The sequence below is a fragment of the Colias philodice genome, chromosome 22 (genome assembly GCF_061535455.1).
Source record: "Colias philodice isolate Cphi_HAF_F1 chromosome 22, ilColPhil1 Martin Lab GWU primary, whole genome shotgun sequence".
Taxonomy (NCBI): domain Eukaryota; kingdom Metazoa; phylum Arthropoda; class Insecta; order Lepidoptera; family Pieridae; genus Colias; species Colias philodice.
In genome coordinates this window covers 3,274,616-3,337,755 of record NC_143107.1, presented here as the reverse complement: position 1 = coordinate 3,337,755, position 63,140 = coordinate 3,274,616, and the positions used below count along the sequence as shown (strand labels likewise).

The 63,140-nt window shown below is 32.6% G+C and overlaps 1 protein-coding gene and 1 long non-coding RNA gene across 4 annotated transcripts; both read right to left on the bottom strand.

The window, feature by feature from the left end:
- Positions 1-4,020: 4,020 nt before the first annotated feature.
- Positions 4,021-22,833, bottom strand: LOC149478374 (uncharacterized). Of its 3 annotated transcripts, none has more exons than XR_016317426.1 (6): positions 22,667-22,833; positions 22,299-22,397; positions 5,436-5,497; positions 5,107-5,225; positions 4,676-4,819; positions 4,021-4,286 (listed from the first exon to the last, which is right to left on the bottom strand). It is a non-coding gene; the product is annotated as an uncharacterized LOC149478374 (long non-coding RNA). The 3 variants fall into 3 exon arrangements; XR_016317427.1 differs by lacking the exon at positions 22,667-22,833 and adding an exon at positions 22,545-22,561; XR_016317428.1 differs by lacking the exons at positions 22,299-22,397; positions 22,667-22,833 and adding an exon at positions 5,586-5,600.
- Positions 22,834-32,222: 9,389 nt separating this feature from the next.
- Positions 32,223-54,004, bottom strand: LOC149478373 (uncharacterized). The gene is made up of 2 exons (XM_089709162.1): positions 51,989-54,004; positions 32,223-32,368 (listed from the first exon to the last, which is right to left on the bottom strand). The coding sequence occupies exons 1-2, from the start codon at positions 53,445-53,447 to the stop codon at positions 32,223-32,225; spliced, it is 1,605 nt and encodes a 534-aa protein (XP_089565288.1). The 5' UTR covers positions 53,448-54,004.
- Between the last annotated feature and the right edge of the window lie 9,136 nt (positions 54,005-63,140).

Below are 63,140 nucleotides of genomic sequence, written 5' to 3'. Positions count from 1 at the left end.
TCAATCGGAAGTGCTTATAAATTCCCAATTCATGAATTTTCTATTCTGGAATGCTGTCGACCTTCGAGGGAGCGTTGTGCGCGGGCTGCAAGCAGCCCGCGAGCCCCTTTTGCCCCTGGGTTGAAGCAATAGGGCAGTCATTTGAAAATGCATTCGAATTTTCTGTCCATTTGTTACTATCTGCTAACAGCGAATCTACAGTCAGTCGGTAATGCTTATAAATTCCCCATTCAAGTATTTTCCACTCCGGGAGGCTGTCCACCTTCGATGGAGCGTGGTGCGGAAGCATCTCAGGGCAGAAATCTTCAGTCATTTGAATATGCATTAAAATTCCCCGTCAATTTGTTATTATCTGCTAACAGCGATTCCGCAGTCAATCGGAAGTGCTTATAAATTACCCATTCAAATATTTTCTATTCCGGGGGGCTGTCCACCTTCGAGGGTGCGTGGTGCGCGAGCTGCAAGCAGCTCGCGGCTCATCCCATGGCAGAAATCTTCAGTCATTTGAAAATGCATTCGAATTTCCTGTCCATTTGTTACATCTGCTAACAGCGATTCTACAGTCACTATATATAAATTACTTATTCAAATATTTTCTACTTCGGGAGGCTGTTCACCTTTGAGGTTGCGCGGTGCGCGGGCAGCAAGCAGCCCGCGACGCCGTATTTGCCGTTGCTATTCCTATTACCCTTCCTACTATGGAAATTTCCATACAAAATTTTCGAAAAAAAAAATTTCGCTTTTTACCAAAAATTATTATATGCCTGGAAGCGGACCAGGTTTTGAAGCATTTTTTACTTCGGCGACCCCGACCTTAGTGCCACCGGTTCAGAGAGCCGTTGAATTTCGTGATGTATGGAAAATGGAAACCGGGGGTCGGAGAGAAATTCTGAGTATGCAGTTTTGTAAATACGGCCGATAAGAGCACAAAAGTCAATTTTTAGACCCATCGTAAAGTAACCGGCGCCACCATCTTGCTTTGAAAAATTGGCCATTTTTTAAAAAAAAAATGGCGTCCAATTTGAAATTTATCGATTGCCCTGGTAGCACCCCATCTTCCTGATTATTTTTTAGTTCTACACCCCCCACCTATCTCGCGCCGTTTCGGAGAGCCGTCGAATTTTGCGTTGTATGAAACTCGGAAACCAGCGGTGGAAACTCAATTATGAGTATGTCAACTTAATGTGCGGCTCGATTAAAGCCCCTGTGCCAAGTTTCAGCGCGATCACACCAGCGATGGCCGTTTTAGAATTTGTATGGCGGCGGCCATTTTTTCCGCCATTTTGAATTTTTTTCACTATCTGTGGTAATTGCTTGAGGTCTACTCCAAGTTTAGTTCGAGCACCCCAGATGTAGCTGCTACCGTTTGCGCGTGCCGTTGACCGTCTCCGCGGGCTGTGAGAAACTTCAAAATTTCGGATTTTTCTGGATATCCTGGGAGCTGGGCGAGTATGAATGCATCATTGGTGTGTTTCTCCGTTGCGCCACCTCGTCTAAATTTACGTTTTTATGTTTGCGCCAAAAATGGAAAAATTCCAAAATCGAGCGACCCACTATGGCTCCCTGGTAGCGTCCCAGGGTGGTGATCATTTTTAGTTCCGGGACCCCCCACTCAACTCGCACCGTTTCCGCGGGCCGTTGGATTTTACGTTGTATGGAAGTTGGAAACGGGGGCCCGGAGCCACTCGAACGGGGCACCGATCGATTCGCCGGCTCGAACAGAGCACGTGTGCCAAATTTGAGACGTAAGGATTCATAAACGGCGATTTTGGCAAAGTACGGCGGCCATCTTGTTTTCGCGAAAATCCCCATTTTTCCACCACCCCTGGTAATCGCCACCAGTTCTGAGCATTTTTTGTTCAGACACCCCCCCTCCAGGTATCACCGTTTTTGCGCACCTCCAGGGGTCCACTCGGTTTTCGAAGATGATCGAGATCGCTATATTTTTCCTCTGGTCACTCGGCGCACCTCTACACGATCACGTCGAAATCCCCCCCACTTTCCACGTAGTTTCCGAGAAAAGCGATGTCAGTGAGTGAGTGAGTGGTAGTGTAGCTTTATATATTATAATAACTAGCTGGTGCGTTGTGCGCGGGCTGCAAGCAGCCCGCGAGCTTCCGTGTGCTCCAAGAGTTTTAACAAACGATGTTGTTTTTTTTTATCTATAATTATTCTAGCTATCATCAGCTCTTGGACTATAGCAATATAATTTCTAATTTTTATTTTGTCAGAAAAAAAAGTCCAAGACAACACTTACTCAATTAAACAAACAAGTACTTAATCGCAATTCATCGTTTCATAATTATAAAAAAAATATATAACTATATAGGGTATATTATGACAAAAAACGCTAAGAGATCATTGATGTAAAAAAAATACACCGAAATTGTATGTTTTTTTTCTATTATAATCATTATACAATTATACATGTTTCAACAACAAAATGTAATTGGCAATGTAATTTGTGTATTTTTGTTGTATGTACATACTTATAGTTGTACCAACTAAAAAGAAAATAGCAAACTGACACATTTTTTAACTTAAATATATGTAATACCTGTATATTTATACTGTGTTACATCAATCTATTGTTATGATAAATTATATATTGAAGAATAATAATTGAAAAAATAATGTTTAAAAATCTTACACCACCATACTTCATAATTTAATCGATATTCATTAATCATATATGTACTATGTACTACCCTATTTTTCTTATTTAATTAAAAGTATAAAAAAGCGAAATATAAGAAAAAATAAATAAATCAATGTTCAGTTTTCGAGCAGCCTAGTCTTTAAATATAATAAACATTATAATACAAAATTTAAACATCACTAATTTCTCTTTCAGTTTTGAAACGACTTCGATAATATAGAAAGTGATTGTTTTTAACAGAAGCAATAATGAAAATAGAAGATTGAAATTATTTAATGAAAAAGTGATCTCGGCAAAACGTGTTTTTAAAAGATACAATACAAAATTAGATACCTAAATAATGTGTTTTAATTTCATTGAACATATTCATATACCTACAAATAATGATTACCTCTTGTCTTGTTTAAAAACTAACAAAAAACTGAATTATATAAACAAGTACTCCTGTGGAGTGTAGCTGATATTAAAATTAAATGTTAAGTAGGTAGGTAGTTCGTTATGTAAAACCTCGAAATAATAGTTTGTTATCGTTATTTTTTCTTATCTAGTTACATTAAATTGACTTTGTTGATTTTTAATTGAAGTTGTATTCTCAATATTTCTAGTCCCTTAGGTACCTATTTTAGTAATTTAGCTGCAAGCCAATAATTTAAATAGTAGTTAGGACCATTAATATTACTTAGTTAAAAATCTTAAAATTTTCATTTGTCAATATCATTCATCAGTGTTTTTTCTATCATTTATCAGTGTTTTTTAATTCTATCATTTTATAATCCTCGTAGTGCCTTTTTTAATTTATGTACCTACTGAATTAGGTGTTAGGAAGATATACCTAAGTTTATTATAAAAAAATAAAAATATAGTTATTTATATCAGTTCCATCTGTCGGTTTGCAATGATTAATTTGTTAAGTTCTTCATACACTGTTTATTGAATCGAACATGTGAATAATGATTTTAGTAGTTCATTTCTATGTGTTTCTATGGCATACTTAGATCATTAAGTAAATGGCATAAGAAAAAGCTAATTTTAAGTAGGTAATAAGTACTAAACATTGTCTTGTGTAGTAGATGATAAGCAATTTATCTAATCAAAACTTTAATTACCTATTTCAATAATAAAACAGCTATCTTCATAGATTATTATATACATATTATATCAAAATTTAGTTTCATAAAATCAATAATAATAATTATTTTTGAATTGCGAATAAAACAACAATAATTGAAACTAAAATGGTTTTATTAACATGACTATATTATTCAACTAATGGTAACAGTAATACATTTTTTCATACAACTTAAATAAAATCTATACATAAAAAAACGTAGGAAAATACACTTGAATATTTTTTGGGTGCGATTTACAAAATAATAATCGAAGCAAAAAATATGCTACCCCGGGCTAGACGTAAACAGTAGTGCATGGATAAACTTAAAATTTTGAATAAATATTATAAAAACAGGTCGGATCAACATATTAAAGGCTAAACATATAATATAACATCTTGCTAAGACCAATAGGAGCGTAACAATGCGGATAAAGCCACGGAGCACGATGGTGGTCTGTTTCGTGCTTTCACGTGTTTCTTCTTAGTGACGCTGCTTTGAGCACCTGGCGCGTCTGGCTGAAATTGTTTAAAATATGAATACATATTTTTGTTATCCTTTTTCACATGCATGAGTATGAGTATCAATCAAAAATCAAGAATAGTCCATAATAAAGATTAGATTGAAATTCAATTTATGAATAGATATATATATATGAATTCTTGAAAGTCACAACTTTGGTTTTTAACAGCGATGTTTATTATAAAACTTATTGTTTGTGACGAGAGTTTTATAGAGATTTTAATGTATTTTACAACAAATATAGTTAATAGTATAAATTTATAAAAAAATATATTTTGTTCTAATAGTAACAGAGGTTGCATTGAGGAAACTATTTTTGATCAATACTTTATGTAGTTTGATCGTTTCATAAACAAAAATTAGGCCAAAAATATAATTAACATACTTAACTGGTGATTCCATTTTGTACTGATACAAAGCCTGTTTTATATATGTACAATATTTTGACTTCAATTATTCCTTTTATTGGTTGTGTCATTCCTCCTCCTGATGAAACTGTCTTTATGTTATAGAGTAATTTATGGCATTTCTGAAAAAAAAAATCCACATTTAATGAAAACCTTCAATTTGTCAAAACTAAATCAAATAATTGGGACCACCACATTGCAGGCAGCTTTCAAATAAAAAAAAAGAATTCTCAAAATCGGTTTTCTCAGTGAAAAATTATGATGTAACAACGCGAAAAAGAGAATAAGTCCAATTTCGAAGTCGATTAAAATGTAAATTTAATCATGATATTGTGTTATTTATTACATTTATGCAGTTTAAATGTTTCACAAACAGGAATTAGGTCAATAAATATATTATGTACTTAACTTGATATTTTTTCTCATCAAAACTTTATATGTAATGTAAAATATTTTGCCCTCAAGTCCTATGGATGAAACTGGTCTTTTATATTTTCCTATTTCTACTGGGAATCAATTGTGGCGTTTCTGAAAAAAAAAAACATTTATAAAATATTTGATTATCCTCATTTTTTATCACTGGCAATAATTTTTAACGTTTTAATACACTTTTTTTAAATTTATTGAGAGTTTTGCATCCATACTTTTGTTATCTAAACTTAATCAAGATATTATGTTTTTTTAATGCTCCTTTTTAGACAAACAGGAATTATGCCAAACAAATATAATATACTTAACTTGTGATTTAATGTTGTCATATTAAACCTATTCTTTTGTGTTGTTTGTCCGTCTTCTGCGATCTGGAAAATATGAAATATATGAAATATTATATAAGTTGTATCATAAATTTAGAAAGATAATAAGAAGATTATAAAAGATAATATAAACCTATGACAAATATCCGCAAAAAGGAACACTGTTTTCAATTTTTTTGACTGGCAGCGAGCACATCATACTGAGCAAATTATATCTGAAACTTTCTGTATTAATGCAAAACTACCACCTCCTCCTTTATCCAGGCTTGGGACTGGCTGCGATGAGGTAGAATAAAATAATCTTATAAAATTTATTCTATTCACCCTCAAACACAGGCGGAGTTACCTAACTACCGTCTAAGTACTCGATATACACTAATTACTACTATTATACTTAACTATAAAAGAAATAAAAATTGTAAAGTGTGTATATGATTGACACGTGTTTAAGTAAAGCGTTATGCGTGTAATAAAATAAAATTAAATAAATATAACCATGATTCTATCAAAAATACATACTTAGGTATACACGTAAATAAAATGTATGAATAAAATATCTACATTCTACATCAATAATTTACACGATCTAAATTAATTTACTCTAGTTTACTCTAGTCTATATACCTATAAACTAAACTTAATTGATTTTATATACACAAAAATATAGTTTGTGTTGTGCATGTAAGTTAATGTTAAAAAACAAAATTGATTGATCTACATAGAAAATTGAAGCATAGCGAGACAAAATATTTAAATATTACTGTAAAATGCGCTCAGCGAATGTAAAAGTACGATATTAGAAGTAATGATGTAGCGCGTTGTACTGTAAATATACGTCGGACGTGATGCAATTTATAAAAATGAAATGATAGCCCTTCGAATATAGAATAACGATGGATCATGAAAGACGATAGCGGGCGCTTTTAGTCCAACGGAAGGAATGGATCCGCGGACGGTACCGGGCCGGTGTCGGGCGGAGCTGCGCGCGAGCGGCCTCGCTCGGCGGCGAGACGTGGCCGGGCCGGCGCGCGCCGCGGCGGGCGCAGGAGCGGCTCTGTCGCAGAGGTGAGTGCGGTGCCCTAAGTCGCTTTGCATTGGCGCTGCGTCGCGCCTGCAGTGATGGCGGTGGCTAGATGTAGACAGTGTGGAAACAATAGAATATTACGATTGATAATGCGGGGCGTTTCTCTCAAGTTGTATGTATTAATATTTATATTACATCTCATATAATATGTCATAATTGTGCTAACCTAACCAAAATATTTGCGTATTTGAAAAAAAAAATGGACAAATCACGGATACACAAAATAAAAACAATTTTATGTTCCTATAAATAATTGTTATTTATTTTAAGTATCAAATTTGATAAATGTTTTTATTTTTTTATTTTTATTAAGAATTTCCAACAAAGAAAACATAATTTATAGTTAATACCTACTAATATAGCTTATCGTATAATAACAATATATGTTTCTTTACTTATAGGAAATTACAACAATCGTATATTTAAACGGATAACAATAACATGTTATGAAAAAATGAAATACAATTTCTGATGCAGGAAATACAAACAAACAAATAATAATTTACCAAAGTAGATCCAAAACAAATTTGCAATAATATCGTTTTTACTAATATTACTAATTACTAATTAAAAACTAATGCTGACTACTATTATTATTATTACAATTTATTGTAAATAGTATGGTGCTTATCGACATGTTTCATTGAAATGTTTATTAAGAATACGCTTGAATACCGCAAGTGAATTGTGAAATATATCAATTTCACGCGACTTTGCTGCAACAACGTTGTACTCATGGGTAAGTCTAACTATTGGGGAATGCTTCCATAAGTTTGTTCGAAATGGAGGAGTTCTGAGTATAGCGCAGGGATATCGAGGGATCCTGGCGGGCACATTAATACATATTCTGCCCAATAATTCAGAAGAATCAATACAATTATTAATTATTTTATATAAGAAAAATATATCTAACATTGTACGTCGAGATTTTAAGCTCAACATCTTGAAGTTATTGAGTCTGTCCAGATAACTTGTGCAGGTTTTACCAATTCCAGTTCTGAATGCTAGACAACGGACCAGTAATTTTTGTAAACGCTCGATCCGAATTATATGCGTTTGATAAGATGGGTTCCAGACTGTACAACAATACTCCAGACGACTACGAACGAAGTTGTTGTAAAGTACAAGCGCTGTTTTAGGATCCTTGAATTCTTTGGAGCACCGTAGGATGAAGCCAAGCGATCGATATGATGCAGCCAATATGTTGTAGTAGTGAGATGTAAAACGTAATTGTTGAGTGAATGTTATCACTATCATGTAAACAAAATTTAAATGGACATGTTTATTAATATTATTTTATTAATATACCGTGAAATATTCACAAAACGAAAGATGTCGTTTACTTTAAAAGTCAAAGCAGTATCATGAAAGGTCGGGAACCTTCAGATGCTGGGAAATGTTACCCAGGCATTTTTTTTTCTCTTTTTCATATAAATCGCATTTTACTTTTCCAAAAAGCTGGTACATCTCAGTAAAATGAGCATTCTTTCGATTTCTTTTGCTGCAAAGATTTCGTAGTGGGATTATGTTGTAGGCAATAAAAAGACAAAAAAAGCAAAACAGAATACCTATTGTTCATTGACTATTAAATAAAAATAATCATACTTTTACATTTAAGTTGTGCTTTAAATTCAGTGATTTAACTTTATTTATGGTTATTTCCGAGATACCAAATTAGGCTTATTTTTCCGAAATTAACCGAATAGAAATAATATTTATTAACTATCAAATTATGTGGTAATATAAAATGTGCTAACCTTAAGCTTCTTTTGATGCTGAGCAATGTTGTAAAATATAGATCGCTACATTATTAGGTAATTTTGCCCATCATTGTAACTTTTGTTTAAAACAACCTTCAGTGGTAGTTATAATATTTCAAACGTTATTTAATGACATATTATGAGTAAAAGAAACCTGTGTTTTCGCCATCATGCACAAACTATCAAGTTGAATTTTCACCATTTTTTTTTCCCGCGAAATGACACATGATATTCAATGAGTTACAACAAGTCGCTGATTTAAATTAGCGACACACACAATAGGCAGTGTTGACAGACAAATTAACCAACTATTTTACACCAAATACTTTGAATGTTGCCAAAGTATGAAGGTATTTTTGCAATTTAAAAAGTGACTTATGAATTGATCTTCGGGCAAAGATATCCTTGGTAAAAAAATCACAATAAGACTCTATGCATTTTCGAAGTAATTATGATATTGATTAATTGTTTTTGATAATGTAGTTTTTTTTTGCGTTGGAATATATTCAAGAATATGGTTATCATACTAACAAAAGATGTTTTCAACTCTTAGAGTATTTCATACATTTTACATTGTCTTAATAAAATATTGTAAATAACAAAAACTTATAGGTGATACGTAAACATAAATGTTCTACTTATGTATCTAATAAAAACTAAAATTATATTTTATAGATATATTATATGCATGTGAAAAAAGCAATTGATTGTACTTAGTATAACAATTCTTCAGTTCTCGATAAGGTTTGGAGTTTGTACGATAACCGTACTTACTACATAGTCACTTTAATTATTTTAAGCAAGCAAGCAATGAAATGTTTCAATTTACAAAATAAATAACCAGTCGACCAGCTGTATTCCAACATTAGGTACATTAAGATAAAATGTATTTTACATAATGATAGTATGTACTTTATATGCAATGAGTTCTTAATATTACAGGTTAACGTTGACTTTTTTTTAAATTACACATAAGTAGTATAAACTATAACGTATTAAGAAGAATTTAGAGAAGATATAAAGAAGAGAAAGAAGAATAGGCACAGTGGTGTAATTAAATAACACGAAACGAAAAGGGCGAGTTACATAAGAAGGTATAGCGAAAAAATAGAAGAGTTGCCTGATACTTTAATTCAATAAAGTTTCTCTCGAAGAAGAGAAGGCAGAGTAAAAGTAAGGAAGAAAGTTTTTATTTTTGCAATACGAATTACAATATTATAACTTTAATTTATTTTAAAATAACTGTTGACAACGTAACGTGTATGTTAATATATTTTTTTTTTCATAAGTACATAATAATCGACAACCAACATTTGTTTTAAACTTTAGTTCCATTTAAAACGAGATAAAAGAATAAATTTATACGAATACATTTTTTTATACTTAATTACTTATAGAATAAATCTTGATCTTGCTTGATTGAGGTGATTCAAAATACTGGAATTACTAATTATACGCTATTCACATATCGAACTATTCCACCATACTTCAATACTGAATACAGTCAAGTATTTTTATGTAGGTAAATTAAAATTCATTAACTCCACTTGCTTGCAGGATCCGTGCGATCAACCCCACCGGGTGAGACCCTTTTGGGAAGCCCAGCGAGTGCGATCAGCAACCGGATAGAATTCATGTTCTTGTTTGGATGTCGTTTCAGAAAATATTATCATACAAATCAATCATAAAAGCATAGCCTTCAGTGTTGTATTTGATGTCGTTAATATTAGGATTTTAGTTTCATGTTCGTTCGGTTATAATTTGCACTTCAGTTTAGTTCCAAAACTTTGTGACCTCACATACGACGGCAACTGGATCATAATGCCATTTTTTTTAATTACATATATTATATTTACCGTGAACTTTCACTGTGATAGTCAATTTTCTTTGGCTTTTATCAAGGATTTTGTCCACTTACGACGTTTCCTTTGGTGAACAGAAAATTTCTTTTGTCAGCTTCGAGACATTTTTGGAGTGAGAAAAAGTCATCATGTCACTCATGTTTGTTTGGCTATTGCGTCTGACCAATGTTTTCATTGCTTTCTATAATAGTAAAATGGCTATGACTGTTTATTATAATAGTAAAATGGCTATTTTAATTAGATAACGTATGTAATTCCAGTATTTGTTTCTTGTTTCGTTGATGCGGCAAATATATTCTTGATGTTCTATCACTATTATTTTTCGTTTTTTTTGGTTCTTTTTTGTGTTTTTTTTTTGTCTTTTTTGTATACTTTTTTTTCTGATTTATTTTTTGTTTTTGTTCTTTTTTGTGTGTTTTTTTTTGTATATTTCTTTTTTCTGATATTTTTTATGTATTTTTTTTGGTAGCTATTAAACAATTTGCCGTTTTAAATAGAATAATTAAAAATACATTTTAATTTATGCAAATTAAAGGCATACGAAATAATCTAAGAAGTAAAAATTCCACCCTTTATATTATTTACGTTAGTAACAAACGCTTGAATTTATTCGATGTGATGAATAACCATATTCTTGTTACAATATTTTTTACATAAAATACTCGTAAATGCATATGCATGCTTTGCGCAGGTGTGATTATTATAATATATAATCTGTAATCAAAGTTTCAATTTATGAGGATTCGGGTATAATTTACAATTTAAGTACTGAAAATGTTGTATATTATTATACCCAATCATAAGCTTTGCTTTGAATAGAAAAGAGGAGACAAGATGTACCTCTTATGTTTTATGGTGCTGAGTTTATATTTCGATACTTATAATAAAATAATGTTGATGATTGTTCCTTTATCTCCTCAAGAAGCATAGGGCTTCAGTATATAGTTCATTCAGTAGATAAATAATAAATTAATACTAATAAAATATTCATAGATAAATTAATATAGTGGTTGGGTACTGAAAATGTGATGATTGGCGTACAGGGGGTCATCAGCTTTGCTTTGAACAACACTTCAAGCAAAGAGAGACAAGATGTGCAACCAATGCTTTATGGTATCGAGTGTATTTTGATAAATAATAATACTAATAAAATATTCATAGATAAATTAATAAAGTGATTGGGTACTGAAAATGTGATGATTGGCGTACAGGGGGTCATCAGCTTTGCTTTGAACAACACTTCAAGCAAAGAGAGACAAGATGTGCAACCAATGCTTTATGGTATCGAGTGTATTTTGATAAATAATAATACTAATAAAATATTCATAGATAAATTAATAAAGTGATTGGGTACTGAAAATGTGATGATTGGCGTACAATGGGTCATCAGCTTTGCTTTGAAGAACACTTCAAGCAAAGAGAGACGAGATGTGCTACCAATGCTTTATGGCATCGAGATTGTATTTTGATAAATAATAATACGAATAAAATATTCATAGATAAATTAATAAAGCGATTGGGTACTGAAAATGTGATGATTGGCGTACAATGGGTCATCAGCTTTGCTTTGAAGAACACTTCAAGCAAAGAGAGACAAGATGTGCTACCAATGCTTTATGGTATCGAGTTTGTATTTTGATAAATAATAAATTAATTAATACTAAAAAAAATATTCATAGGTAAATTAATATAGTGGTTGGGTACTGAAAATGTGATGATTGGCGTACAATGGGTCATCAGCTTTGCTTTGAAGAACACTTCAAGCAAAGAGAGACGAGATGTGCTACCAATGCTTTATGGCATCGAGTTTTATTTTGATAAATAATAATACTAATAAAATATTCATAGATAAATTAATAAAGTGATTGGGTACTGAAAATGTGATGATTGGCGTACAATGGGTCATCAAATTTGCTTTGAAGAACACTTCAAGCAAAGAGAGACAAGATGTGCTACCAATGCTTTATGGTATCGAGTTTGTATTTTGATAAATAATAAATTAATTAATACTAAAAAAAATATTCATAGGTAAATTAATATAGTGGTTGGGTACTGAAAATGTGATGATTGGCGTACAATGGGTCATCAGCTTTGCTTTGAAGAACACTTCAAGCAAAGAGAGACGAGATGTGCTACCAATGCTTTATGGCATCGAGTTTTATTTTGATAAATAATAATACTAATAAAATCTTCATAGATAAATTAATAAAGTGATTGGGTACTGAAAATGTGATGATTGGCGTACAATGGGTCATCAGCTTTGCTTTGAAGAACACTTCAAGCAAAGAGAGACGAGATGTGCTACCAATGCTTTATGGCATCGAGTTTGTATTTTGATAAATAATAATACGAATAAAATATTCATAGATAAATTAATAAAGTGATTGGGTACTGAAAATGTGATGATTGGCGTACAATGGGTCATCAGCTTTGCTTTGAAGAACACTTCATGCAAATTTTTAAATTGTTAAAATACCTTCATACTTTGGCAACATTCAAAGTATTTGGTGTAAAATAGTTGGTTAATTTGTCTGTCAACACTGCCTATTGTGTGTGTCGCTAATTTAAATCAGCAACTTGTTGTAACTCATTGAATATCATGTGTCATTTCGCGGGAAAAAAAAAATGGTGAAAATTCAAGTTGATAGTTTGTGCATGATGGCGAAAACACAGGTTTCTTTTACTCATAATATGTCATTAAATAACGTTTGAAATATTATAACTACCACTGAAGGTTGTTTTAAACAAAAGTTACAATGATGGGCAAAATTACCCAATAATGTAGCGATCTATATTTTACAATATTGCTCAGCATCAAAAGAAGCTTAGGGTTAGCACATTTTATATTACCACATAATTTGATAGTTAATAAATATTATTTCTATTCGGTTAATTTCGGAAAAATAAGCCTAATTTGGTATCTCGGAAATAACCATAAATAAAGTTAAATCACTGAATTTAAAGCACAACTTAAATGTAAAAGTATGATTATTTTTATTTAATAGTCAATGAACAATAGGTATTCTGTTTTGCTTTTTTTGTCTTTTTATTGCCTACAACATAATCCCACTACGAAATCTTTGCAGCAAAAGAAATCGAAAGAATGCTCATTTTACTGAGATGTACCAGCTTTTTGGAAAAGTAAAATGCGATTTATATGAAAAAGAAAAAAAAAATGCCTGGGTAACATTTCCCAGCATCTGAAGGTTCCCGACCTTTCATGATACTGCTTTGACTTTTAAAGTAAACGACATCTTTCGTTTTGTGAATATTTCTCGGTATATTAATAAAATAATATTAATAATCATATGCATTTAAATTTTGTTTACATGATAGTGATAACATTCACTCAACATTTATCAAATTTGATACTTAGAATAAATAACAATTATTTATAGGAACATAAAATTGTTTTTATTTTGTGTATCCGTGATCTGTCCATTTTTTTTCAAATACGCAAATATTTTGGTTAGGTTAGCACAATTATGACATATTATATGAGATGTAATATAAATATTAATACATACAACTTGAGAGAAACGCCCCGCATTATCAATCGTAATATTCTATTGTTTCGACACTGTCTACATCTAGTCACCGCCATCACTGCAGGCGCGACGCAGCGCCAATGCAAAGCGACTTAGGGCACCGCACTCACCTCTGCGACAGAGTCGCTCCTGCGCCTCCCACGGCCGGCCGCCAGCTCCGGAACTCACGACCTACCGCCTTGCAGAGGACTCTCGACACGCATTTCCACCTGTCACCGAGCCGATAAGGTCCATTCAAATCCATTTAAATTCCTATGAACCAAGCAGCTGCTATGACTTTACATATCCATTATAACATTATTATATATAAGAAAAGTTCAGTCAATTTTATAAATTACTGTCACCGCCACTGACATATAAATACTCGACAATGCGCATACAACCTTAAAACCAATAACAAACTTATACATTCGCTCTCGCATTTTACTTTAATACAAATAATTTGTTACACAGTGTTTCAACTTTAACGTAGAATCAATTCGTTTTTTAATGTTAGCGTCGTGATGATAAGAGTTCATAAAAAAATACGCACAATGTAAACGTTGGCAACATGATTTGATTTTAATAATTGATTTCTGATATAGAACGGAGGTGAACAATTTCATTCCAGGAAGCCGAGTGTGTAATGCTTGCAAGTGTAACTCGTCAATCTACCAAGCAAAGTGAATAGTGTAATGCATGGTGGGAAATCCCTAAAGTAACTGTGGAATGACGACGTTATTTACGTAAGGTTTACCGTTAATTAATTTTTCCCTATGTACAAGAAGCATTAAATCGTTCCTATCCCGTACGCGACCTAATGCCACGTACAACTGTCCGTGACTAAATACGTCCGATCTTAAATCTATGCCGACCCTATTAATAGTTTGACCTTGACTCTTATGAATGGTCATTGCATAACACACCTGAAGGGGAAATTGCAATCGACACATTTCTATTGGACTATTATGATCAATGGGGGCTTTAAACATGATTCGCGGTATAAAAAACAATTCGGCTATTCCCGGTTTGCGAACTGTTATTAATCGAGGTGAAGTCGCTTCGATTATAACTTTTGTACCATTAACTAAATGATCTGAAAAACTAAGGTTACGAATTATTATACAAATACATCCTACTTTTAAAGTGAGATCGTGTTCTGGTATACCTTTAGGGTGCATACTATTCAACACGTCAACGCCTAAATACAATTCGTCAGTGTCATCCGTAGCCGTTTTATCTACTGAATAGAAATGTAAAAGGTCGCCTGGCAAACGGTCTAATACAGTCCTATTTATTTCTCTAATATTGGAGTTGTGTGTCGAAAGAATGGCCCTACCTATACAAACTTCTGGCTCGTTTTCTAAAAGGAAATCCGAAAATACAAAATTAATTAACTCATTTAAATCAGTAGTAAATGATAAAAGTGAAAGGTCTATTAAATTTTGACAAGATCTACCGACCTTTACCGAATGTAAAGGCAAATTATTTGAACCTATTTGAAGTAAAAAATCGGAAAAAACACTATCTTCACTACACCTCTGAGGTGTAGTTAGTGAAAACGTCTTTAAACTCTGCCATAAGGGCGATGATTTAACTGAAGCATTAAATATATCAGAATGACACTTGGCGTTCGTAACTACGGGCGGAATCTGACGAAAATCTCCGGCAAAAATGATAACCTTTCCCCCGAAACTTTTATTAGACTTTGTCAAGTCTTGCAAAGACCTATCTAACAAATGAATGAGGTACTTGTGTACCATCGGCGCTTCGTCGTAAATGATTAAATCGGAGTGTAGTATGAGTTCAGCTCTCTGGGTTCCGTTTGTTACATACCAATAGCCTAAATCGTCAATAGCGCTTAACGGATACTTAAACATACTGTGCGCAGTCATACCGCCGTCATAGTTCTGCGCGGCAATACCTGAACTCGCTGTGCATAAAACTACACCGTTGAGTACGCCCCTCACGTACGCTGCTATCGTATTTAATAGCAACGTTTTACCAGTGCCTGCCGGACCGTCTATATAAATAGCACTTTCGTTACTATTGCGAAAACCGTGATCAGTGAGCAAATTTTGCACATATTCGAACACTTGCCGCTGGTCATGAGACAGCTTGGGCGTCCAAACATCCACAAATTCGCGTAACCCGTCTGCATCGTGTAGAGCCTTCTCACGACCTAGTTCGGTGGTGTCATCGTGCGCGTCAGGCAAACCTTGCTCTAACAAACACGAACCATGTTTTCGCAATAGACGGTCAATTTGAACCAAGGCCTGGGTGTACGCTCTATCCGGATCGTTATTTACGCGGTTAAGTATATCTTCAGCTAGCTCATTTTTAAATTTTTCCCACAGTGTCGCTACTGCTACCCCGTTAACAGCCAATAATACGAAAAAGTTACGCAGGCGTGGTCCGGTCAAAAAACATGAAGCTTCCTGCATAGCTATCTCGTATTCGGCTTCATCGTTGGCGATACCAACGGCTTTAGCGGCCTCCTGGAATGTGTTACAATTTGGACCACCCAAGTTATAAAGATCCCTGTAACTACGGCAGGGGTGTAAAGCTAACAGTAATCTTAAATAAAATTGTTCACCTCTGTTGGGCGCGACCCAAAATAAACGCGTCACTATTTCTCCCCTCTGTCTTTTCGTCAAAAATTTGCCGTTGGTCATATTATAAATGGTTGTATTTTTTGTTGAGGGGCGGCTGGAATGAACGATATACCTCTCGTAAAAATCTAAATATGTTAAACTATCGAATTCTTCACCGAGGGGACGATTAAAATACGTGACGAGATCCGAATCCGAATTCTGAACTGCGCGCGCTTCATTTCCCGCCTTAAAAAAAATTGATTGATGATTTTCTAAATGCACGTCTAACATCTTTACAGTAGGCTCACGTCCCGTGACGTCAAACTCAAAAACTCTCCAAGCAGCCTCACCAGAACCGATGTATCGTTTTGTGACGTACTGTTCTATTTCGTTATTTTTTAGTTCATCTGGAACAATGGCGACTCGAGCCTCGTCTGGACCTTTGGTCATATATTTAAAGAGATATTTAATGACTGTTCGAGTGGACACTGATTCTAAATTTAAATGGCAATCATATCTAAGAAGAAGTGCAGCGTTGTATGGTACTATCCACAAATCACTAATTTCTACATCCCTCCCTCTGTATTTAATAGTGGCTGTATTCTTACTGTTACGCTTTAAGTTAATAAACCCTTTATCATTACAATATGTGACTTCTGTCTCTGGTTTTGGGAAATAGCTTGTACATTTTTTTTTTTCACTATCCCAACATTTTAAATCTGTCCTATGCGGCGGACCGCATGGACCATGTACCATGTAATCTAAAACAGCTTTTCTTAATTTTCCATCAACTTCTGAAGCGTCAGGAATATCTGCTCTAATAAATTTATCCACATCAGTACCGTGAACGGGGCCACCACCCTCGACTGCAAAACAGATATGAGCGTGTGGTAATCCCCGTTTTTGGAACTCTATTACATATAAAATATAAACAATTTTACCAAACCAAACCCCTGTGCGTAGATCCCTCAAAAGTTGTTGCAATTTAATGTTAAAAACTCTAGCACAAATTGATGGCGTATTATGATGACCTGTTGTTGAATTTTGTATTTCAGGCCATTTGGGATTGCAAGTTAAAGTTAAAAGAAAAGATGGCAATCCTAATCTGTTAACTACTGCCATAGCATCCATATACTTTTGCTTCATATATCTAGGCCCCCCCGTGTAACTACTTGGCAAATAGACTCTACCAGGCACAACCCCACCCTCTCCTCGAATAGTCTCATCTACACTTATCTGCTGTAAAACTGACTCTACTTCTCTTAATGGAGCGGAACGGAGAGCATTATCCGTGTTACCTTTTTGGATGTTATACAGGTAACGAAGTCTTTCTTCTAAAATCCTACATTGCATATCAACTAACCACTCTTCAGACAAACGATTAAAATCGTTGAAACGGGGTTCGCTCAGAAGGAGACATCTTACATATTTGTTCTGGGTTAGTTTTGCTCCATTATTGTCCGTTTTGTTAGGAAACCATCCAGGGTTACCGTGCGGATACAATAATGGATATTGAAAAGTTTCATATAGGGGGTGCATTATATCTACTGTGTGAGGCTTTTTGTCTCCAATTTTCCAGATTGCAATGGCGCGAGGAATGTAACGTTCCTGCTCATTGCTTATAATGGCAGCAATCTCGTTGCCTAAAGGCATATCACCGAGAATGTTGCCATGTGTGCGTCGTGTGGTGTGCTCAAAAATGAGGTGTGCGTGGTCGGATGGTTCTTGGCTCAGCCGCTTGAAGCACTCTATATAAGGGTTGTGATTATGCAAGAAATTTGTAATCGATCGAATGACAGTTAAATCTAAATTTAAATTTGTAGCGAGGCTCTCTCGCTCACTGTTATCATAGATGTAAAGTCCAGCCGGGTTAGTAGTTTCTGAGTACGCAAGATCGAAAACTCTGTGATAAACCCTCCCTTGAATTTTTAAAAATGATACCCCCGTTGTCGGATGTTGAAATCCGTGTGAAACGCCTAAAGCACTAAAAGCAAATAAATTATTATAAGCCCTAGGCTTATGCAAAAAAGAAGGAAAGCTATAAAATGGTTCATTTAAAGGCGGGAAATTTTGAACGTTATAAGCGCCAGCCCCACAGCACCACTTGATACGATTCTTTTCCTCAAAGAACAATCTAGCATTACAGTGCCTACACAAAAACGCTTCCCTATCTAATAATGAAATGTTTTTAAAACTAAACAATTTGACGACAGTTAAGCCGTCGCCACTCTTTGTACCTATTAAATTGTTTGAATTCCGTAATTCAACGTCTAGATTTCGATTAATTTTATTGTACTTATCTACCGCTTGCCTATTAACTTCTGGATTACTTTGACTAAACTTCTGACTGGCCTGCCTATGAACCTCGGGATTGCTCTCGTTATATTTTTGAACTGCCTGCCTATGAATCTCGGGATTATTCTTACTATATCTTTCAACTGCTCGTTTATTGATTTCGGGATTAGTCTGATTATACTTCTGAACTGCCTGCCTATGAACTTCGGGATGTTTTTCATTATATTTTGTGACCGCTTTTAAATGAGAATCTGCATCTATAGATCGCCTACCTGGTCGTCCCCTCTTACGTCCTACTTCTACCGAACCTTCTGATGAACTATCCGAATCTACGTTAATATTGTTTTGTTTGTGTGCTTTAGATTTATTATATTTAGCCGGTCTACCGCGTTTTTTACCTACAATCCTAACGTCGGGTAATTTTGTTATGCAGACAACGGGTGTCAGTGTTGTTAATTTAGGGTCGCGAATATTTTGAATTAAAACTTTTGGTTTTAGGGAATTTAATTTAGGGTCATATTTTGGGGGTATACCTTTATTAACTAAAACTATCGGTTTTAAATTAGACAATTTAGGATCGTCTACAATAACTAATTGGTCGTCTACATTAACTAATTGGTTGTCTACACTAACTAATTCATTAATAATATTGACACTATGAAAATGATCTAAAATAATTTTATGAATTTGATATTGACTACCAAACGCCGGATTCCAAAACAAAAACTTTGCAAGAGTATCTAAATTGTTGCACTGAAAGAGACGTGCAGCTCCTACCGAATGCGAGTTATGGACGTATTTATTATTCGCGTCTACTTTATGGCTATTAAAGATAAAATATGTATTATTTGACCTCCAAAAAGATATCGTATTATTAGCGCCGGTGAAAAGGTAGCTATGTGTGGAGTCGTTGTGTGCAGTGTGAAATATTTTATTTTTTAGGATTAATTTTAATTGTAAAGTGTAAGTGGCTATGTCGCTGTCACATGTGGGAAACAGTCCGTTGTCGATCCAACTATCGTTGTCTGCCATCGATTTAATTTTAGCCAAATAGGTCCCTACACGTATATCAGAAGGCAATTCTTCAGGATATAAATGAGGATGATTATGCGCAACCCCAAGTGGTCTTACTTGAATGTATAACATGTCACCAAAGTCTAAAATAGTGTCAATATTTTCCTGAGAAAATACGGCTCTATTTAGAATAGAAGAATAAACAGCCGCGCATGTTGCCATCGCGACACATTGTGCGTTGTTACCCTTAAACCGGGGATCGGCTTGATGCGTTGACCCTTTAATAATAATTTGACCGATTAAAATAATAATAAAAACAGAATGAGATTTTATCAGGTCAGAAGTAACATAATATTTATATAATGCCGCACAATTTATTTATAATTTGTTAAGCAAATTGAAATGTTCCAAACAAAGAATAATACATTGTACCTATGATTATAAAATACAAATCCGTATGAAATATGTTAAAGAAAGTATCCCTAGTGAAATCACTATATCATTTCTAAAATTTCGTACTTAACACAAAAATATTAAGTCGATTAGATATGGGTTGAGAATGAGATCAAAGATGAATAATAATAGTTAAAAAAAAAAACTAAAAAACACGCTTTTTATAGAAAACCGAACTAAAAAATAGAAAATTTTATCAAATTAGTGTATTGTCATCGGTCCTCAATAAATCTACAAAGTTTGAACGAAATCTGGCCGTTTAAAGTGGGTCAAAATCGCGCCCAAAGAAGTTGGTTACAAACAAACAAACATACAGGTGAAGCTAATATAAAGCGTGTAAAAAGGAGACGAAACTACTCTAAAAAAAATACTAAGCTGGCTACGAAATACGAATAGAAAATGTGGCGTCATTTTACCTTACCCCGCAATCTATAAAAAAAATATTCGCGACGATCTACGTTTCAGTATAATATTATACTCGTATAATTAAACATATCTAGAATTATTTATCATGTTAATTTTAATCCTATCAAAACTATGTACTTACGTAATATGATGGAATGTTATTCTTTTATGGAAATAGTTTACATACTATTATTGGCAATTATTAAATCATGTATACATATAATTTATATATTTGTAATATCAAATCAAAATTAATCTCATTACCTATCAAGTTAAATTCTAGACTCTAGTAGGTATATGATACAATTCTAAAACCTGGTTTATAAATCTCGCTTTAATGTTGAAACTTGAAAGTATGTACCTACCTACAATAATCACTATCACTACATAGTATAAAACAAAGTCGCTTTCTCTGTCCCTATTTCCCTATGTCCCTTTGTATGCTTAAATCTTTGAAACTACGCAACGGATTTTGATGCGGTTTTTTTTAATAGATAAGAGTGATTCAAGAGGAAGGTTTATATGTATAATAACATCCATTAAATAGTGGAGAAGTACTGCTATTTTTGAGGTTTCTAATGTGATGTCGTAAATAATTCAATTTTTTCCGCTTACATTGCAAACGCAGGCTGAACCCTACGAGTTTTATCAAAATAATGTGCTAATTAGTATTGTACACATTGAAAAGATCTATAGAAAAGTCCGCGATGGTATATGTCTATCTCTTATGGATAACCCACAATAACTTTTTTTTGTCATTTACTTTTTACGACAAATAATGGTTAATTTTCGAAGCGATTTTAACTAATACATCATTAATCCTTAACCAATTAAATACCTTGAATACATTGTTCATTTAATATAGATCTATATGGCCCTTTACACCGTATGATTTAAGTGAATATTTTCGAAAATATTACAGATTTAAAAATTGCGGGACATAGCGTTTGCGGCGGTACCGGCCGGCCGCCATTGCACCCGTGCGCAGCAAATTAACTTCGCTACATAATGTGAAGAATGTGAATAATTAATTAAAATTAAACCGAAAATATCAATACTTTATCTATACCCACAGATAAGTTAAAAATAAATAAATATAAAATAAAATATATAATATATGTTCAATTACATACAAATTTTCAAAGCGTCTGGACCAATTTTAACTACTCACTGGCAGAAAGCTTTCATTGAAAAGAAAATAGGTAGGTATGTATCTTTATAACATACGTTAAAATACAGAACATTGATATACCTAACATGTGTTTGAATGATCAGAGACAATTTCATGATTTATAATAATTAATATTTTTACTATTTAAGGATATTTACAATTTTGAATGAATTACATAATATATAATATATTTTTATAATAAATTAATATCTATAACACAAAATGGCGACCGACGCCGCCCGCGGCGCGCGGCGCGCCCGCTAGTCGCGCGCGTTGCCGGTTCGCGATTCCCGCGCATTTCGATTAAGTACAACAAATTAGGAAAAAATATATTACCGACTTATTACCTGCTACATTTATACATATTATTATATTTAAAATATTATCTTCTATTCTATTTTATGTTAAAGAAAATGACTATTCTGTAACCTATAAGGTACATAGACACACATGACAACAACGGTAATTACGTAGGTATTGAGATGTTAAACATTAGAATACCAATTTTATAAAAAAAAAATCTTTGAGTTATTATTAAAAGTAGGTATCAACATATTCAGAACATTTCAATTTGCACAAAAAAAAGATAAAAGTGATTGATTACCTACCTAACAGAGCCTTATGAAAATATATATAGGTATATTAATTGACTTTAAACCTAATAAATTGAATAAAGCTTACCGGTAGCGATGCACGCCATTGCCGCTGCGTTGCCGCCATTGTTGCTAGATGATGCTTGGAACATGTTGAGGCACGAAGTCACGTAGAATCTCGAAGTTACTGAAAACGATAAATGAATATTTAAAAAAACAAAGCATTAAATAACAGACATCACTTGTTTTTATTAAACCATTGAAAAAAAAAACAAAAGAATAAATCGTCATGAATTGAAATGAAGTCTTTTTATATTTTATAATTACCTATTACCTATATTAATATATTTAATTGTTAGTAAGAAAAATGTATAAAGACAACAATAAAACTCAAATCATTATTCACTCCAAGTACAATATGAGACCAATAATTAAAATAAATGTAAATCGACTTACCCTGCGAACAGACGAAATGTTAATGGAACTTGGAAGAGAATTGGCGCGGGCGCGGGGCGTTTTATTCTTAATTTCCCACCGGAAGTTGCAAACATTACGAAAAAAGTGGGAATAGACAATTTCACAGTTTTGTATTTTTTTTTGTTATCTTAATTAAAATATATTTTAATTAATAAGCGATATTTAAAATACGTAATCTAATCTAAAAAATATATTGATATAACGATAAAATAATTTAGAAACATAATATGTATTAAATTAATATCCAACTGTTAATAAGGGGTTTAATTTATGTTTTATTATTTTCATATTTAATTATTTTTCGAAAATATGCTATATGGAATATATTCAATACAAATATATATTTTTTTTAATAATAATAACAACTAACTATGTAATGTTTAATTTATTTTTATTATTACACAATAATTATAGAAGACTGTCTATGAATACCTTGAATACGTAATATTGTTTTCAAAATTCAAATATAAAAGTCAAATTATGCTTTTTATAAACATAACTAAGAAATCAATATTTTCATAATTATTAAACACAACTAAAATATTTATGAAATTATTTTAAAGTAAACAAAAAACGTATCGTCATAATTAAATTGTATTTAAGAATTTTATTCAAGTTTATTCTGATTTGAGAAAAATATATCCAATGCTGCCAACATTATATATTTTTTGGTCATAATAGCAATGTTTTAATTTAAATGCACTTGGAAAAAAGTTATGCGTGCTCGTAATTTTTTATTTCATTTAATCTGGTTTTTTGTATGTTATTATATTTCTTTTAAATATTTAATTAATTAAAGTCTCTCAATTATTGTTAATTTTTTTTTGCACTTTTTTTACTCATTAGTTGTCAAAAATGATAATTGTAACGTCAAATTAATAGTTATGTCAACCTCAGATGTCAACAAACAACTTTCCGAAAACAAATAAGAATTAAGAAAACGGCTTCTTGTGTAAAATGTAAAATATTATGTGTTTATTATGCATAGCAAAAATATGTTTTGCAATTTTATCCAAAAGTAAGAAGATAAGAAGTTTTCATATCATTGATCTACTCATTATATTTAATTCTAATAAGTGTGGATACTATAACGTTTGATTCCAATAAGTAATAAAAATAAAACAACGATTCAATGAATTAAAACATACATTTTTGTGATGAAAGAAGACTACAATGCCAAGTGTAAAACAAGTGAAATCTAATAAGATCAGAGGGTATGAAAATAAAGAAAAACAAAAGTTGAATTTACCAAACATAAAGGAAATGTTTTATGATTTGCAGATGCTCACATATTTTTACATTTATTGAAGATTCCAGAAAGTTATTTGTATTATCAATATTGAATAACACAGACTGATTGACCCATTGATGGTATTATGTAGATCATAATTATTATAGATGAAAAAATAATAATAAAGTGTATAAAATTTCAATTTGAATAACCATGATATGTCTGAAAACTTTATAACTATTGTTACTGTATTTCTTAGTTCTTATTACTATAATATAAAGGAAATACCTAATAAGTAGAAGCCGTCTACATTTTAAACATCATTGTTTGCTTTCAAAAAAAGGAGCCGAGTCCAGTAATGTGGCCGTCCTCTTTATTAATTTAAATTCACCAAACATAATTTTAATGTATCTATCAAAAAAATGTCTTGCAAGAACAATGTAACTCGGGTTCCTAGAAGTATTGACAAAAATATGTAATAGAAGTTACTATGTCATTTAAATATTGATTAAAACATGATATATATACCAAGTCATGTTAATAATAATTATGCCAATACAATATAATATAAAATATGTGTATATTATGTTTTCAGTGTAAATATATAATGACAAAACTTTTTCATGTGTTTCATTTTCTTATTAATCTTGTTTTATTGGTTAGTTAAATATTCATAAAGTAAAAACGAATGTTTTTTTTAATTATTTATAATAAGTATAAGTAATTATATAAATAAAATAAGTATATTGCTATTCATATAATTTATCTTATTGCATTTCATATTAGATACCATTGCTTATAGTACATGTTAAAGTATTAATTTAAGTATGAAATTCTCATTGAATGTTTGATAATTTATAATAAATAAATAAATAAAAATAAATAAAATAAATCTTTATTTCACCTTTTGGATATACAATATTGGTTATGAGGCTCTGGCTCTCTTGCTAGGCATAGCCTGTGTTAAGAAAGCCAGTCCCTTCCCTTAATACATTGTGGTCTTGATAAAGGTAAAAATAAAAAGAAAATTTATACAAAGGCAAAAATAAAAATAAAAGGGGGATAGCCAACCCAATGAATGTGTGGTGTATGTGTTTGTGTGTGTGTGTGTGTGTGAGTGTGTTTGTGTGTGTGTATGTGCATGTATGTGAGTGAGTGTGGGTGGATGTGTGTGTGAGTTTTTGTGGGAGTGTGTGTTTAAATCATTTAGGTGTAGGTAACGAGTGAACATGTGTAATCGGTGTTATTACTGTGAGTTAAGTTACATTAATAATTTATTTACTTGTGAGATAAGGAGATTTTCTATGCCATCGTAATCATATTCGTCTAGCTATGATAAAACCGTTTTCTTGAAGGCGTTCCTATTTAGCTTTTTATCATTAATATTGTTCAACATGTTGTATATACGAGGAGCTAGTACTCTGTATGATTTGTTAGCAAATTTACTTTTAATAGCAGGTACAGGGCATAGATCTATCCGTTTATTCGCTACATGAAGCGTGGGTACAGTATTAATATGGTATCTCTGTAGAATATTTAAGAAAAATAATTTGCGGACACTAAGCACCTGTGCTTCTTTGAGAACTGCAGTGGTAGGATATCTAAATGGTAGTTTCAAGGCAACTTTAATGAGACAACGTTGCGCTCGTTCAACTTGAATTAAATGCGTTTTTGCCATACCACCCCAAGTGCATATGCAGTAGCGAAGCAGACTTTCGCACAACGCTTTGTAGGCCAGAATCAAGATGTTCTTGTTGGCAACAGCATTAAGTGACTTAAAAATAAACACCAGGCGCCGCAATTTTGTAGCTAAATAATTCGCTTGCGGTATCCATATTAGGTTATGGTCTATTTGAATGCCTAAATATTTACAATGCTCTAGGTACACGCGTTAAGTTTATACAAGCACAACTACTGATATAATGATGATGTCTGTTACACGGATAGGTATGCAATTTAATATAAAATAATGTAATGTTTATTTAATATAATTATTCCAATTTGAAATCATATATATATTATAGTTATTTGAAGTGAGTAGGTATGTATATTTTATGCACACTTCATTTCATTCATTGTTTATATTGATGAAATAAATTAATGAAATAAAAATCTGTTATAATAAATAATAGGTAAATATTAGACATGTTTAATGATATAACTACATACTTAGTAATTAGTATATATTATATTTTAGATCTTTTAATATTAAGAGCCTACAAAATGAGTGAGGGAATTAAAAATAAGGTTTTCCTAATATTTATTGTTGTCGCGCTATGCCTCAAGCCTCCCCCCGTAGAGCGCGACAGGGACAACTGCAGTTCGGACCGAAAATACCTAGGAAAATTATTACGCAAATTCGAGTTCCGTAGTCCCCTGTTTCCTCCTCCAATACTGGACCGATTTATTTACATACTTTTTTCATAATTTAGTAGAGAAAATACGTATAGGCTATGTTCCTACGTTTTGCTTTTTTTATATAATGTTCAAAAATTAGTTTTATGGAAGACGGAACATAAATTCGTCCTATTTCTTACGTTTTCAAAGATTCATATCTCTTTAAACAATTAAGATAATTTGACAAAAAGGATAACGTAGAAATATGGCTAAAGTTTCCATAGATTAATCTTAATATAATAAATCTCGTGTCACAATGTTTGTCCTCAATGGACTCCTAAACCACTAAACCGATTATTATAAAATTCGCACACCATGTGCAGTTCGATCCAACTTGAGAGATAGGTTAATTTAAACATGTAGGTACCACGGGCGAAGCTGGGGCGGGTCGCTAGTAGTATAGTAAAAAATATATTGCTCTAGTGGCACAATCCAGCGAGGAAACAGGGGACTACGTATACGTTTGTATAGTAAAAAATATATTGTTCTAGTGGCACAATCCAGCGAGGAAACAGGGGACTACGTTTGTATGGAAAAAACTACTCTTTTGTTTGCTCTTAATGATTTAAAAAACATACCGGCCGAATTAATAACCTCCTCCTTTTTTTGAAGTCGGTTAAAAATGTATACCTAAATGTTGAATTTGTTTTATTTTAGGGTTCTGTACTCAAATGGTAAAAGGGGGACCCTATTACTATAAAAAGTTATACTATGCTATTACTGACTTTTGTTTCTGTCTGTTCATTTGCCACCAGGTTCATGTAGTTAAGCAATGTTTTCAAGGTTTTATATTGAATGTGTGACCATTTTTTTCAGTTTCATATTTATACGAAAACCTTAGTGTTTTGAGTCCAACTCGCACTTGACGCTTTTAAAATAAAAATTAAACAGTCGATTTGAGCTGCACATCAAATATTTTTTACAAAAAGCAATTGCTTTGCTAATACAATACGCTTGTCTTATAAGCCCCAAAGCAATCGTGAGTATTCACACGACCACTGATCCAGCCAGAGAAGATCGTGAGGTACCTAATCAGAATACCGAAGAGTCAAAAGTTCGACTACATGTCCATTTTCGAATCCCAGCTGGTTCCACTTGGTGAGCGAAAACGAAAGAATCCAGCAGGTTTATGATAAAAAAATATGACCGAACTTACCGTAGCGGACTTCTATAATTTGATATCATTTTATTGAATTACTTATAATCGTTCAAAAAATGTGATATTCATTTGATAGTAACTACATTAATTTATACTAATTAATGTTTTATTTTGTTAATGTGAATGTTAATGTTTTAGGTTGTTTAGTAACCTACTGCAAAAAAGATGACTAAGTCAGCATGTTAAGTGCATAATAATGAATTGCCATAACCTGTTTATTGTAGGTAATTTGCGAAAAACGATATCGAAGCTGCAACCAGCCCGCGGCAGAAAGCGACAGTAATTTGAAAATTAATTGTAATTCCCAGTCCATTTGTTGTTATCTGCTTACAGCGATTCCACAGTCAGTCGGAAATACTTATAAATTCCTCATTCAAATATTTTCTACTCCGAGAGGTCGTCTTCTACCGAAGTTGCGTGGTGCGCGGACAGCAAGCAGCCCGCGGCGCATCCCAGAGAAGAAATCTTCAGTCATTTGAAAATGCATTAGAATTCCCTATCCATTTGTTACATCTGCTAACAGCGATTCCACAGTCAGTCGAAACTGCTTATAAATTACTTATTCAAATATTTTCTACTCCGGGAGGCTGTCGACCTTCGAGGTTGCGCGGTGCGCGGGCAGCAAGCGGCCCGCGGCGCCGTCTTTTGCCGTTGCTATTCAATTACCCTTCCTACTATGGAAATTTCTATACAAAATTTTAGAAAAAAAAAATTCGCTTTTTAACAAAAAAAATTATATGCCTGGAAGCGGACCAGGTATTGAAGCATTTTTTACTTTGGCGACCCCGACCTATCTGCCACCGGTTCAGAGAACCATTGAATATCGTGATGTATGGAAAATGGAAACCGAGGGTCGGAGAGAAATTCTGAGTATGCAGTTTTGTAAATCTAGCCGATTAGAGCACAAAAATCAATTTTCAGACCAATCGTTAAGTAACCGGCGCCACCATCTTGCCTCGAAAAATCGGCCATTTTTGAAAAAAAAATTGCGTCCAATTTGAAATTTCTCGATTGCCCTTGTAGCGCCCCATCTTCCTGATCATTTTTTAGTTCTACACCCCCCACCTATCTCGCGCCGTTTCGGAGAGCCGTCGAATTTCGCGTTGTATGAAACTCGGAAACCAGCGGTGGAAATTCAATTATGAGTATGCCAACTTAATGTGCGGCTCGATTAAAGCCCCTGTGCCAAGTTTCAGCGCGATCGGACCAGCGATGGCCGTTTTAGCATTTGTATGGCGGCGGCCATTTTTTCCGCCATTTTGAATTTTTTTCACTATCTGTGGTAATTGCTCGAGGTCTACTCCAAGTTTAGTTCGAGCACCCCAGATGTAGCTGTTACCGTTTGCGCGGGCCGTTGACCGTCTCCGCGGGCTGTGAGAAAGTTCAGGATTTCGGATTTTTCTGGATATCCTGGGAGCTGGGCAAGTATGAATGCGTTATTGTTGTGTTTCCGCGATGCACCACCTCGTCTAAATTTACGTTTTTATGATTGCGCCAAAAATGGAAAAAATCCAAAATCGAGCGTCCCACTACGGCTCCCTGGTAGCGTCCCAGGGTGGTGATCATTTTTAGTTCCGGGACCCCCCACCCATCTCGCACCGTTTCCGCGGGCCGTTGGATTTTACGTTGTATGGAAGTTGGAAACGGGGGCCCGGAGCCACTTGAACGGGGCACCGATCGATTCGCCGGCTCGAACTGAGCACGTGTGCCAAATTTGAGACGTAAGGATTCATAAACGGCGATTTTGGCAAAGTATGGCGGCCATCTTGTTTTCGCGAAAATCCCCATTTTTCCACCACCCCTGGTAATCGCCACCAGTTCCGAGCATTTTTTGTTCAGACACCCCCCCTCCAGGTATCACCGTTTTTGCGCACCTCCAGGGGTCCACTCGGTTTTCGAAGATGATCGAGATCGCTATATTTTTCCTCTGGTCACTCGGCGCACCTCTACACGATCACGTCAAAATCCCCCCCACTTTCCACGTAGTTTCCGAGAAAACCGATGTCAGTCAGTGAGTCAGTCAGTGGTAGTGTAGCTTTATATATTATAATACAGTGACGTATGGAACGGCGTCAGCACCGTTTCTCAGTATGCGTTGTCTAAAACAATTGGCTTTAGACTGTAATGATGAATTAGTTGCAAGAACAATTAACGAGGATTTTTTCGTTGACGATTTAATTACGGGGAGTAATGACCTTAAATCTTTAATGGAATTGTGTAATAAAATATCAAAGTTGTTAAAACAGGGTTGTTTTCCGCTGCATAAATGGACATTTAATTGCGACGTATCTCCTGAAATGTATAAAGACCTAAACATTGATATAAATCATTCATCCAAAACGTTAGGTTTAGGCTGGTGTACACAAAAGGATGAATTTTATTTTACAACTAAATTTACAAATCATGACTCGATAGTTACGAAGCGTGTCATATTATCCACCATTGCACAAATATATGATCCATTAGGTTTATTAACGCCCGTAGTAATTAAAGCTAAGTCATTGTTACAAAAATTGTGGCTACAAAAATTGGATTGGGACGACGAAGTTCCCGAAACCATTGCAATTGCATGGCATAAGTTTCTGTGTGATTTGCAACATTTACATACTATTAGACTACCTCGTTGTGTTATTGATGATAATAGTTACAAGGAGCTTCATATATTTACTGACGCTTCTCAAGATGCCTACGGTGCGTGCGCGTACGTTAGGTTGTGTAATAATAACGGTGATTTACCAGTTTCAGTTCATTTATTATGTGCAAAAAGTAAATTAGCACCGATAAAGATAGTAAGTGTTCCGAGACTCGAACTGTGCGGGGCTTTAGTAGGTGCTAGATTATATATTAAAATAAAACAATCTCTCCGTTTAAATTTCGATAAAATATATTTTTGGACTGACTCAACTATTGTGCAAGGCTGGTTGAGTATGTCGCCGCATTTACTTAAAACTTTCGTTCAAAATCGCGTTGCACAAATAAATGAATTAACATGTGATACGATTTGGCGACATGTTAAGGGAACCGAAAACCCTGCGGATATTATAACTCGCGGCACGACGTTAGACACGCTGAAGTATGATAGTAATCATAATTGGTGGTGTGGCCCTGCCTTCTTACGCGATATAAGTAGTAAGTGGCCAGACAATAGTAACATCTTTATTTCGCCATATAGTGAGTTGCCTGAAATTAAACATAGCACTGTTTATTTACATTGTAATCAATTATTTTCAATATTTGATTTTGAACGTTATTCGTCATTTATTCGTTTGCAAAGGATTTGTGCATATTTATTGCGATTCATTGATAATGTCCGAGTACCTATTGTCAATGGCAAGGTCAATGGCATTCGTGTGCGACAAACCGGTTCCTTATCTGTAGATGAGTTACAGCGATCACTTGATACATTAACACGGTTTGCTCAACAAGAATCATTTAGTGAACAATATTATAGATTAAAAAATAAGTTATCATTAAATAATAGTAAAAATATTAAAAATAAATTGATATATAACAAAATAGCCGGTTTAAATATTTTTCTAGATGAATCAAATATTATTCGTGTCGGTGGTAGGTTATCTAACGCGAATGAATTTGATTATGATAAAAAACATCCCGTATTGCTTAGTGGGAAACATCGCTTTTCAAGATTATTATGTGAATATGAACATAAACGATTGCTTCATGCTGGTCCTCAGCTTCTAGTATATTCCATGCGTGAAAGGTGGTGGATTTTGGGGGCTCGCGATTTAGCTAAACAAGTTGTTCATAATTGTATAGTATGCAAACGCATGAAAGGCAGGACATTGACCCCTCTCATGGGCAACTTACCTTCGGAAAGATTAGAACAAAATTTTCCTTTTATGAATTGTGGAGTTGATTATGCCGGGCCCCTGCTCATTTTGGACCGAAAGGGCAGGGGTGCAAAATTAATAAAATCATACATTTGTTTATTCGTTTGTTTTAGTACACGGGCTATACATTTAGAACTGGTAGGTAGCTTGAGTACACATGATTATATTTTAGCATTAAATCGGTTCATAGCACGGCGTGGAAAGCCTTATCAAATCTTTTCAGACAATGGAAAAAATTTCGTTGGTGCTGAAAAGGAATTATCAGTAATTTTTAATAATGGTAGTGATATTTCTGATTTTCTTAGTCATAATCAAATTCGTTTAACATTTATACCACCGTACAGTCCTCATTTTGGCGGGTTGTGGGAAGCAGGAGTCAAGTCCTGTAAGCATCATTTGCGGCGGGTGCTGGGCAATGCTAGGTTAACACGTGAAGAGTTTGAAACGGTATTAACGCAAATTGAAGCCGTCCTGAACTCTCGCCCTCTGTCTCCTCTGTCCTCAGATCCTCATGACTTTCTCCCACTTTCTCCAGCCCATTTCCTGATCGGTCGACCACTAACTGCACCTATATGCGAAAACCTGACGATGATTAAGCCTACGCGATTGGGACGCTATGACCATGTGGAGCAACTTCGACAACATTTTTGGCAGCGTTGGTCGAAAGAATACATTTCAGAGCTCCAACAGCGAATTAAATGGAAAACCAACAATGAGGACCTCAAAGAGAATAGCTTAGTTCTGATCAAGGAGGATAATGTTCCTCCTTTGAAATGGAAACTGGGTCGAGTGATGCACGTCTTCCCGGGAACTGATGGGATTTCCCGAGTGGCTGAAATACGGACAGCGCACGGCATCATACGCCGATCGTTTGCAAAGATTTGCCCGTTATAACCCTCATGATCCAGCTTCACTGACGAGTGCTTCATGTTGGAAGCCTTTCCTGAGTTCTTCCAAGGCGGGCGGTATGTTCAACAACTCTGAAGTTAGCAGCGTACCTACGTCGTTCAGCGGTGTGGCGGCAACACCGGTGGGACTCTGGCCTGACTTCACGTTAATGAAAAACGAATGTGCTTAATCATGGAACCTCGCGTCATTCTCTTTTCTTGTAACCTTGTAACTAACAGCACAAAATGTAATCGTTATAATTAAAATCATATTTTTTATTCTCGTTTTCATTTTAATAACCTTTAAAGTAAAGTAATAAAGGAAGAATCATCTCAATATCAAACATCTGCATCTTAATAGCTTGGGGCTACAAACTAGCATTGCCAAGCGTTGAAATTTGTTTGTAGACTGTGTACCACTTCCCTTAAGCCTGGAGGCAGAATACTTTGCCCAGTGCCTGTTAAACGTCATATTACATTTTACTATTAAATCGTTTGATATTGGAGTTTATTCCGTAGGGATATTTAAAAGGAATTGAATTCTTTAGCTATATCTATTATTCATAAAAAAACAAAAATGTCATAAATAGAACAAATTGAAATGGGTCTCACATAAAGAGAATCATAAAAATCGGTACATCCAGTCGAAAGTTCTGAGGTTAAAAACCCAAAAAAAAGTCGAATTGAGAACCGTTTTTTTGCAAGTTTTCTAATAGGTAGTCTATAAATGTTCTGTGATTTTAAAAAAAGTTAATTTTATTCATTATATTCGTATATTTTGTTAACTAAAGCTATAAATAGAACCAACACATTATTCATCACATCAAAATAATTTCTCAGAAGGCTTGGTCGTACTATCTAACTTTTAAGGTTCGTAGAAATATTAAAATAGGAATCAACTTTCGTTACACGTGTTGTAAAACAAAATATTCTACTAATATTATAAATGCGAAAGTTTGTAAGGATGGATGGATAGATGGATGTTTAAAATAGGTACTACTGAACCGAATACAATGAATGTTGGTAAGTATGTAGGTAGCTGAAGACCCAGAAGAGATGTATTTTATTAAATGCAAAATAAATAGATAAAATTTTATTTGTCCCACCAATTTATAACATAATATACAAAAATATGTCATAAAACGCTTAATTATTTTATAATGAACTAGTTTTCCGTCCGCGGTTCCGCCCACGTTTACAAAGAAAAACCCGCATAGTTCCCGCTCCCTGGGATTTCCGGGATAAAACCTATCCTATGTGTTAATCCAAGTTACCCTATATATGTGTGCCAAATTTTATTGTAATCAGTTTAGTAGTATTTGCGTGAAAGAGTAACAAACACACACACACACTGACATCCTCACAAACTTTCGCATTTATAATATTAGTAGGATTAACAAATGCAAAATAAATAGATTAAATTTTATTTGATCCACTAATTTATAACATTACTAGCGGTCCGCCCCGGCTTCGCCCGTGGTACATATTTACGTTTTCTCTACATAAAAACCATCCTCGTACTTCAAGGAATATAATAAAAAAAGAATTATCGAAATCGGTTCAGCCGTTCTCGAGTTATGCGCTTACCAACACATTTTGCGATTCATTATTATATATAAAGAAGATATACAAAAAGATGTCATAAGGCTATTCCATTAATTATTTTATAAATGAATATATTATCTGAATTTATTCACAGAACCCATGTCACACAGCGTAATTGATTTATAGTTTATGGGTACAATATCCCATGTGAAATAAACAATAACTATTGGGTTTGTATAATATTATAATTAATAGTTGTTTATCTGGATTAAATCATTAATCTTATTAACATCGTATTCATTATTGTAGCTACCTAATTATTTCCTGGTAAAGAAATATTATGATCTAAAGAAATAGACAAGTAATGCAGATTATATAATACAAGCTTTCCGATCGCAGCTTCGCCCTCTTTGTCTAAAACCTAATTTAATTCTATACTAAGACCTTCCTCTTGAATCACTCTATCTACAAAAGAACCCGCATCAAAATCCGTTGCGTAGTTTTCAAGATATAAGCATACAAACAGTGACAGACAAAGAGACGTTGGAAAGACTATGTAGTGAGCATTATAACAGCAAAATATCTTATTAACTACTAATCTTATCTTATCTTATTAATAATATATATATAAATCTCGTGTCACAATGTTTGTCCTCAATGGACTCCTAAACCACTTAAACGATTATAATAAAATTCGCACACCATGTGCAGTTCGATCCAACTTGAGAGATAGGATAGTTTAAACATGTAGGTACCACGGGCGGAGCCGGGGCGGACCGCTAGTATTATGTATAAATGATTACAATATAAACAACACCCCAATTAATAAAGGGCCGGTTACAAAAAGCAAGGCTGTCAATGCCATAGCAAATGAACCCCAGGCCTGACAGGATTAAAGGATGTCAACAGGAAGTAATCAACTGGCTGTTCGCAGCTCTCGAGAATATATGCTGAGCTTTAGCTGTATTGTATATAGGTAAGGTTTGGTCACAGTTTTGATATGTAATAAGTATATGTAAAGCGATTTGGTTATGCGTTTTTGGGTAATATATAATGGGTTATATTAAAATATAACCCATTATATTATACTAGCCGCTCCGCGCGGTTCCACCCCCGTGGCTCCTCTCCTGTTGGCCGTAGCGTGATGGTATATAGCCTATAGCCTTCCTCGATAAATGAGCTATCTAACACCGAAAGAATTTTTCAAATCGGACCAGTAGTTCCCGAGATTAGCGCGTTCAAACAAACAAACAAACAAACAAACTCTTCAGCTTTATAATATTAGTATAGATTATATTATATTGTAATAAAATATTACACGAAGTTAATGCAACTATTCCAAGCAGACATTAAAGATAATTTCAAAACTTTAATCTTTATATAATAACTAGCGGTCCGCCCCGGCTTCGCCCGTGGTACATATGAAAAATAGATGTTGGCCGATTCTCAGACTTACCCGATATGCACAGAAAATTTCATGAGAATCGGTCCACCCGTTTCGGAGGAGTATGCAGACTAACATTGTGACACGAGAATTTTATATATATATATATAAGAAGATTTTATTTATTTATTTGATTTATTTCAGATAGTTGCACTATCCATATAATTGTTAGTATCTTGTTACCTTAAAAACTATGTGAGTAATAAAATTACACAATTAATTATCAACAATACTATTTTAAATCTATTTTAAATCATAATGTGCTTGAGACATGGATTTTATTCCAATGTCTCAAGACATTGCTTTCCCATCTGTCCACGAAGAGAGATAGGATGCTACTGGAAGCTACATATGAAAAATAACGAATAAACAGCAACGACAAATGAAAATGAACACCCTAAATCCCGATATATCATAAATTCAGGCAAAGCTGAGTTAAAGACTAAATTATGATCCTATTATCTGGGCTCAGGCAATGTCCAATGTCTGATAGCTCTCCAGACACCCATTGAAGATTATTGGCAAAATGGACACATGAATTGGTCACTTGCTGAATCGATATAGGGGTGAACTTGAGAATATAATGCTTCTTTCAGGGATTGGCTTTGTCAGTACAATATGAATTTTTTGATGGTGGATAATGTTTATTTTTATTGAGGACTAGCGGTCCGCCCCGGCTTCGCCCGTGGTACATATTTACGTTTTCTCTACATAAAAACCATCCTCGTACTTCAAGGAATATAATAAAAAAAGAATTATCGAAATCGGTTCAGCCGTTCCCGAGTTATGCGCTTACCAACACATTTTGCGATTCAATTTTATCTATAAGAAGATTAGTTAGATATTATATAAGTGCAATTTCATTTGTGTATTTTATAAAAACTAATTAAATATAACGTGTGAGAATAAAAAATATAGCTTTGAAGTGTAGTCGGAAAAGAGACTCTTATAAAGATAGAACGGACTAACTTCAATTTACATTTTTCATTTTAGTAATAATGTATTTTTTGGTAAAGCTCCAAATGCTTAAATTTAATAAAGATTACTATCTTGCGCGTAACAAAAATTGTTCATAACCTAATATTTTTCCTATCGATGAAACATGTAACCATCTATTAAACACACACACGCAAAAACATTGTAACTAATCACACATAACAATATAATCTAGAAGGAATTTTATCCATAAATCCCGTCATCAAAGCAAAATCGCTTCTAAAGCTATTCTATAAAAAACGATTTATTTTGTTTGAAAAAGCTCTAATTCGCTTTGAGCGCTTAAATCTATTTGCTAGTACGCTGAGCAAACCCGCACGATCTGTAAGTAGCAATTGTTGCAATAAGACGTAGATTATAGATTTACTACATACTACATAGTATATTTTTTTTATTCAATACTAGAGTTCCGCCCGCGGCTTCCCCCGCTTTGTCTAAAACCTAATAAATTACATACTAAAACCTTCGTCGAGAATCACTCATTGATGCAGTTTTTTAATAGATAGAGTGATTTAAGAGGAAGAATTTAGTATAAAATTTAGAAGGTTTTAGAAAAATATGAAAGAAAAAATTAAAAAAGTGCGCCTTAATTTCAAATTCTAAATACTGACCAAGTACGAAAACCAAGCAACAGCTAATTACCTAGTCTGAATCAAAATGAATGCGTACGAAGCAACTGCACCTTACAAAACCAAAAATCAAAGCAATTTAAATCCATTCATTAACAACGCATACAAACATGGAATGAAATATTGACTTTCAAAATTGCAATTTTATTTACTGCAAAACCATTCGTCAGAGAACGTCGGATAAATCAACGATTGACGCTTATTAGTATCGCAATGGAAAAACATTCGTCGATATGACGTATGTTTGAAGTGCCGCAAATTAAAAATGATTGCCTTATCATTTTGCTTTTGAATTGCTTTGGGTTTTAATTGGGATGTTTTTCAGTGTGTAGAGATATGGTTTTAATAGTTAGTTTGGGAGGAGTAAAAACCATTTAGTTCCTATTTCGTACGTTTACTTGTAAAATGTTACGAGCAAATTGAATTGATTGTAGGTATAATTTGTCTGTTTAATGACTACATCAGCACTGCTCAACTCTTGGAAAGAAATTAAGTTGGACAACATAATAATATGTTAAGTGTTAGTAGCATTGGGTATTAACTTGGCATTATATAGAATTTATTAAAAAGGTTATAGGAGTTTATTTTGAGCTTTTCAGCAAGCTTTTTATCATCTCTACACAACTATAGTTGATCGGTTATTCTGTGTCTACATGTCTGTTTGTCAGGCTGCTTTTACTAATACCCTAATCTACGTACAATTTACTAAATAACACATAACAAATATTAATCTATCATTTAAAAACATTACGCTTTCGCTATATATCACCCAATCAATGTGGTTAGATTGACGTCCGTTCCGATATGAGCGGCCATGTCCGCTGTCTCCGGATCGAATCCCAAATTTCTATTTACCGTTCATGCAATTGCAAATGCAATCGCTTTCTGTTTTTAGAACTGACACTTTTTAGGTTTTTTAAAACTGTAATTTCTAGTTACATAGAAAATCTATAATGATGGATGAAAAATTTTAGTGTATTGAACGCGAAAAATCTAGCACTTACTGAACCGATTTCAAAAATATTTTTATTTCGTTTATTCAATATTTTACTAAGTGGTCTAAAATTGAGATTACTTTAATAACAACCTTTAATAAATAAAGTATTACTCAATATAAATTAATAAAAGCTAAATAACGATTTTCAAAACTATGAAGCATATATTTGATTCTCTATATCTATTTAACACAGACCAAAAATGTAATAAATATTTTTCCGTTAAAACAGCTGGCAAAAAATATTTTATCTTTTCAGATATTTTGGGCTCAATATTGCCATCGCTATTTCTATTCGAGTTAACTATATTTAGATAAAGGTCAAATTTGATCGAGAATTCTACGTAATATTTATTTAAAACTAGAGGTCCGCCCCGGCTTCGCCCGTGGTACATATTTCGCAATAAAAGGTAGCCTATGTCCTTTCTCGGGTATCAAAATATCTCCCCAAATTTCATGCAAATTGGTTCAGTAGTTTAGGCGTGATTGAGTAACAGACAGACATACAGAGTTACTTTCGCATTTATAATATTAGTATGGATTAAATAAAATGTAGATTTTTAGCACTCGTTTTTTCTCTTTTTCGATTGTTTGCTGCATAAGCTTAAAAACTCAATAAATATCGTAACATTCATTCATTGGTGAAATGATAATTTAATGCAACAATTGTATACTAACATATATAATACTAGTTCTCCACTCGTGGCTTCGCCCGCGTATTCCAAGATTCGTATGGGAATGAGGTGTTTTAGGGTAGTAAAAAGTAGCCTATGTTATTCTCTAGCCTCCTAACTCAAAAATCACACCATAAAATGGCTCTATTCCTATGTGAAAGAATGACATACACTTTCGCATTATAATATCAGTACCTAATCTTCGGGCTAAATAATTGTCTTGGAATTTTATGCCTCTTTAAAGATGCATAAACTTCCAAAACAAAGTAATAAAAATAAACAAGTGGTTTTATTAAAAATTCGTTCTCCATAATATATTCCATGATATTTTCGCCATAACAACGAAATAATATTTTCAATTCCGACTACAATTACTTTGTTTTGTGAGTTGAAATTTAATTTTTCGCCTGTCATGCCCCTTCTGAGAAGATCCATGTACTGGTCTTGTTTAAAATAATTGTTTTTTATTTCTTATGAAGTCTGTGATTTTGACGGCGTTAAATGAGAATTTTTGTTCATTATTTTAAGTGAAAGTTGTATGGAAATACAATAATCCTACTAATATAATAAATGCGAAAGTTTGTGAGGATGGACGGATGGATGTTTGTTATTCTTTCACGTAAAAACTACTGAACCATTTCAGTGTAATTTGGTATGTAGGTAGCTGAAGACCCAGAATAGCAGGCTACTAACTTTTTATCCCGTAAATCCCACAGGAACGGGAACTATGCGGATTTTCATTTGAAAACGCGGGCGAAGTCGCGGGCAAAAATCTAGTATTACTCGTATATAGTAAAACATGGTATCACATCACCCTGTTAACATGCATACACATAAAGGTATAGTACATTCAATTTGAGACAATTTCCCTTTCATGATACTTGATATATTACTCCTTTAACATATGTGAAAAAGGTCATCCCGGGGACATGAAGGTTAATCTCTCGGTATATTGAAGAAGATTAGAATTGCTGTTTGTACGTTGATTTTATGGTTATTATCTTGTAGGCTTTTTATGTTCAACAATGTAGAGTTCTGTTGAAAAAATAATAAAGATGATTGAAATCAAAGAAAGCTTAGATAGGCTTTTTGATGTTTACCAAAAGGTGCTTTTAAGTAAAATACAAAATTCAAATTAATTATTATATAATATATTAATTATTTAATTCATTCCAAATTTCAATAATAAAATAATCCTCTTAAATTTATAAGGCTTTTAGCATTTTAATCTACCTTTATGTTAATTTATATACTTATGTCTAAATTTCAAAAGCTATTATATAAAAACTATATAAATTTCATAAATATAGTAGTTTCGGCAAAAATAAATAAATTATACAAGTATTGCAACACAAAGCCCGACTTGATTGATGAATTTAACCTTTCCTATGTCATTTGTCACAAATGTAACGATGTATCATAATAATGTCGAATTAAAATGGAAAAAACATTAATATCGGATAATGTAGAGTTTTATTACCCTGGCATTTTAATTTTAAATATAATAAGATATGTAGGAATTATGATAAACTTTGAAAATTTTATTTAATTATGCTATCCACGAAGAATATTGATATCAAAGTAAAATAACCAAAAATTTAATAATTCCAATACATTAAAATAGATTACGAAACACACTATAGAAGATAATATTATACTTATTTTTACACTCGTCCTATAGCCGAGCCAATTTAATAGGCACCATTTGACTTCTATCAATTTTATTATCGAAGAGAGGTAACCTGCTTCAAAACCGATTAAAGTGAATTAATCGAAACGGACTTGAAACATTTGTCATGATCGAACTTGAAACACATGTCAATTTTAAAATTCATCAGGCGAATCCCTGTCCCAGTAATATACTTTCTCGAAATATCATGTTATTCTATGTCGTCGTTACTAGGTTACGTTGTTGAATTTTGTTGAACTGTCAAATGTTGCCTATTAAAATGGCTCCACTATAATAAAACCAGCGGCAATAGACAACTGACAAACATCCTCTAGAACTAAAATATAGGAATAATACTTTTTATTCTATGCTTAAGATATTGCCAGATTCATAACTACCGTGAAGTGCTTACTAAGAGACGAAAATGATATGAAAAATAAAAACTACTGAAAACCAGCTTCTTCAAAAATACAGTATACAGAAAAAATATCACCAAAATTTAATGAAACACCTTTTACAGTTTTACATATTTTCCACTTAGACATTCTTAGAGTACCTATTCATTGCAAGCAAAGCATCACACCTCGCCTAGTTAAGGGCAAGCTGACGCAAAATGTAAATGGGACGACGTTTACAAATGGCCGTCTATATTGTCGGATTTCCTCCTTGACCCTTTAGTAGGGCCTCTTGTAATTAGAGAAGAATAACGCTTGAGATATGTTATTAAAGTTTAAGATGAAAATTTATTTGATTTGTAAAGAATATATTATATATTAACTTAAAAAGGGATATTGTAAGTCTAAAGTTGTATTTGCTGTATTTAAATACATTTCTTGTTTGGTGATCTTTCTAGAAACTTTGAAATTAATGAGAAGTAACTTTTATGATATTTCATTATACAGAATTATCTTAGTGAAAGAAACCGTTATGTATTAAACATATTCATTTTCAATGAGCAATGAGCACTGAGGAAATGTGTATTAGCGTAAGATTTTTGAAGTGAAACGTCTTTAGCCGGGTTGAGAGGAAAATTTCAAGGTTGCGTCACGATTTTGGTAGCTTTTATATCTTGCCAAAGAAGTTTCACTTCTGACACGTGTGCTCGGCACACCTGCACTTTTTATAGTGTATTCGAACACTGCACTTTTGACCAATTCATTCCTATTTATTTGCACACAATATTATAAAATACTAGCGGTCCGCCCCGGCTTCGCCCGTGGTACATGTTTACGTTTTCTCTACATAAGAACCATCCTCGTACTTCAAGGAATATAATAAAAAAAGAATTATCGAAATCGGTTCAGCCGTTATCGAGTTATGCGCTTACCAACACATTTTTGCGATTCATTTTTATATATAAGAAGAAGATTTACCAAAACTGTAATTAATCGAAAGATGTCCATTATAATAATATTTCAACACTTCCAAACACCCATTTAACATCAAGGCATTTTATCTAAGGAGTTAAGATCTCATATATTCGTATATTCAGGCGCTGAGCCAAGTAAAGGCAATTTAACTAGATATACATTTGAGAGCCATACTTGGCGACTAATGCTCGAATATTAGGCTTTTTATTCCTTTTGTGAATTTTTAATGTTAATTTTGTATGTAAAAACAGAGTGTTAGATAAACCGCTGATTAATATTAGTTTAGCTGTTTTATTATTAAAGTGTAAGAGGAAAGTATGAAAAATATGCCTGTATGAAGTGTGTTTGCAAAACCTTTTTTTAAGCTATTGCATAGCTTCTATCGCGGGACTTGAGCGCGGGGACCGAATCCAGAAATTCCGTAACGAAAAAAACCTCACGCTCCCCACTCCGACGGGCGCGGAGGTGTGGCTTGAAGGCATAGCATGCAATATCTTTACCACGGTAGTCCCCGAGTGCCACACGTCTTTTTTTTTTCATTTTTTTAAAACGCTTTTGTTAGTTTCACTACTACGTTTATATGTAATTGATATATTTTTATGTAACCAAATCCAAAAAATCATTAGTTTGACCCATTTTAAACGGACAGATTGACTTAAACATTGTACTTTTATCAACGATCGGTGACAATACAATAATTTCATGAGATTTAGCGTGCCTTTCTTTTACTATATTAATCATGATATATTTGAAAATTGTACCCATACTAATAATTTATTAACACTACCTTTATAAGATAAAAATACTTCATGCCAAAGTTAACTAATGCTAAAGTAAATTCAACATGATTCGTGAATTCAACATACATTTGTCAAATTGCGCGAATTTCAATCGACAATGAATTTACGATTGCATCGTAATTCATTCATTAGTAAGCAAATTGTTTAAGGTACTAATTTAATGTTGTCTTTGAATTTAAATGATGTTTACTTAAATTATGCTATGAAGTTCCTCTGTGTTTGCTTTATCGAATCTACGAATTAAGATGTAAATAAACTAATAAAAATATGTGCATTTACAACTCCAATTATTATTAAACTATGCGTTTTCATTTAAAGTGAAGTTAATATAAAGTAATTTACGAAAGGGACTACTTACCTAGTGAATTTTTTATTAGTAATCTGTACTTTTACTGTAATTCATTCCAGAACAAGCGTTCGGACCATCATTTTTCTTTTTGTCATTGCGTACTAAGACCCCTGTAGAACCGCCATCCTGTTACAAATGACGCGAAATTTTGTGTCAGTGTTCGAAATTTTGTGTGTGACGCGCTTTATTCTTGTGTCAGTTAGTCACTAGTCAGATCAAAGTCAAGTAGATAATTTATTCGTTCACTTGTAAATGATAAGACGTTATTCCGTGAATTAAAGTCGATATTTCCTTTCAAGGAAAAAGTAACAGACAATCAAATTTTCCTTGCTTAAAAATCCAATTTCCCAAGATTTTAAATCTAAGATTAAACGTTAACAGTTTAGATGTGTTAAACCGCAACTTTGATATATAAACCGGGGTTAATAATGAAATGCAGAGCTCAAAACAGGGCTTTTGCTCGTAAATCCACTGCTACAAGCAAAACACGCAACCACTGTGGAATGCCATTTCTAACATACAATACAAAATAACACAAACAGGTGCCATGCAAATTTCGACTCTATTTTTTAAGAATAAGCGCTAAAATGCATGAAAGGTTAAGTTTGTCGATACAACACTATCGCGATAGTTTAACCTGCGTAAGCGATTGTGGTCTAAAAGACCGATTCGCTATTTTCATTCAATAATGTTTCTAATAGCGAAGCCTTGAATTTGTATATTATTTGTATATTTGTATATTTGTATATATTTTGTATATTAATGCGGATATAAATAGACCTTCCAGAGTTCGGATTATTTGGATAACAATACTAGACAATTAGACATTCTTCTCTTTGATTATTCAGATATTAATATGACATTAGATAAATATTATTCTGTTTTACAGTGTCTTTCCTAGATAAAATACGAACTATCTTATTTGCAATCAAATATTACATTTTATTTGACTTTTTGTATTGAATTTATTTATTTAAATAGAAATAATCTACAAAAAACTCTACGAAAGCTCTAATTTCTACAAGAAAAAATATAATATGTATTTGTACAAAATTTGCAATGAACAGAAGCTTAAATTTTGAGCTTAATTATGTTAAATGCCTGGTTTTGAACAGCTAATGCATTTATTGTTTGGCCAATATTAGAGTATTATTGTAACATATTTGTTTAGATTATAATACAGTAGTTTAGAATAAACATTGTTTCGTTGAAATCGTTGTTTATAATTAGCGGTTCGGGCAGCATGACCACATAATTAAATAAATGTATGTTTTTCTGAATAGATCTAACTAACGACGAAAATCAGTCACTGTGAAAATATAACGATTAGAATGGAGATAATTTACACAATAAAATAAAATATAATTTAATAACATAATTTGTAAAAATTAATAGTAAAATTTTATAGTTTATATCAGCACACGGAGGGTTAACATAGTGATGTAACTAGTATAACGTTATAACTTCATAGTGATGTACTACGAGTATTAACTCTTACTACACGTTCACATGCAAGCCTTTATTGACTGCATTTATCCCAGGTATTTTATAAATGCAATCTGATAAGCTCGTTATTTTAAATTCTTTTTTTAAATACTTTAAGCCGGTTTTACCGTTTATTAAAAGTATCTCATGGCTTATTTCACAAGTTTGATGCAAATTTTCATACATAGGCAGATAAGCTAATACAGCATATCCAGAAAATTTGTAAATGGCGAATAAATTGTTAATTTAAATGTATTGTTATGAACACTTTAGCTTAAACTTAAGCTTTAGTATCTACATAATAAAGTAAACAATTTCAACATTTGTTTAACTATTCTTTATCAGCAAGTCAGCAGCAATATAATATGTTCTGCTGAAACAGACATTTCGCGTTAGTCTCTACTGAAAATCGAATTTTGGACCTCTTCATTCTACGCGTTAACCATTGTACTCAACTCAGGGTATACTCAAAATAAAAATCTCCACTGCTAAGTATGTGTTTTCGACGTCACAGTTCATATTCTAAGCAAAATGTTTATTGACATGACATTATCAATAGATTGACAAAACCCCTCTAAATAAATGTAGTTCAAAAAAATACACAAAATGTTTTTGACTCCTACAAGTTACGACCAAGTAACCATGTAATATATTGATGATATTCATTCCGATAAATAACGTAACACGCATAAAATATTCATCAATCTGTCCCTCTGATACGAGAAAATGGTGATGAAAATACGCCTATATTTTATATTAATTCTGTTAAGACGTTGACCCCAAAAAAATGGACAAAATGGGCAACACGGGATAGTGTAAAGGGATAGAAAATAGCAATCTCATATCTAGCTTATGTTCAGGAAATGTGCCGTGAACTCAAATATTTTATACAGTATTGGTAAGTGAAAATGAAGTTGTCTTGGTGTGTAAGAAAAGTTATAAACGTTTTAGTTTTACAAACGAACTGCTGCTTATAAAGAAAATGAATATTTTCAAGTAGTATTCACATGGGTTAAGAAATACACGTTTAACTAAGTTCAATATCCGTCTTATAGTTTCATATTATAATGTATTTACAATATTTATTTGATAAAATAAACGTACCATACTAAGTTAAAAATATTTACAAGTATAACACAAATTAATCTGTGGATTAACTAAATATTTTGATTACAAATACCACATTAAAGCATACAATATCTCAAAGAACAATAACACGCGACTCTACTATGAACAGTTAAAAGCTCTACAACTCGGAAAGAATTCGCAAGTCAAATTAAATAATTTATCATTATAAATTCGCTATAGTCTTCAAACTCTAAAAGAGGTCTAATTGAATAAATATATTAAATTCGAACTCTATTAGAAGCACTTTTGAATCGTCATAACAATATGCTTTAAACAATTAAAGCTGTATCTATGGAGAAGAACTGGCAAGAAACTCCATAGCTGCAATAATAAATTAAGTACATTACAATTAAGAATCTATAAAATATTATTCTTACCAAGAAAATGAAAATGTTTATAAATTGATTAAAACATTAAGATGCTTTGCATTCCTCAAATATAATCTCTCTCAGTTAATAAAGCGAAGCAGTGTTTAATACAACCGAAAAATATTTAACACAAAAGTTTAAATCCTTCTTTATGAAAGCAAAGCGAGTTTATTGTTAATTAAAGTTTAGTTTAAGGTTCGTAAAAATATTATGCTGTGGGAAATTCGTTTCTATTTCTAAAAGCTTTCGGCACAAAATTGTACTCACTTCCGTACATTTTTTAACGAATCAAATTGGTAGGATGTTCCTTTTTTGTTTCGAAAAAATTCCATTAATTCCTAATCAAATAAAACTTTTTGTCTTGCAAAGTTTGATACATTTAGAATTTCGGTTACGGAAAAAATTATGAAATGAAATGTTTCAATTTTCGTTAAATTGATGATACATATTTATATATTCTAAAAAATAAAAAGCAATCCCAAACATAAACATTCTATTATTATTACATAATAAATATATGTGATTTTGGTTTAAATAAAAACAACTTTTAACGACTTTTACAATTTCTTCGCACAATAAAACTACCCCGAACAAAACACAATAACAATGTGTCTATACTTTTCACAGTAAAACTAACACCATTAAAATCGTTCATAAACAGTAATATCGGTGGAAGATAAACGAGAAACAGTAAAACATGCAACAAAGGAACTTTAGCAATAAATACGTTTCCGAACGAATTTATTACAGGATCTACATGTTTATTAGCAGTACTAAGTTGCTATCTAGACTCGATTGGGTTAGGTTTAAGATCCAATCAAACGGTTCGATGATTGCTTATAAGGATGTAGTTAAACTAGATGCAATGTGTTGAATTATTGGGCGAATTTAAATCACATTTGTATGTATGTTACCTTGTTTCTAAGGTAGATACAATCGAAATATACGAGTATATAACTGAAAGTTGACTGACTGACTGACATAGTGATCTATCGACCAAACCACTGGACGTATCGGGCTTAAACTTGGCATGCAGGTAGGTATCCGTTAAGAAAGGATTTTGATCACAGACATGTAGTGATTTTGATCAATTCTAACCTCAAGAGGATAAAGTAGGGGATGAAAGTTTGCACCATGAACATTTATCTTTTCCACGCAGACGAAGCTGTAGGTAACAGCTAGTTTAACATGTTTGTATAGACACTGAATATGTCATGTTATAGATTTATTTATTTGGTAATTGTTTTAAAAATTTACATCTAATGGGTCCTCTTCACTATAGGCAGCGTTGGAAGAACAAAATATGATCCTCGATGTTTGCCGTCGTTACGGTGATTATGAATAAACATCTACAATAACGGCCAATCATAGACATTAAGGCTCTACACTATCGTGATTGCCTCTACTCGCCCAACGCTGCCCATTATGAAGAGGGCCGATTAAATGTAAAAATTGTAAACAATTACAAAACAAATGAATGTTTATTTTGTTTAACCTTGATGGAATAAAACTTGAATTATGAAGCGGAATGTTATTGTAATAAACAGGAAAGATTGGAATTGTTTTTCTTTCTTATTTTGTTTCATTTTGTTGTTTGTTATGTTTAAACTTAAAAAGAACATGAGTTATTGTACCTACCATGATTTCACCATCAGAAAGCTAACTTCATTTCAGTTTCACCAAGTAAAATAGGCTGATCTATTTCTTTTTTTTTTCATGACAACCTTTACATGACAATTTTTACAAGCTTTTCTGAATGTCATTGTCATATCATTTTTTACACGACCACCGATTCAAAGCTGGTTTCTGAATTAAGAGTTGCCAACTAGTATTAATATATGACTTAAAACAATTAAAATAAATCTCATTATATATCCCAAAAAGAACCCTAAAATCCCCTCATTACACGAATTTACATACATTCCAGTAACTATTCCATTTGCCTCTTAGCGCTGACTCATACAGCAATAAGGGAATTCCGAAAGGCTTCGCTCACAATTCCACAAACTGAAAAGTACATAAGGGTGCTTTTCCACCAGAGATATGCAAGAGAAATGTGTCGTGCGGGGCTGAAAATAATAAAGAAAATAAGAAAGAGCTGTGCTGTGAAAATTTGTGGAGGAAAAAGTGGTGCAAGGATGTATGGCGAAGCTGTGAAATTTCTTCTATTGCTCAATATTATAGAACTAACAAGCAAACATTCCTCGCACACATTCCTTGCACAAATTCCTCACACACATCTCTCTCTTGTTTGGTATGCGCAAAAAGCACCAGAGCAGTGCTGATGAAGCGAGATAAATGAAACGATACTATTGGTTCTTTACAAACACATTCCTCGCTACACATCCTCGCACATAATAATATCTTCTAGAATCGCAACCTTAGGATGTTTTTCCACAAATAATAATAAAAAAAAATAAAAAAATAATAAAAATCTTTATTTATCCATACCTTCAATTACATTGTGTATTCCACTCAATTTATATAAACACAATACTTAAAACTATGGACATTATCGTCTAAACTAGGCCGAGCCTGTATCTTAGACGATAATATCTTCCCACTATGTAATATAAACTAATTATTCACAATAATACAACCGTTCACAAAGTTACAAAAATTATCATAACAAAGACGGTGATTTGACATTTGCGTACTTAATAATTCTAAGAATAATGGACCTTATTAACCGATCGTTGATGACGAGTAAAAAAAATATAATAATGTGTGAGGATGTTTAGTGAGGAGTGTGTTCGTAAATAACCAATCATATCGTTTCAATTAGTTAGAAGTTTGAAGCGTTTAGCGGAAGCGATACTATTGGTTATTTACAAACACATCCTCGCACATTATTGGTGGAAACGCACCCTTATTTAAGTTAATGAGTGGGTGATGTACGAGCAAAATTAAACGTTTACTAATGAGCATCGTCTATTTATTGATACGGAGTAAAATTAGCATAGTGATGGAATGTTTATGCTGCTTTGTTAGCCATAATTAAGATATTAGGACACTTATTTAGAGGATTGATTTTAATTAGGTAATAAATAATTGTGACTGTTTATGCTGTTTTACATGGGAATAATTAAGTTATTAGGATACTTATTTTGTTTTTAATTAGGAGGAATAAATAATTTTGAATGAATAGTGGTTATTCTCAAAACTCAAAACTCAAACATTCATTTATTCAATTAGACTACTATTTAGTAGCACTTTCGAATCGTCATTACATAGTATTTTAACATTTACCACCGATTCGGAAAGCAGTATCTATGGAGAAGAATCGGCAAGAAACTCCATAGTTGCTCTTTTAAATAATGTCAATAAATTTACATAATATGTAACTTATATCTACCTAACTACATAATATGCCAAAGAACTGTCCTGTGGTTTTTACGTGACAACCCTCCATGGGTCTTTATCGTCCATATATTCCTGAATACTGTAGTACGCTCTCTGAACTAGTACATTTTTTATGTAAGTTTTAAATTTAGTACTACTAAACTCTTTAATATTATGAGGAATTCTATTGTATAAGCGTATACCTTGACCCATAAATGAATTTTTAACTTTAGCTAATCGGAAAAATGGCATTTCAATTCTATTCTTGTTCCTTGTGCCATAATCGTGTCTATCTCCTACTCTTGTGTGTAAGTCAGAGCTTTTGTGTACATGCAAAATATTATTAAATATATACTGTGATGGTACAGTAAGGATACCAGTATTCTTAAAATGATCTCTTAGTGAGTCCCGAGCACGTAAATTATATATAGAGCGAATGGCTCTTTTCTGTAAGATAAATATAGTTTCTATATCTGCAGCCCTGCCCCACAGTAGAATTCCATAGGACATAATGCTATGAAAGTAGCTGAAATAAACCAATCTGGCCGTATCTTCATCGGTGAGATGCCTTATTTTTCGGACTGCATATGCAGCAGAACTGAGCTTACCTGCAGCGGTGTTGACATGGGCTCCCCACTGTAGTTTCTCGTCCAATGTTAACCCTAGAAATACAGTAGACTCAGTAGGATGCAATACCTCCCCGTTCAAGGTAATATCTCTGTTCAACTTTTTTACATTAGGAAGTAAAAATTCAACACAAGTGGTTTTTTTGGCATTTAATAATAAATTATTGGCAGTAAACCATTCAGATATGTGTAAAAGAGCACTGTTCACTTCGTCAACATTTGGGTCATGCCTATCCACATTAAAAATTAATGAGGTATCATCTGCAAACAGAACTATTTCACACCTATCCTGCAAATAATAGGGAAGATCATTGATATATACCAAGAACAAGAAGGGACCTAAAATTGACCCCTGTGGAACACCAATGTTAATTGACGCACCGCTAGAACGTTCTCCATTAACAACTACAGTCTGTATCCTATCATGCAGGTATGACGCTATGAGGTTCTGGGCTTTTCCTTTAATTCCATAGTGATTAAGTTTACGTAACAAAGTACAATGTTCAACGCAGTCAAATGCCTTGGAGAGGTCACAAAATATCCCTAGAGCATTTTTTGAGTTTTCCCATGCCTTATATATATGTGTTAGAAGTGCAACTCCAGCATCTGTGGTTGAGCGCCCCTTTGTGAAACCAAACTGTTTGGTGTGCAGTAAATTATTATTTGCAAAATGACTACTCAATTGGTTTAATATTAACTTCTCGAATACCTTACTTAATGTTGGTAAAATAGAGATAGGTCTATAATTGTTACAGTCTTCTTGATCGCCCTTCTTAAATAAAGGTATAACTTTACTAAGCTTTAGTAAATTAGGAAATGTACCATAGTCACAACACTTATTAAATATGGAAGCTAAATTTTTCGCAATATTTTCTATTATATTATTAACTAAATTTACGGACATTCCCCAAAGATCACAAGTATTTTTAAGATTAAGCGTCTTAAAGGCAGTAACAATATCATTAGCAGTTACGTGTCGTAATTCAAATAATGTACTGCACTCCGCAACATGGTCCCTCAAAAAGGTCTCTGCAAGTGCTGAAGACGAATTTAAACTATTAGTAATAGTAGCAGGGACACTACTGAAGAATTCTTCAAAAGCAAGCGCAACATCAGCACTTTTGTCAATAACCCTGTCATTATTTACAAGTTTTATGGTATTACTTGATTTGCTTTTACCCATTTCACCATTAATAATTGACCAAACTGTTTTAACTTTATTATCAGAGTCGCGTATTTTTTCTTTGATATACAAACGCTTTGCAGTGAAACAAACTTTTTTAAAAATTTTTGAGTAATTTCTAACATAACTAAGAAAAGATGGGTCTTTATTATATTGCTTCATACCATATAATTCATAAAGAATGTTCCTGCACCTATGTATACTAGCTGTCGCCCATTTACTAAATGGTAAATCCTTGGTAATATTTAAAGATTTAACTTTAAATATTTTTTCAAATTCTTTATGTACTAAATTAAAAAGATTTTTAAACATTTCACAAGGACTATTAGGATAGGATTGATCATTTAGTACGGGCAGGTTTTTATTAATATTATTCCTAAATTTATTAATGCCTTTTTTAGTTATAGGCCTAACATTAATCCTTTTAAATGTAGGTATGCAATCCCATTCAAAAACTACTTTCTGGCCACAGTGATCCGAAGTCAATGTATTGAGAATATTTTTCTCTAAACAGATGCAGTCACAGTATATATTATCAATACAAGTTGCAGAAGTAGGTGTAATTCGTGTGGGTTCGTTAAAAAGTTTATATAGATTAAATGACTGAAACAAATTAACAATTCGTGTAGCCGTTTGTGTTTGTAAAAGTAAATCAATATTAAAATCACCACATACTATAACTTTTTTTTTACTCCTGCTTAGACGCTTTAATATTTCTTCCATGACTGTCTCAAACATATTATAGTCACTGGAAGGGGGTCTATAAACGCAAACAATAATATAACGCTCCAGCTCCACACAGGACAGTTCAATGGTCCGTTCTACAGAAAGACTAACAATGTCAGTTCGTTCTTTACATTTTACACTATCATGTACAAAAATAACAGAACCTCCGTGAATAGCCTGTGTCCTAAAGTATATACTTTTTAATTTGTAATTTTCAATATTTACTAACGACTGACATTGTTTAAGCCAATGTTCTGTTACACAAAATATTTTAATATTGTTATCATTCAGAAACAATTCTATTTCTAACAATTTGCTAGCCAAGCCTTGAATATTTTGATGCACAATGGAAAAACACTGCTTAGCTGTTGTCTTATATACTAGTTTAAATCTAGCTTAGGGCTAGATTGTCTGTCTACACTTAATCTAGGTTGATGTATAAAATTACTACTACATAAAATTATAGTAGATCGAAGATCGAATTGTAGTAGATGGTCTGATACCGAACATGTACCAGACTGGTTAATATTATATGCTATTAACATAGCAAGTTCACGCTTATATCTATATGGCAGATACACTGTATTCTTTGTCAAAGTAAAAGATTTAATACATGAGTTAATGTCAAAGTAAATAAATGCATCACGATGATGATTTGTTAGGTTATACAATTTTAAATTCATATTATAAATTAATCTATTTTGTTCTTGTGTCAAACCAGGTAGGTATGGCAAGGTACACAACATAAATTTACATTTAGTCTTACTACTAATATCTAACATTTTTTTTAATCCTACATCAATATCCTTATTATTTATATTTAAACTGTCCCCATATAATATAATTACAATATTATTCTTATTAAAGCTGAAATGATCCAGTGATTTGATTATATATTTAAATGAACTGTTAGGCGTACAAACATTAGTAACTTTAAGCCCTAAGTTGTTGAGCATAGCGCCAAATCCCTGACCAATATTATCTGACAACACAATTATTTCCTGCTTTGAAAGGTATTTAGTATTACTGGTTGGAATTGTGGTAGTGGGTTTAACACTATGTATGTCTGTGTAGTCAGGCTTATGGGGCGACGGTTGCTCATTGTCATTGTTTGAACACTGACATACATATTTATTGGTCAGCGACTCAAAACGATCCATATTCTCATTGCTCAACTTAATAAGATAATCTGCCTCTTGTATATGCTCATTAATTTGCATTTGGGCAGAAGAGTATTTCTGGTTCACATCAGTTAACATTTGACTTAAGGAGTCTATCTTCTCCTTAAGTTCAGTTGTTTCTACATCATATAAGATTTTATAGTATTCTAGATCCCTATGATATTTATCTAACTCCTGAACAAGGTTTATGTTGTCTTTCTTTAGTTGAACTATCTTTTTTAAAGAACTCTTTCTAACAATAGATTGCGTACGCTTGATGAATTTACTTATTCTAAGATATTTTTTTAACTTCTTATGCGAAGAGAAATTGAATTTTTTAAAGTTTATAGAGCCACTTAACTGTCCACATTCAATTAATTCATCATGAAGACTACTTGGTGTGTTGCATTGCCGCTTGGGATTGTCCTCTTGCGCTTCCATTAAGCTACATTCCAACTCAGCGATACGGCTAAGAGCTTTCTCATGGTCACTAGAGCACTGCTGGAAGCTGTCCACAACGTCTTGTAGGACTTTGCACTTGTCTTCACTATAAATGTATTTCATGTGTAGTTCAGCCAGCTCGGCCTTAAGAAGAGAGTTCTTTTTTATAATTCCTTGAATCTCTAATTCACTTTCATCCCGCTCTTGTATGAGTTTTTCACATAAAGATTGTGAAGCTTTTAAATCATGGAGTGTAGCTTTTAATTTATTCTCCATGTCCTTAGCTACTGCCTTGCGGGTCAGCATGTTGTACTTTTAAGTTACTGAAACAGATGAAAGGAAATGTATGAGATAATTATTCCTGAATACTATTATGATAGAACTGAATGTTGATATTAAGTGATTAACGGTATGATGTAGTAAAGAGTAAAGAATAATATTGTCTGGGGCGATAAGTTTTTGTCTTCTAAATTGCTTCCAACTTGTCAAGCAAAGTGAGACGGTAACTTTTATGCCAATGTATTTATTGTGACGTAGCTCATTAAATATGAGCGGTGTTAGTATTACAAATGAATGTAGGTGTCGTATATAATTAAATATGAAATTTTAAAACTAGTACTCCCCTGGTTTATTGGAGAAGATGTTTGAATTCGGATAACCGTTGACACGTTGACCTCCGCGTTATACAAAACGTTGCGTAGATCACATAGAAGGTGTGTTTCACAATTATTTTCACTTTTATATCAATAAAATAGTTAATAATTACTAATATTTACTATTTTAGCACTAATTAATTAATTTTAATGTAATTTTAAAATTTAAAATCTAACAGCTGATGTTAACTCCGCTGTTGACACCTGTCAAGTCCAGTCAGTATTTATAAATGAGTTGAAAAAAATAAAAAAAAATATTGCGATATATTACTAATTACTTACAACTATAGAGTACTTTTTCCACTGGCAAATTTCTCATAAGTATATGCCTTCTGCTTTTATCTAAAACTAAAGACACAGGTGGGAGGTCTTTAGATGCTCATACAATAAGTATTTGTTTTGTCTAAAATCAAGATAAATTTATATAGTTTCAAAATACCCAAACTATGTATTATTTTAGTGAATATAATAACATCCTACACGTATGTCTGTATATGAGCCATTAACAATAATAATAGGATAGGTTAATGACAGATTAAAAACAAAGTAAAGTAAATTGTGATTTTATTTTTTTCTAGTAATATAAAATCACAGCTAATAATTGAGACTATTAAAAAAGTAATCTTTAGGTCTTATATCGATTAGACACTGCTATGTAGCCGAATGGGAATGCCCGCTATTGCAATGTAGAATTACATTTTTTGCTATCCCTACTAGTTTTAAAATGCGAAAGTTACTCAGTTTGTTGTGTACAGTTTTACGAAATCTCTGAATGGATTTTGATGAAATTTGGAACAGAGAGAGCTAAGCATTGAATGGATGCATGCATAAACTAATTGTGAAAATAAACTTGATGCGAGTAAAATAGAGGGTGGAAATATGTACATCTGATTCACGATTACATATATGTACTTAAGCGAAGCCGCAAAAGAAAAACTACTTATTTTTTTTTATTCGAAGGCCTCCCTCAAGGATTTCCAGTACGACCGGTCACAGAAGATTTTTATTATATTACAAATATTTGAATCTGTGTAAAAAAGTTGACAAAGTGGCAACCTAGTATTTAATAAAATACTAATCGCCTTGCAATAATAATCTCTATCTAAAGATTAAATAGCGTTATAAGAAAATAATATTGAAATAATAATTTACGTACGGCACGGTAAGTGCATGAATATATTTGGTATAGCCACTCTCCTTTCTAAACAGTCATCCTATTTACGTAGGATGATAAAATAACACTCAGCTAAAAGTATATCCTTTATTTTTAATATTAAAATATTCAAATCCATCTCTCTTTAAATACGTAAAGCGAATGCATGAATCTAACAATCCGAATACATTATGCATTCAATATTATGTCATATCACATTCCCGTCTCGAAGATACGCAAAGTATGAAAAGGTTACGAATAATCGATTCGATTGGTATTCGATGCGTAATTCGGTTCGCGATTATATGAGTTTCGAGGAATGTGAATCGATTTATCGGATTATTCGATTCCCGGCGCGGTCCTTTTACGTATGTTCAGAATTTAAAACCGTTGTTTTATGCAAGTAATGGTGGGATTGCGATTGTAGTAAGTGGGGTCGTAGAGCGTTTTAATTGGATTGTGTTTGAATGGGAGCGCGTGATATGAAATCTTTTTGCGAATCGTAGGAACGTAGAGCGACTTTCGATTCTTTTGCTGTCAATCACCTGCAAAATTAAAGGAGATCTTTTTAAATATGTATCACATTATTAATGCTTGTAGCGCATGTTTAATTATTACTAACAAGACACTTGAAAAAATTTAAACATTAAAATAAAACGTTAACGTTGTAAGTTATTAGTTATCTTATCCAAAGACATTAAATTAAATTTTGGACATGGTATGTTATAATATATTTGCTCTCAATAAATTCATTACTGCCTTTAACCAACATTGACTAGTAAAACAGATGTGTTTGTGTTTGTGAACATTTTCTTTTCGAATCCCAAAAATTCTTAGTTATAATATCACGATGTCTACTTACGTAATGTCTATTTAGAGAGGAAAATAAAACTACCATTATCAAAGAAACAACAACATGTCAACGAGAAAATATTTTAATTGAAATAGCATAGATTATGGAGCGTAGCGGGGAATATCTATTCTAATAATAATATTACAAACCTTTCCTCTTTATAAAAAGAGGAAAGGTTTGTAATTATGTATGTATGTATGGTTCTCACGCATAAACTACTGGACCGATTTCAAAAATTCTTTCACCATTAGAAAGCTGCATCTTCACTGAGCAAATAGGCTATATTGCATTTTCAAAAAAAAATATAGAGATCCTTACCAAAAATGCAATAATGTAACCCAAGGTGTAAAAAATTCCTTAATAAAAATTCTGTCATCGCGTGCGCTGCGGAATCTATTCCTTGAAGTACGAGGATGCTTCGTATGAAAAAAACGTAAACATGTATGTACCACAAGCGAAGCCGGGGCGGACCGCTAGTTTAGAAATAAGTTGACGGGAATAACAATAAGTATAAGTAGTATTTATGGCTTTTCATACATGAGTAGGAATTAACTATTGAAATATTGTTAACTTGTACATAATATTATGATATCTTCAATACTTTTTATAGAATAAAGGTATATAAATGTTGATATAAAATAATTATAGAGGAGCGATGCAGCTTATTAACATTAGATTCATATTGAAAATAATAATAATCTTTATTTTCATTGAAAATATTTATCTGTACGTGAAGATCATAATATTAAGATTTTATACAAAGAATGTATTTATTTATGTGTGGTTATACGTAGAACGTGCAAAATTTTCTAAGAGTTTGCGCATCGAATAGAAAATGGAGGAAAACGTTTTAAAAATAGAATAGTATCTAAAATGTAAACGTCTTGTGGCAAAATAATTTAATTGAAATTTAAGTTTTCTCTATCTCTATTTACTTTTTGACTCTACTTTTTTACTTTTTGTTTGGTATCAATCATACTGTATATTCTTATAAAGCTGAAGAGTTTGTTTGAACGCGCTAATCTCAGGAACTACTTGTCCGATTTGAAAAATTATTTCGGTGTTAGATAGCCCATTTATCGAGGAAGACTAAGGCTTCATATCATCACGCTAAGACCAACAAGAGCGGATCAATGCGGGTGAAACCGCGGGGCACAGCTAGTTTTAGATGATGAATAAAATCAAAGCCCTTAAGCAAGCTTTATTTAATTTTTTTTTTTCAATTTTGAAACTAATATAGAACTATTTTCATTAAATATATCCATGATCCATGCGATTCCAATAAATATTATAGGGAATTCGATCTGCTCGCAGATTTATGAAGGCACCCTAAGCTATGTGGGTGAAACTAATTCGAGTTATTGCACTAATGCTTGCGATACACGCACGGAATACAGAATGTTGATTTATATATATGTTGTTGGTGTGTGCGAATAAAGGATGAAGGTAAAATGTCTGGAAAAACTCTATATTTTGAAATTATATTGAAAATGTAGAGTACTATTATGAATTAATTTAATTTCAATATATAAAAAAATGCATAATACAATCATACTACTACTAGTTAAGTACCTACATAATATATTGAAATAGGAAGAGATAATATTCTCTAAATATTGTTTGGGTGGGACTTTTTATGTCCGTAAAAAAGGCGGCGTAAAGTCTTATAATACCTACTATACCTGGTAAATACAATAAACAATATAAAAAATAATGATACAAATTCCTGATTCGTTACGCCCTATGATTTCTTAAAGCGACCGCAATGTACTATTATATCGTTTTTGTTATTTTTACTCGCCCCTGTTTTTATTACATTTGGCAATGCCAACCCTCGAAAATATCAATTACCTTGTTATTTTTTCATTCGAAACCCCATTGATACAAATGTCAAGTGTCTGAAAATTGCATGTTTCACATTTTTCGAAGAAAATTGGATGAGTGAGATAGGAATATGTGTGTGCTGCTTACCTACTAGGTAAGCATAATTGTTAAAAAAAGATTGCTCTTTTATTGAGCATTTTTTTATAAAACCTAAATGAAAAAAATCTGTAGAACTTATAATATAAAATATAAATATTTTTTTTAAGTCATTTGAGTATAAAACTATAGAAAGCTTTTTCAAATACAATGAGGTGTTTTAAAACTTCCATATCATATAGACATATTCAATAGCCATTAATTATTCATAGTTTATTTTAACATGCTCATAAAAAGCTTAAAAATTTTAAATCTCACTTTAAATCTGGAAATTTTACGTAATGCCGTTTACATTGATTGCAACGTAACATGTCTTTAGTCGAATTGTTAGCGCTTAAAATATGCATACGCTTCCAATGTTAACTCGATATACTAATATAGTCTGGCAATCCCAAGCTGTTATATTACACGCTCCATGGAACCTCGCCTTGCACATAATATTTTAAAATAATCTAATATGATGTAATTTTTTACTATAGAATCAGTTAAAAATAACCATTTATATTAATACTAGCTGCGCTTCGCGGTTTTACCCGAAGTAATTCCTGAGATTAGCGCGTTCAACCAAACAAACAAACTATTCAGCTTTATAATATTATAGTATAGATATAATAATAGATATAATAATATTGTAAAACTGAAGGGTTTGTTTAGTGTTGGATAGCCTTTTTATTAAGGAAGGCAATAGACTATTAATTTACCAGCGGTCCGCCCCGGCTTCGCCCGTGGTACCTACATGTTTAAACTATCCTATCTCTCAAGTTGGATCGAACTGCACATGGTGTGCGAATTTTATTATAATCAGTTGAGTGGTTTAGGAGTCCATTGAGGACAAACATTGTGACACGAGATTTATATATATTAAGATATCATCACTCTATCCGCTTTCTGAAATAAGTATCATATTAACCCTTTTACTAACCATACTTAAAAGGTAGGTACCTAAATATTTTCTTGTATCAAACATAAGCTTTCTCAAACCTTAATAAAATCAATTCTCAATTCCGACAACGGCTGCTGTATCATATTTAAAAACGCTGTCTCGCTCCCCTTATTGAAAGTTAAGCCCCAAGGGTGCAATGAAAAATGGCCGTCTATGGGAATCCTAAATCATGGCAAAAAGAGTGATGTCGAGAATTGGGCAATCATGATTCTTGTAACGGCCGTTTGAAATAATGGCTTGCGGTTTCCACCTATTTGTATGTGTCGGGGTTGCAATAATAGTTTCAAGTGTTTGGAATTGGTTTAACCATTGCTTAACCTATGTGGAGATTGGATTGTGTGGTATATAAGACTATGTACGATGAGAATTTGATTAATCTATACTAATATTATAAATCTGAAGAGTTTGTTTGAAGCAAGTTAAATCTCGGGAACTACTGGTCCGATTTGTTATCTGAAAATTCTTTCGGTGTTAGATAGCCCATTTATCGGGGAAGGCTTATAGGCTATAATATATATAATCACGCTAAGACCAATATGAGCGGAGCAATGCGGGTAAAACCATAGAGCACAGATAGTTATGTTATTACTAGATGACCCGGCAAACGTTGTTCTGCCTTACTCTTAATACTTGGGTATGAAAAATAGATGTTGGCCGATTCCCGATATCCACACAAAATTTCATAAGAGTTTAACTTCAAACATAGTGACATGAGAATTTTATAAATTAGATGAACGACTTTAGTACTTCTTTATTAATTGATTTTTAGTTGAAATAGTTGTAATTTTAACATCGAATTATCTGTTTTACAAGATGAAATCACCTTAACTTATAATATTATCTGTTTGTATAAAAATTTTGTAACATAATATTCAATGATTACTTCTTGAAAGTCCTAGTAGAAATGGTATTGATAACACGATCCTATTTGGTTAATCCTAAAACAACAGAACACTTACTAATCTGTGTTTTTATCGTCCTTACGAGTATGACCAAGTATATATATTATATATATAAATCTACAGAGAATAAAAGTCCGGTAAAACGTCGACTAATAGCGTGGAATAGCCACTAAGTGGGCACACATTTTATACGCTCCGTAAAACTCTTTTCTATGTTGTGACTCGATTTTGAATGAAGAATATGTTGCAGAATAAACAAGTCACTTTAAAAAATATAATTCTGATGCGGTTATTTGTTTGTTTGCTTGTTAATATAAATTTATAAAGAATAGAAAAAATTCGATCACGAGGCGGGACTCGAACCCGCATCCTTTCGCGCCATTCCGGGTCGGATGCCTGACCAACTCAGCCACTCGTGACCCGCCAGAGCAATCGAATTTATTCTATTCTTTCAGTTTTATGTGTCTGAAGGGACAATCAGACAATCTCAATAGATGAAATTCTTGTTAATGACTATTAAATTGAAAAACTAATCAAGCTAATTTTAAAATGATTTCCTGATTTAAACATAATATTATAGTTGATTTACACAATAGTTGGGCTTCGCGGATTTACCTGCATTTCTATACTGTCTTATTGGACTAAGCGAGATGATACATAGCGTATAGACTTCCTCAATAAATAGGCTACCTAACACTGAAATATGCTTTTAAAATTGGACTCGTAGTTACTGATATAAGCGCGCTCAATCAAACATAGAAACAAAACTCTTCCTATAATATTATTTCTCTTACGATCACGATTAACGTAAGCGAAGCCAGTACAAGCAGCATTCATTTTATACATACCAGAGATTTATGTATTATAATACAAATAATAATTAGGTATACTACTATGGTAAGGTAATGTAATGTAACTCTATTATTACAAACGGCTATTTCGGCTACGATCTCTTACCATCAAGCGAGTCACCTGCTATTTTACTGTTGATATAACAAAGCAAATCCCAGGCAATACACTTTATTACAATTCACACTGAACTACCATAACATTTATTTTGTAACTTTTGTAACATAAATATCGTAACAATTTTCATTTATACAATTCAAACAAATCTTAACACGAATGAATTTAACCTCTAGACACTAATCTCTAAAATAGTACACTTATTTGTATAAATCAAAGTCACATAATACTTGTACACATTCTTGAGTTTCAGATAAAATTGGCGTCTCAAGTTTCGTAGGCTTTTATTAAAAGCAAATGAAGGGTGAACTCAGATTGTATTTCTAGTCGATTAAACGTTAAAAGGTTGTTGGGTTTTCACTAAATTATAATGTAAATTTTGATGGCAAGTTACCTTGAAATTTATGTAGCTACTAGCTATCCGCCTGCGTAATAATTAACAAATTATATACTTAAAGCTTCCTCTTAACCTACTCTATTATGAAAAATCTCATCAAAATCCGTTAGTAATAGTTTACAAACAGCGGGAAGCGATTTTGTTTTATTTTAATAGAAAATGAAAATCAAAAGAATTTTACTATAAATGTAATCATCATTATCATCATCTATGTAAAACAAATATTATCACAGTAATCAAAGGTTTCTGGAACAAGTAAAGTATTTAGTGAACCTTCACGTATAGTTTTTCCCAATTCATTTGAATTAGATCACGTAGGTCAATAATTACCAGAGTCATAAAAGGTCAGCCTTCTCGAAAGCGAATAATCTAGTTCCGATAATCAAAAAGCGAAATACTATTTTACATTATTATTCTGTAAATCCGCATGCATTTTTCACACTCAGCACGACCTAATCCCATACTAAGCTTGTGTTATGAAAACCAAATGGCTGATAAACATACATATTATGTAATTTTAAATAAATACTTATATAGATAATATATAAATACGATATATAAATATTGTCTTTCCTCTCGATCTAAAAACACTAGAATACTACCAATTGCCCTTTAAAATTTTAATTTAATTACAAAAAATCTTTTATAAGAACTTTGTCGAGTTTGCTACGAGGCAAGAAGTCAGTGTGGTACATGATTTATCTCCAATATAACAATTAGCTGTGTGTTAAAACCTTTGAGACAAAAGACAATCAAAACAATAAGGAAAATCAATATTTTATAACACAAAATTTATCATTAAAATTCCTACAATAATTAATCACAGACTATCAATTCAATGTCAATTACTTTGAAATAAGATTAATATTCAAAACAAAACTTCTGTTTACATTAAAAGCAATTTTAGTTTATTTGAAATCCAATACTTTGTAGTGCGTTATGAAATTTTACTTCTGGTTCTATAGATAAATACTTTATCAACAGATGATATTTCTGTAGACTTCTTTAAATTTTATTATTTAATATTTAACGAAAAACTCTACGCAAATCTTAAAAGAATAATATATATTTTGCTCCACTTTTTACTGGTCATACTTAATAAACTGAAGAAAGAAAATGTCTTTTAAATCTCAGATTTACCTACTTGAATGCTGCATGAAAGTTGAGGTCACTCCTTGATTTTTTTCATATCTCTTTTATTAAGCGGATTTTCTTTGTATGAAACAAAAACGGATTAATTTTTGTAAATAAGTACAAGATGAAACGTTTAGTTGGAAGATCATATTTGCTTTAATTACATTAAAATTGTAGCAAATGGTTTAAAACACGATTTATTTATTAATAACAATCAACATAACCTTTTTTTCCCGAAGAAGGTTATGTTTTTAAATACATTTGTTTTTATTTTGATAAAAAAGGAATATAAATTATAAATTTTTCTTCAATAAACTTTTCTTTATTAGGTATAATTTGCGTTTTTTGTCAACTATTTGAAAGACCTTTGAGACGGAGGCAAATTGAAATCAAACATAATGCCCTGTAAATATAGATGAATACAATATGAACATCATACCAAATCTATTATTTAAGAAAAAAACTTTATAAATAATGTCATATTCATAATTCAATAAATTAAGTACAATATCCGAATTCAACTATTTAGGATTAAAAGACGAACAAAAGCGTGAAAGATAAAACATAATATGCGTAACATTTAAATCTATTTCATCTTTTGTTACTTAAAAAGCCAACCAAAACTGTGCTAGAATCAAAAGATTATTTAGAAAGCCGTATTAACCCTTTCACAGTCCACTTGTTACCACGCGAATTTCACCTCTATTGCTTTTGAATGCCCGTATGTGAGGTAAATGTTTACGTTATTCAGATTCCACCTTTATGAGTATAGTGTCCTTTCAGGAAGCTCCTTTTTATCCCCGAGCTGCAATTATAGTTAGCGCTGTTTATGCTTTAGGGTTCGTTTTCGTGTGAAGTGTAAATTTTTTTAAGAAGTTGTAAAATGTTTTTCGAAGAAAGAAGAATGTTCGTCTTGAGTTTGTTGATAGGTGTATATTATTTAGTTAATTTCGTGGTATATTTATTATAATCTAATGAAATTTATTATTAATATTAATTATCGTTAGAAGATTAATTA

Bases quoted from the DNA above. Each gene is read 5' to 3' on its own strand.
- LOC149478373 (XM_089709162.1), bottom strand. From the start codon at position 53,447: ATGCTGACCCGCAAGGCAGTAGCTAAGGACATGGAGAATAAATTAAAA. The intron at 32,369-51,988 runs GTAATTTTATAC...ACGTGAAGTCAG, and splicing joins TACTATAATTTTATGTAGTA to GCCAGAGTCCCACCGGTGTT.